At 41.1% G+C, this 72,089-nt stretch overlaps 3 protein-coding genes across 3 annotated transcripts in view; all 3 read left to right on the top strand.

Moving 5' to 3' along the window:
* Nucleotides 1-7,187, top strand: part of MMP12 (matrix metallopeptidase 12) — a 10,401-nt gene extending 3,214 nt beyond the window's left edge. Inside the window, 7 exon segments of the mRNA NM_001206640.2 lie at nt 2,438-2,599; nt 3,110-3,233; nt 4,048-4,181; nt 4,549-4,708; nt 5,393-5,469; nt 5,472-5,495; nt 6,376-7,187. Of these exon segments, the coding sequence (NP_001193569.1) occupies nt 2,438-2,599; nt 3,110-3,233; nt 4,048-4,181; nt 4,549-4,708; nt 5,393-5,469; nt 5,472-5,495; nt 6,376-6,479 (785 nt within the window). The 3' untranslated portion in view covers nt 6,480-7,187.
* A 10,272-nt stretch (nt 7,188-17,459) lies between these two features.
* On the top strand, nt 17,460-24,046 carry MMP3 (matrix metallopeptidase 3). The gene is given in 10 exon segments (NM_001206637.1): nt 17,460-17,619; nt 18,383-18,627; nt 18,724-18,872; nt 19,002-19,127; nt 19,537-19,701; nt 19,881-20,025; nt 20,914-21,047; nt 21,468-21,627; nt 22,614-22,717; nt 23,642-24,046. Coding segments are annotated over 10 exon segments (1,434 nt in total). The 5' UTR covers nt 17,460-17,514; the 3' UTR covers nt 23,743-24,046.
* Nucleotides 24,047-49,881: 25,835 nt separating this feature from the next.
* MMP1 (matrix metallopeptidase 1) lies at nt 49,882-59,235 on the top strand. The gene is made up of 10 exons (NM_174112.2): nt 49,882-50,025; nt 50,741-50,985; nt 51,079-51,227; nt 51,467-51,592; nt 52,596-52,751; nt 52,884-53,001; nt 55,564-55,697; nt 57,589-57,751; nt 58,243-58,346; nt 58,523-59,235. Exons 1-10 carry the CDS (start codon nt 49,921-49,923, stop codon nt 58,630-58,632), a joined length of 1,410 nt encoding a protein of 469 aa, NP_776537.2. The 5' UTR covers nt 49,882-49,920; the 3' UTR covers nt 58,633-59,235.
* The last annotated feature ends 12,854 nt before the right edge of the window (nt 59,236-72,089 follow it).

The raw sequence follows: 72,089 nt of genomic DNA on the forward strand, positions 1-72,089 counted from the left end.
TTTGTCCATGTTGCCTTATTTTAATTTGCTTAATTCTAAGCTTTCAAAAGACTGAATTATTTATGAAAATCCTAATTTAAAATCCTTATTCTTGACTAACTGTGATACAGTAAATTCTTTTTCTTTTTGACACAGTAAATTAAATGAACAATTCCCATAGTCTTTACTGAGTTTCTATTAGGGTGTTAGGTGATAGAGGTGCTTAGATTCAGAAATGAAAAGGGCACAGTCTTGCCACTGAGAAATACACAATCTAAAAGGAAACAGTACACAAACAAAATCCATTATTTTGAGGTGAGAACCAGTAGCGATCTTTTGTACCAAGTAGTACAGGAATTGAGAATAAGATAAATTCAGGTTTAGGCTAAATTGTAAAAGGTTTTGTTTACTCTTCTCAGTCTTACGCAGAGTGGAGAGAATGAGTCTTTGCGTCTTCTTTCTCGTTGTTTGGTAGAAGTGAAAGCATCTCTGAATCTGTTACTGGACCCGTGTGTTACAGGGAGTGCTTGGAGGATCCGTATTCTTAGAGATCCCTCAGAGAGGTGTGAACTCTTTGCTCATCTTGGGTTCTAGAGAGTATTTCAAGATCAGGCTCTGTAGCTAAATGGTGTGTGACCCTGGGAAGTCAGTTCTGAGCTTCCTTTTTCCATAGAGAAAGAAAGAAAAAAATGAAGGCATTAGACTATAATGAAGATTTTTTATTTTTTATTTTATTTTATTTTATTTTTTTTTCTAACCCTGGGATTCTTCATTTCTTCCTTTTCTAGTTGCTTTAGGTGTAGAGTTAGGTTATTTATTTGACTTTTTTCTTGTTTCTTGAGGTGTGCCTGTATTGCTATGAACTTTCCCCTTAGGACTGCTTTTACCGTGTCCCACAGGTTTTGGGTTGTTGTATTTTCATTTTCATTCGTTTCTATGCAAATTTTGATTTCTTTTTTGATTTCTTCTGTGATTTGTTGGTTATTCAGCAGCGTGTTGTTCAGCCTCCATATGTTGGAATTTTTAATAGTTTTTCTCCTGTAATTGAGATCTAATCTTACTGCATTGTGGTCAGAAAAGATGCTTGGAATGATTTCTATTTTTTGAATTTACCAAGGCTAGCTTTATGGCCCAGGATGTGATTTTTTAAAAAATCAGGAATTTTCAAATCTTCTGAGAATTAGGAAATCTGAGAGAAAGGGCACACCCTTGTCTCTTACCTACAAAGATACAGCCTCTGGGACATACAGGAAAAAAAAAAAAAATAACAGTTATAACTATAATGTGGTAGTGTAAATATGTCTAAAGTGTAAATATAGTCTCTTTGATTTCATTGGGAATCATGTTTAGGAAAAGGGTTATCCAAGAAATTTTTAGAGCCAAGAAATTTGGATGTGAATCTTGGCTCAGGCACTTAATTTGTCATTTAATCTTGCTGATACTATATCCTCATCTGAAAATAGAGAACAAAATGACTTCCTTTTGGTTGTGTAAGTATTAGACATAATGTGGTGTTTTTCTCAGTGACTCACAATACCGTACCTTAATATGGATTTAAGATTTGAGCTTTGTAAAGGAAGGTTACCAAAGACTTTTCTATATCCACTGAAGCCTGATTAAGAGAAAAGCAGAACAAGGTCATGTGAGTTGAGAATTATTTAGGAGCAATGAACACAGCTGTGAGTTATTCCAGAAGTTTTGACAATGGAACATATTTCATTTGAGAGTGCAGCGGTCCTTAACCAGAGGCATACACTACCACATGTAAAGCAGACAGCTAGTGGGAACCTGCTGTACAGAAGAGGCAGCTCAGCTTGGTGCTCTGTGGTGACCGAGACGGCTGGGATGAGGGGATGGGAAGGAGCTCCCAGAGGGAGGGGACATATGTATGCATATAGCTGATTCACTTCATTGTACTGCGGAAACTAACACAATATTTTAAAGCGACTATTTTCCTGGTGGCTCAGATGGAAAAGAGTCTGCCTGCAGTGCGGGAGACCTGGGTTCGATCCCTGGGTGGGGAAGATCCCCTGGAGGAGGAAATGGCAACCCTCTCCAGTACTCTGGCCTGGAGAATCCCATGGATGGAGGAGCCTGGCGGGCTACAGTCCATGGGGTCGCAAAGAGTCGGACATGACCGAGCAACTTCACTTTCACTTTATATCCCAATAAAAAGAAAAGAAAAAGAATATGTGGAAACATTTTTTTGGTTGTCAAAACTAGAGGGGAGTGTGCTACTTGAATTCAACGGTAAAACTAGAGACTTATAAAGATCCATAATGCACAGGACAACCCTGACAGCAAAGAGGAGTCTGTCCTATGTCGACAGTGCCAAGGCTGAAAAAGCTTGCTCATGAAGGAGGAAAGTGAGATATTTCTAAAAGTTTCCCTTTTCACGGTGTCAGATGTTGTGTCATTGTTCTGTAGGTGCCAATAGATTTCACTGGTTCTCTCTTAGGCCCAAACTTGTTCCTAGTTGCTGTTCATGAGATTGGCCATTCCTTGGGTCTTGACCATTCCAGCGATACACGTGCCATAATGTTTCCCAGCTACAGAGATGTTGACTACAGGAGATTTCGCCTCTCTACTGATGACATACGTGGCATTCAGTCTCTCTATGGTGAGTTGAATTTCTTCACCATTTTGCCAAATAAAGATACTCATGAATAATCTCATACTATCAGCATTTGGATAAACATTAAGATTTATCTTCTCTTTGAACCCCATGAAAATTCTGTAAGGTATAGGTAACACAGATATTATCTTCATTTATGGATGAGTACAAGGGGACCTAGCATGTTAATGCCTGAGCCAGAGGCAAAACCTGAGTCTTCTGGTCTGAAATCTGTTCTTCCCATCCAGCATACCATTGTCTTTTGAAGAAGGTATATGGACAAATAATCTAACCAGAACAGGAGAACAGAGTGATCAGATTTTTATTCTCTACAATGTTGCAACCACATGGAAGGGGAAAAATATTTGTTGTATTCCTATGAATGTTATAGAAAACATAAATTGCTTTTTAAGTATTTTTCATCAAGAACATTGAATGTTTTAAAGAGTGTTTCTTCATCTTAAAAACTAAAAGGCATTTTTTTTTCTTCTAATGCTTCTTGAAATGTACTTTCAGGACGTCCAGATAAACACCAAGTTCCATCAAATCCTGACAATACAAACCCAGCTGCTTGTGACCCCAATATGAGTTTTGATGCTGTTACTACTGTGGGAGATAAAATTTTTTTCTTTAAAGACTGGTAAGGTCATTTTCACATCTAACAAGTATTAAAGGCTGATCCCTAAGATTTTTTTGTGTGTGAGAGAGAATGGTGAAACGTGATTTACAAACGAAGTAGATAAAATCTGTGAGTTGGAACTTGGACTTGATTCTGAAGGCAATGGAGAGATCTTGAGGATCTTGAAGCAGGAGAGCAGTGTGATTATATTTGTTTTAACTAGAAAACTGAGCTGTAAAAATGGATCTGTGGCAAAAATCTGGGTTGGGGACAGATAAAACAGGTAGCAAGGATGTCAGACTATTTTAATCATACTGATAGATTTTAATTAAGATGGTCAAATCTGGACTTAAAGCTGTGACAGAGTACCAGACTCGATTCTTGATTATAAAAAAGAGAATTCCAGGATGATGTATGGTTTTTGTCTTAGAACATATATTGAACCAGATATTGGATGGGTGGGGCAGTGAAGAAAATTAGTATTTGATAGACAGAACAAATATTCCCCATTATTGAGTTTATGGAACTGAGATACTTGAGGTTGAGTTGACTTCCTTTAGGTTACAGAACTGGCGCCTGGGCTGTGAGCTCAGACTAGAACCTGGATACCTTGGTTCCAAGCTCCACGTATTTCCATATGCCAGTCTGCCTGTTAAGATCATTGCTAGTATTGGAGGTGATTAAAATCCTCTGCGTGTGGTTCTCCTACACAAATGCCCATAGAATAGAATGTGAAGCTGCTGGAAAGAAACATGAAGTTCTTTCACAGGTCCTTCCCTCTTCATGGTTCTTTGGTCTACAGAGATCTTTTAATGTGTTAAATGTTTCTTGTCAGGTTCTTCTGGTGGAAGCTTGCTGAGAGTCCAAAAACCAGCGTTAGTTTAATTTCTTCTTTAGGTCCAAACCTACCGTCTTACATTCAAGCTGCTTATGAAATTGCAGACAGAAGTCATGTTTTTCTTTTTAAAGGTAATTCCAATGTTTAGTTTTGCTATTGAGTCTACTTCTAAGGAAGAGAACAAATTAAGGAAATAGTAGTACATTTAAAGAACTTTTAAAAAGGCACTCCAGATTTTTATTAATGGAGGCTCTGAAATATAGCCCCAAATAGGGTAAATATACTTAGGTAATATGTAAAGCTTATTGCAAAATTTTATGAAATATAAGATAATACTTTGGAAAAAAAATACAGAGCTATAGAAGGTAAACCATGTTTAAGAACAGGAGTAATATATTTTGAATCTATGAAATAAGAATGATGTTTCTTGTGCTGAGTCAGTATTTCTATTACTCTTTCCGTATGATTACAATCTACCCGTTCTCTTTGTCTTTACAGATGACAAGTACTGGTTAATGAACAATTTGAAACCGCAGTTAAACTATCCCAAGAGCATACATTCTTTGGGCTTCCCCTCCTCAGTGAAAAAAATTGATGCAGCTGTTTTTAACCCACTTTTCTATAAGACCTACTTCTTTGTAGGTAACAAGTTTTGGAGGTGAGCTTTAACGGTTGATGATTTGACCCCTAAGATTTGTGAAACACTCAGGGAATGGGATTTTTCAGAAGACAGCCTTTAATCTAAATTTTAAACAGCCCTTGATTTTCCTACAAGAGGGATCAAGATAATATAGTACTGGAACAGTTGTTTTCAACCTAATTCTTTTCTCTGCACTGTTGGTTTATGATAGGAGATGACAATACATGTTTTAAAAGGAGCACTTTAAATAAAATGTCATGTTACTAATCACAGTGGAAATGAATTGAAAAAGAGAGGTGTCAATGTATGAGACCTAGTATTTGCAGTCAGTTTGCAGGGCGTATGCATTTTCAGATTCCTTTCTGGAAATGTTGGACCCCAAGGAGACAGAATGAGGGAACCGTGCTGTGAGTGACAGCAGGTTGTTCCAGGTCTTCACTAGCTGGAAGTCAGAGAGTCAGGCTCTAGCATGGGCAGAAGCATTCTGGCAGAGCGGGGAGAGTGCTTGACTGGAAGTCAAGAAGCCTAGGGTTTGAGTCCTAATCTGTGAATGGTTTAGGTCCTTGGTTTTCTACGGGTACAGTTTAAACTCTTTCAGAAGAGAATAAGGCAGGTCTTGTGATTCATAACCATGAAATATCAAGCTTAATGTCATGAAATCCATATTTTGATGTAGTTTCTGCTGGTTATTTCTTTGCTCAGGTATGACGAGAGGAGACAATTCCTGGACCCTGGTTATCCCAAGTTGATTACTACATACTTCCCAGGAATTGGCCCAAAATTGATGCAGTCTTCTATTACAACAGTAAGTGGATTGGGAAACCATGAAAAGAATGGAAAACCCTTATTAAAATACTGGATTATAGAGTCTTCAAGATCAGAGAAAAGGGCTCCAAATTGGAAGAGAAAGTTCTGCAGTTCTCCAAAGGCCACAGAGAGAAAATCTGCAATTTTTTTGGCTCAGAATAGGTGGGCCAGAAGAAAGAGTGAGGTGGCATCAATGATGGATTTATACTAGGGTGGTCTATCAGACAGGGAGCAGATAATTCTTGCCACTTTCATATGTCTGAGTCTCTGGGATTTCCATCACGTCAAGCTGCACAGTATACGTAAGCAAGCGGATAGCAGTCAAGGCAAGCAGGAATCTTTTACACATTTTTATGTCCTGAGTTCTTTAACTTCCTTTCAGTCCCTTCCACCCTTCATGGGTTCTCATGGACTGAGTCTCAGGGTGGGATGAAAGAAGTTTGAATTTATTTGAATTTGTGTTTATGAATGTCTTCCAGCAAGGTCAGGCTAAGCAAGATATCTTTGGGTCAAGATATTTTGGGTTGTATTCCTATCCCCTTGTTTTATTTACTTTCCCCATCAACACTTCTATGCACCCTACCTGAGTTCACTCTCCTCTCTTCCATTCTGAATTCTCCACCTGGAGTGTGAATTTTCAAAAACATTTACATTTTTAAGAGTCAGTCTTAAAGACCAAACAAACTTCTCATTAAAGATAATAAAGATATTTATGGTGAAAAGACTAGTAATAGGTAGATATCTGAGGGCAGGATATCTAATCAAGAAATCCAACTTCATAAACTTGAATTTGATCTTGTTTAATCTAGGTTATCTTTTTTTTTTTTTAAGAATGCAATCAGAGAGTTAAAATATTTCTTTTTTTTTTTCATTTTTAGGACACTACTATTTCTTCCAAGGCTCTATATTACTTAAATATAATGTCCTAGCCCAACGTGTCGTTGAAAGTCTAAAAAGCAGTACTGTGTTAGGTTGTAAGTAATGATATAATTACTGGTGTTTGTCAGTTCACTTCAGTTTAAACAATATTTATTATATACTTGCTATGTGCCCAGTACCATGTATGGAGATATGTTATCATAAGTAAAATCTATGAACCACAGATAAATGACTATATAGACAAGTGATTATATAATATATATATAAGATTATTTGATTTTGAAAATGCTCATTGTCAGTTTTTATTGAACTCTGAACAGATACCTTCAAAGGCCAAAAGAATATCTTGGTTCCTAATATCCTTCAACTGACCAATTTTAATTATTTCTTTGGCTTAATTAAGTCAAGAAATGATTAGTCTCTGTAACCACTGTATGTTTCAGCAAGGGTATTTTAATTATTTGGGGGTAAAGGCAGAAGGAGAAGAGGGCAACAGAGGATGAGATAGTTGGATGGCATCAGCGACTCAATAGACATGTATTGGGCAAACTCTGGGAGATGGTGAACGACAGGGAGGCCTGGTGTGCTGCAGTCCATGGTGTCGCAAAGAGTTGGATACAACTTGGTGACTGAACAACAACAACAAAAGTAGACTATACTTAGAACTTTTTAAATGACAATTAACGAAAGTAATATATAAATAAATCATATAATTATGGTGATAATATAATTTTATTCTATTGTTCGTGTTGACTTTTCTGTTATCTTTTATAATATATGTATTGCTCAAATAAAAACTTGAAAGAAAGTATTTGGTTTTTAAGAATTTTTTTCTTTAAAAACAGAATATGTGTTTTGAAAATAATTTTGGACCTACTATTAAATAATAGTTGGACTTCCCTAGTGGCTCAGACAGTAAAGCATCTGCCTACAATGTGGGAGACCTGGGTTTGATCCCTGGATTGGGAAGATCCCCTAGAGAAGGAAATGGCAACCCACTCCAGTACTCTTCCCTGGAGAATCCCATGGATGGAGGTGGGCTACAGTCCACAGGGTGGCAAAGAGTTGGACACGACTGAGCTATTTCACTTTCACTTTCTTTCTTTTCACTTTCACTATTGAATAAAATGTCTGTTACTGCATAAAGGGGTGAAAGAGAGATAAGGCAACCAGAAACAGGAAAACGTCATATTTGTTTTGGTCACTTGCCTAAAGCCACCTGAGTCTTTGGTCTCAAATCTAGACAGCATTCTCCAGACCACAAACAACCCCAAGGACCGTCTGCAGTGCATGACCGCGAGCGTGGAGAGAAAAAAGAGTGAAATGCGAACTTCCCACTTCAGTAAACTTTTCATCGCAGTTGTCAGGTTTCTCTTAACACACATTCTCTCTCTGGATTGCACATATACTAAAATATGTGCACTTAACATATGCACATAATCACTAACAGCTTATGGGTTTGTGGAACGCTCGTAGTTTTCTATGTATTTTCACATCATTGCTGATTGATATATTCAAGATCTAAGAAATGGTCAAGCCTATTTCAACTCAGGAGGAGGGCTTACAAATAGCTGAGAAAAGAAGAGAAGCTAAAGGCAAAGGAGAAAAGGAGAGATATACCTATTTGAAAGCAGAGTTCCAAAGAGTAGCAAGGAGAGATAAGAAAACCTTCTTCAGTGATCAATGCAAATAGAGGAAAACAGTAGAATGGGAAAGACTAGATATCTCTTCAAGAAAATTAGAGATACTAAGGGAACATTTCATGCAAAGATGGGCACAACAAAGGACAGAAATGGTATGGATCTAACAGAAGCAGAAGATATTCAGAAGAGGTGGCAAGAATACACAGAAGAACTATACAAAAAAGATCATCTTGATCCAGATAACCACATGAGATCACTCACCTAGAGCCAGATACCTTGGAGTGTGAAGTCAGGTGGGCCTTAGGAAGCATCACTATGAACAAAGCTAAAGGAGGTGATGGAATTCCAGCTGAGCTATTTCAAATCCTTAAAAATGATGCTGTTAAAGTGCTGCACTCAATATGCCAGCACATTTGGAAAACTCAGCAGTGGCCATAGGACTGGAAAGGATCTTTTTCCTTCCAATCCCAAAGAAGGGAAAGGCCAAAGAATGTTCAAACCACTGCAAAACAGTACTTATTTCATACTCTAGCCAAATAATGCCCCAAATTCTCCAAGCTAGGCTTCAACAGAATGTGAATCGTGAACTTCCAAATATTCAAGCTGGATTTTGAAAAGGCAGAGGAACCAGAGATCAAATTGCCAACATCCTTTGGATCATTGAAAAACAAGAGAGTTCCAGACAAACATCTACTTCTGCTTTATTGACTACGCCAAAGCCTTTGACTGTGTGAATCACAACAAACTGTGAAAAATTCTTAAGGAGATGGGAATACTAGACCACCTTACCTGCCTCCTGAGAAATCTGTATGTAGGTCAAGAAGCAATAGTTAGAACTGGACATGGAACAACAGACTGGTTCCAAATTGAGAAAGAAAGGAGTACGTCAAGGCTGTATATTGTCACCCTGTTTATTTAATTCCATGAAGAGTACATCATGCAAAATTCCGGGCTGGATGAAGCACAAGTTGGAATCAAGATTGCCGGGAGAAATATCAATAACCTCAGATATGCAGATGACACCACCCTTATGGAAGAAAGAGAAGAACTAAAGAGCCTCTTGATGAAAGTAAAAAAGGAGAGTGGAAAAGTTGGCTTAAAACTTAACATTCAGAAAACTAAGATCATGGCATCTGGTCCTATCATTTCATGGCAAATAGATGGGGAAACAGTGGAAACAGTGAAAGATTTTTATTTTGGGGCACTCCAAAATCACTGCAGATGGTGACTGCAGCCATGAAATTAAAAGACGCTTGCTCCTTGGAAGGAAAATTATGACCAACCTAGCCAGCGTGTTAAAAGGCAAAGACATTACTTTGCCAACAAAGGTCTATCTAGTTAAAGCTATGGGTTTTCCAGTAGTCATGTATGAATGTGAGAGTTGGACTATAAAGAAAGCTGATGCTTTTGAACTGTGGCGTTGGAGAAGACTCTTGAGAGTCCCTTGGACTGCAAGGAGATCCAACCAGTCAATTCTAAAGGAAATCAGTCCTGAATATTCATTGGAAGGACTGATGCTGAAGCTGAAACTCCAATACTTTGGCCACCTGATGGGAAGAACTGACTCACTGGAAAGTACCCTGATGCTGGGAAAAATTGAAGGCAGGAAGAGAAGGGGACGACAGAGGATGAGATGGTTGGATGGCATCACTGACTTGATGAACATGAGTTTGAGTGAACTCTAGGAGTTGGTGAAGAACAGGGAAGCCTGGTGTGCTACAGTCCATGGCGTTGGAAAGAGTTGGTCACAACTGAGCAACTGAACTGAATTGAATCTTTATACCCACATTACAAGCTATGTATCAGTATCCTGATCTCACAAGTTTAAAAATGAAGTTCAGGAAAGTTAAAACATTTGTTCAAATTCACATACACATTAGGTAGCAGAAATGATGCAACTGTTGTTTATTCAAACCTATAAAACAAATAGAGACAAGAGTTTGTAGTGCCTTCAAATTAAATTCAATCTCTGCATTTCATTTGTTTTTAACATCATCTTAGCCTGGACTTAACCCTTTCCAAAATTTTTCTTTCTCAAATGTTCATATTCTTGAAAACTGAAACCTGGATATGTCTCTTGTCCCAACATATGTCTGGTGGTCTTCAATTTGGAGGTGCCTTTCATGAATTTCTGACTTCCCTCTCCTCTTTCTAAGTCCAGTCTTTCCTGTCAATTATCTTCCACTTGTGCTGCCCACTTAAGACAAATGTCTGTGAGCAGTGAACATATTTTACTGAGATTCCAAAATCCTAAGTCTTCTTATTCACCAAGGCTGGTCAATATTCCAATTCCATTGAAATTACCATTGAAAATTACCATTGAAAATCTTGCTGGCCATGAATTCGTAAGTGCTCATCAAAAAAACCATCTCTAAAGTTCTGACCATAAACATACAATTCAGTACCTTTGTGGCTCAAAACACATTTCACAATCTTTCCTTTCTTTGAAAACAATATTTTATGCGTTTATAAAATGGGAACATTTTGTTCTAGGTCATGAATTTAGAGAAAAAGTGGAAAAACTTCTCAAACCTCAAACTTCATTTATGCTCACATCTCCCTCAAGATATTTTCTTGTCAACTTGACTGCTCCAAAAAAAGTACAGAACCTGGGAGTAAGATTCTTGTTGCTGTTAATAATTTATTAACTATTTTATCTTGCCCCTAATTATTGAGCCAAATAGTATCAGATCATGCTCCTTCTTAGCTGAAAGATTATCAGTCAACAGAATCAAAGTGGCAAAGCAGAAAGAGCTTAAGTTTGGGTGAAACAATTCTCAGAACTGTAATATACACTTACTGGCTCTGTGACACCAAACAAATTGTTTACTTTCTCTCTGCCCTTTTTCCTTCATTCTTAAAATAGAAATAAAAATGTCTATTCTACCCCTCCCTACCAGTGAGCTGACACCAGCCCAGAGGGCCCGCAGACCCAGCCTGTGCAGCTAGCCCCAAAGGAACATGACCCCACCTTCCCGCAGGCCCACAGTCACTGCACGAGGCAAGACCCCGCAGCCGTCTGTGCCAGCCCTGCCTTCCAGTGTGCCCACAGTAGCCGGCCCAACCACAAGAGAAAGGGGCACTCCTACAGCACATAGCTTTGGTAACCAGAGGGGAGCATGTTGCTGAGCCCCATGATGCCACTTTTCCAAGATCTAGAAATGCAACTGACATAGCTGATACAAATACAACACAAAAAATTAGGCAAAATGAGAGGGCAGAGGAAAATCTTCCAATCAAAGGAACAAGACCATATCTTTTTTAAAAGTGAAGACTGTATTACACACTCCAAGAAAAGTAATGGGCTTTAATTACCTAAAAGCATATAAAATAATGAAAGTTCAGAATCTTTATTTCTTTCTTCTAATGGTATAATTTTAATGGGGAGTAAGCTGGCACCCTACCCCAGCTCTGTAGGTTTATGTGAGTTAGCCATGCTTTGGTACATAGCCAACTCTACTTTAGCTATTACCGCAATACAGTTTCATTCTGTCCTCCTTACATAATGTGACCTGTCCAAAAATGTGTCAGCATTTACAAATCATGACTCATAAGAAGATGAGTTGTCTTAACCATGGCAAAGCATTGCCCAGGACCATTACATGGCTTTGTCAGGGCAATGAGTATTACTGGTTACAGATATCTGACTTAAGCCCCGGAATATAATACTTACGAATTCCAGAATTTAAGTAAATAATATATGGAGAACTAAAGAAGAAGTAATTCAGCTGAGTGCAAATACTCCAAACTTTCTTCTTTTATGGCACAGAGTAGAGACAACTTTTTCAGTGAGAGACTGAACAGAAGAACAGACAATGATTAAACTATACATGAAAACAGAACTTTGACCCATTATCTGTAGCAGTCTGCCCAGGAAACCAATCCCTTTATATGCAATAAACAACCCAGGAAAGCAGCGTGTAAGTGCAGGAAGCTAGATTGATATCTCCAGTGACAATCTAGGAGGCTAAAAGGTAGCTTTTGTGACAATCCCAAATGTCCAACATTTGCTGAGAAACTGACAGCCTCTCTTGTTTTTGTCTTGTTTCCAACTTGGATCAGTCAGAAAAATTCAAATATGTACCTCCTAACCAATAGCACAGGATGCCCACTTCTAGTTAGCCCAGCTACAGTGTCCCCATGTCAACACTTTCCAATCAGGATACACGTGGAAACTTCCCTTTCCCCGACCATAACGTTTTCCATGTGTCTGTCTGCTTTGAGTTTGTCTGCCAAAACATGAATTTCAGTGGCTGAATTTCCTCTATAGCAAGCGCTGAATAAATAACATTGCTTGATCTCATTTAATCTTTGCTTTTTTCCATACTAGGCACAGACCTGTCAAGTCACAAAGAAAGGAACTGTGAATCAATCTTAACTGTGAAAAGTGAAAGTGATAGTCATTCAATTCTGTCCGACTCTTTGCAACCCCATGGACTGTAGCCTGCCAGACTCCTCCATCCATGGAATTCTCCAAGCAAGAGTACTGGAGTGAGTTGCCATTTTCCTCTCCAGGGGAATCTTCTCAATCCAGGGATCAAACCCGAGTCTCCCGCATTGCAAGCAGATTCTTTACCATCTGAGCCACCAGGGAAGCCTTTAACTATAGACTAGTTAATCTCAGTTCTTCCCATTTTACAAGATTAATGGCATGCCATACCTTCTTCAAGAGATGGAAAATTCTTCAAGAGATGGGGATACCAGACCACCTTACCTGCCTCCTGAGAATTCTGTATGCAGGTCAAGAAACAACAGTTAGAACTGGACAAGGAACAATAGACTGGTTCCAAATTGGGAAAGAAAGGAGTACGTCAAGGCTGTATATTGTCACCCTGCTTATTTAGCTTATAGTCAGAGTACATCATGCAAAATGCCGGGCTGGATGAAGCACAAGCTGGAATCAAGATTTTTGAGAGAAATATCAATAATCTCAGATACGCAGATGACACCACCCTTATGGCAGAAAATGAAGAAGAACTAAAGAGCCTCTTAATGAAAGTGAAAAAGGAGAGTGAAAAAGTTGGCTTAAAACTCAACATTCAAAAAACTAAGATCATGGCATCTGGTCCCATCACTTCATGGCAAATAGATGGGGAAACAATAGAAACAGTGAGCGATTTTATTTTCTTGGGCTCCAAAATCACTGCAGATGGTGATTGCAGCCTTGAAATTAAAAGACGCTTGCTCCTTGGAAGAAAAGTTATGACCAATCTAGACAGCATATTAAAAAGCAGAGATATTACTTTGCCAAAAAAGGTCCATCTAGTCAAAGCTATGGTTCTTCCAGTAGTCATGTATGGATTTGAGAGTTGGACTATAAAGAAAGCTGAGAACCAAAGAATTGATGCTTTTGAACTGTAGTGTTGGAGAAGACTCTTGAGAGTCCCTTGGACTGCAAGGAGATTCAACCAGTCCATCCTAAAGGAAATCAGTCCTGAATGTTCATTGGAAAGACTGATTCTGAAACTGAAACTCCAATACTTTGGCCATCTGATTTGAAAAGACCCTGATGCTGGGAAAGATTGAAGGTGGGAGGAGAAGGGGACGACAGAGGATGAGATGGTTGGATGGCATCCATGACTTCCATGGACATTAGTTTGAGTAGACTCCAGGAGTTGGTGATGGACAGGGAGGCCTGGCGTGCTGCAGTCCATGGGGTCGCAAAGAGTTGAACACGACTGAGTGACTGAATGGAACTAATGCCTCCTCCTTCTTCTTCTTATTATTTTTTTATCCTTCCTGTCCCTTTTCTGTCTGTATCATCTCTTTCCTTATATAGGACTTACATCTGCAGTCCTCTGGTTCTCCTTACGGCTCACTTAGATTATAATAGCCCCTGTAAACCAGTCAGCTTTACCTTCTCCTCCTGCTAGTCCAGCTCATCACTACTACCAGATAAATCTCCTAGAAGCAGTGTTCTCGCTTATCTGGCAGAAACATTACGTGGTAAAACTTTCAGTCTAAAGACAACTGGCCTCAGTCAAAATACCAGCAAGGTGCTTTGTGGATCTCAACAAACTAAGGGCTTCCCTGATAGCTCAGTTGGTAAAGAATCCACCTGCAATGCAGGAGACCCATATTTGATCCCTGGGTGGGAAGATCCCCTGGAGAAAGGAAAGGCTACCTACTCCAGTATTCTGGCCTGGAGAATTCCACGGATGGAGGAGCCTGGCAGGGGGTTCTCAAAGAGTCAGACATGACTCAGCAACTATCACTTCACTTCACTTCATAATTGCTTTACAATGTTGTGTTACTTTCTGCTGTACAGTGAAGTGAATCAACTATATATTTACATATATTCCCTCCCTCTGAGACCTCCCAACTACCACCCTATCACGTCACAGAGTACTGGGCTGAGCTTCCTGTGTTGTACAGCAGGTTCCCACTAGCTATCTATTTCACACGTGGTAGTGTATATATGTCAATCCTAATCTCCAAATTTGCCCCACCCTCCCCACCCCCCACTCCCACATGTCCATTTTTTATGTTTATGTCTCTATTCCTGCCCTGGACATAGGTTCATCTGTGCCGTCTTTCTAGACTTCATACATATACATTAATACATAATATTTACTTTTCTCTTTCTGATTTACATCACTCCGTATGACAGACTAGGTCCATCCATATCTCTACGAATGACTCAATTTCATTCCTTTTTATGGCTAAGTAATATTCCATTGTACGTGTGTGCCACAGCTTTATCCGTTCATCTGTCATCGGACAATTAGGTTGTTTCCATGTCACGGCTACTGTAAATAGTGCTGCAATGAGCATGTACTATACATGGCACATAAAAGGAAAAGTTATAACATTGAAAACAAAATTGCTTTAGAATATACAAAATTGTTTTATAATATACTTTTTCACTATTTATAGGGTCAGAGAAGCTATATTAGAAAAAAAGATTTGGAGGCTTATCTATGTTTATCTTATAAAACTTCAGGAACTTGCAGTCATTTTAAAGAACTACAAAGATTTTTTTTTCCCCTCAAATGTCTGATCAGGGACTAGAACATTTATTTTTCAATGAGCTAGAAAACACTGAAACTACATCTCTATCAGAGGCATGTTGATTTTGGATGAGAGAAAAGAAATTGTGATCTTAGATTTTTCATACCCATCCAAGATAACCTTCCATAGGACAAGTTACCAAAAGAGATGCTCAGACTTGCTAGAGTTACTAAATTTCTCCTGAACCACCTTGGAAAATTACATAAAGACATACAACTGCTAACTGACCCCAAACGGGCAATTTCAGAATGCATAGGTCCAGCTTTAAAATGTTTAACAGAGTTCTTGTTTCTCAGTTTGTTTTCAGTTTTCTAGCTGAAAGGTGACTTGTCAGGTAGATTTGGCAGTATGGGGTTATGCTTGGACCGTGCACCTTTTCACACCTGTCTCCCTTCTGCTTCTACTCTAATCATCATACGAGAAAAAGTGCTTCACAAGCAATATTTTGTATCCTATAATCAGATTAAATACACGTCCTATTGGAGAACCCCCCAAATTTTGTGTGTGTGTGCTCAGTTAAATTGTTACACCAAACATATTACAAAATGCTCTCCTTCCTTTTCTAAAATCAAGTTGCCTGGAGCCACATAAAAGTCATTGTCATTACCAAGGAATTTGAATGTCGGATTTCAACACATTTACTACTGTTGTTGAGTGATCTGAGTCATTAGGCTTTTATAAATGAAAAAGATAGTCACCCCACTTGCAGATAATATCTGTTCCCAACTTCCTTTTTTGCTCTAGTTCACCTTTCAACCAATATGTTTGAATGTTTCTATGGAAATTAGACATGAAAAATAATATATATGATCTGATTTCAACTATGGAAAATGTATATTTTAAAAAATCTGTAAGCAACATGTTTTATTTTTACACGGTGAAGAAGAAATACTTCCCCTTATTAGTACTTCCTTTTGGCTGATGACATTCAAATTCATAGAAAAAATAGATAAAATTTTATAAATTGTCCACGAATGAGCATGATATAAAACAGAATACACAATTATTAAAAATCAGAAAAAAGTACTGTAAAGTGCTAATAGTATTTTTCTCCTAGTAGCTTGACCATAAATAATTTAATTTCCTCTACATTTTTATGTATTTAAAATTTTCTATAGTAAAAATACAAAATTTTATTGAAATATAAAAACTTTAATTGAAAATATTTCATAGAAACATGGATTTCCATCAACAACAAAATCAAGTAAACATCTGAAATAAACTAAATAAACAAACATCTTAGTCACTAATGCCATTCCACAAAGAGGCTCCAACCTATCTTTCCACAACTTCATTTTTCGTTTTTCACTACTCATGTTCACACACTTTTTACTTCAATAAAAAGTCAGCCCTTTGCCATTTTTTCAGAGACACTAAACTTTCTTGAGTTTGTTGGTTGTTTATCCTGTTCCTGGATTTTCCTCTGCATCCAAACTACTTCAGCCTTCACTCATTTGTGGCTTTACCCTAGGCTTTCTCTCAAGAAAATATCTTTCCTTCTTCATAATTCCTGTACAATTTATTTACTTCTTATAAAATTAGTTATGCAGCGATCATCTCCTCTAGTAGATTATACTCTTTTTTTCCTTCTTTCATCCTTCCCAGCTAATTTGGTCACTTTTTTCTATATTTCTCCTTTAAATGTTATCTTCAAATCTACAGTCTTAATTTGTTTATTCTGAAACATTTAAAACTGTGACACTTGAGAAACAAGTGAATAGCTAGAAGAATGATTGTATTGGTTGGAGGTAGCAAGGATCTTGTGCTATCCTGTCTGATTAGTCATGGAGAAGCATGCTAAATAGGAAGACAAAAGTGGAAAGTTATCAGATAGAGTCTTACCTGGACTAACTGCCTGCTTTTAAATCAAAGTTTGAATCAGATTTAGGTATTTCAGATCAAAGGCTCAAAAAGTGAATTTCCCTTTCAATTTTATTCTAGAGTGTATTTCTTCTGTTTTTACAGAATTTAACAGTATAGACTGTGGCTATATATATTCAGCTTTGCATTTACTTATCTCTTATCACATTTGATTTTAAATACATTTTTCTTAAAACTGCATTTAAAAGTTCTACCGAATTCTGACTTTTTACCAGGTTAACTTACTTCTTTTCTCAATCCCACAAATGTAAACTGTCTAGTAAATTCCAGTCATTTTTTCCAGAATTAAAAAAAAAAAAATGCCCCAGTTTTCTTCTTACCAAGACAGGAAGCATTTCCTGGAGATTAATCACTCTTTTGACTTGCAAAATTGGAAACGTTGGGAGAAATTAGTAAAGTAGGTTGTATCATCCTACTTTGGATTCAGATGTTTTGGAAATGGTCCTGTTGCCATTTGGAAGAAAGCAATCATGAGTCAAACTGCGGGTGATCTAAACAAACACTGTCACCTTATAAAAATCGGACTCTAGACCGTGGACCTAGTAGAAGATAGACAGAGAGCAAGCCATTAAGACCACATCAAGCTGAGAAAAGTCAGTGGAAATGAGAAACCTTCCGATTCTGCTGTTGCTATGTGTGGCGGTGTGCTCAGCCTATCCACTGGACAGGGCTGCAAGGGACAAGGAAGACACCATGGAGCTTGTTCAGGTAACTAAGGGGGCGGTCCTCACATCCCTGATGGCCCGGTGGGGAAACTAGCTCTGCTTTCTATTTATAAAGCTCACACAGAATTGTTGGAACTGACCGTGTATGAAGTGCAAAGGCAGAGTTATATGTGTTGCACATGGAAAGGGTCTCAGTATCACTCACCTGGGCTTCTCTTTTTATACTGGAAGGAACAAAAGCCAGAGATATTAGGTACTAAGATCAAAACCACCTTAGTAGCAGCATTGTTTAAGGTACGTGAATAACAAGCAGAGAGTATATGAAATGTGTCTTGTTTTGAAACTTCTGTAGGTATTTTAATCCAATATAATGTTAGCTGGATATTTTTATTGCTGCTGTCATGTTTAGACATAGAGATTTTTTTTAAGTTTTTTCCTTAAGCCAGCTCCTTATGAGAAGTATAAAGTGGAAAATTGAATAAATGTAGCTGAAATCGACAAATACACACAAGGAAGTTTGATTGTTTGTTTATCTCCTTTAAGTTCCCTAGATATTTACCTTGATTTTCCAGTTCATGGCAATTTTCATTGCTCTGGTAGTAAAATAAGCTGCACAGATTATTCTGCTACAAAGATAAAGCAAAAGTGAAGAAGAGTCTGTAACTGAAGAATTAAACATGACATTGACTTTTATTTCAGTAAGCTAGAAGACTATTTCAAATAGATAAAGTGAGCAACTGCACAAATTTTCTGTAAACCACTAAAAATCATAAGAATAACCTAAAACTATACTTATTTTCCATTAGCAATATCTAGAAAACTACTACAACCTTGCAAAGGATACGAAACAGTTTGTTAGAAGAAAGGACAGTAGTCCAGTAGTCCAAAAGATTCAAGAGATGCAGAAGTTTCTGGGGTTGGAGGTGACAGGAAAGCTGGACTCTGACACTCTGGAGGTGATACGCAAGCCCCGATGTGGGATTCCTGACGTTGGTTTCTTCAGCACCTTTCCTGGGTCGCCCAAGTGGAGGAAAACTCACCTCACGTACAGGTAATGGGTCCAAAGAGATTTTTACATACTATGAGATTTTATAAATTACTATTACAGGAGAAAATAGTATCTTTATTATTACTTTTTTTCATACAGAATTGTGAATTACACAAAGGATTTACCCAGAGATGCTGTTGATTCTGCCATTGAAAAAGCTCTGACGGTCTGGGAGGAGGTGACTCCACTTACCTTCTCCAGGATCTATGAAGGAGAAGCTGACATAATGATCATATTTGCAATTAGAGGTAAAAAAAAACAGAAACAAGGGGGAAAAAACCCACACAAAATTTTATCTGGTGTTGTTTCATTAGAAAAAGATTGCAAAGAGATCCTAATTATTGATCATCCAATAATTTTTTCTCTCTCTCTCTTAGAACATGGGGACTTTTTGCCTTTTGATGGACCTGGAAAAGTTTTGGCTCATGCCTACCCACCTGGATCAGGGTTTTATGGAGATGCTCACTTTGATGATGATGAACAATGGACAAAGGATACATCAGGTTAGCGACACATCTCTCAGAATGATTTTGGTGTTGATTTTTGTTTTAACTTGGAGAAGTCTCAATAACTAAGAATATTGGAGAAATGGAGTGTAACAGATTTCCCAGTGGGACAAGAATCAGCAGAGGCAGACTAGAGATGGGAGTAATTGGATATGGCTGGATACTTTGTCTCAAAGACTGGTTTCAAGAATGAGTCTTGAAAAACACTTGACTTTCCATTAAGTGTAATCAGTCAATTGATCAATTAACCAAAAAAAAGGTGGAGAGGGGGGCAAGAAAGGTACTGTGTTCTTCCAGGAAATAAGCGACTATAATAGCTGACCAAATGAACATAATGCACAGCTGACCTGTATACTGGATGTGTATTTAAGGAATAAGTAACTGTTATCTATGATTTCTTAAATAGGAATCAATTTATTCCTTGTTGCTGCCCATGAACTTGGCCATTCCCTGGGTCTCCAGCACTCAACCGAACGTGAAGCTTTGATGTACCCAGTCTACGACCCTCGCACAGACCTCACTCGGTTCCGCCTTTCTCAGGATGATGTCGACGGCATTCAGTTCCTGTACGGTGAGTGATGCCGGAAAAATTAGACGTGGTAGCTTTGCAATGATGGTCTTCAGGAAAGCTTCCAAATGCTTGAGGCACTTGAGGCACTTGAGGCACTTTGAAAACATGTGGGAAGCATATACAGTGACAGAAGCATCATTTCCTGCTGATGTTTGCATCCTCACCTCTGTCCCCTTTAGGGTCTCCCCCAGTTTCCCCTAATGACCCTGTGGTGCCCACGGAATCTGTGCCTCCCGAACCCGGGACCCCAGCCGCGTGTGACCCTGCCTTGTCCTTCGATGCAATCAGCACACTGAGGGGAGAAATCCTGTTCTTTAAAGGCAGGTCAGTCCAGAAAACGTTATATTCCTATCTATTCTTTTGATGTATCAATGCAATGCTTAGAGAGGAAAACAAATAGAAACTTGATAGAGATTTTTAAGTATTTAAAACAAAACAATTTGGCTCTGAGACTTGAAATTATTCTGACGCTCCACTTTCCACATTTTCCTAAAACTGTCAAGTTCATTTTCAAAGACTTAGGATGATTTGATTTTTATCCTGTAACTATCACTTCCAAATATTATTGAGTCATGGTTACTTTTGAAAAGTCACAAGTAAAACTTTAGAATCTGAATTTTACCTTTGCTTCCTTTAAAAATGATACCAGGACACTATTACATTTAATCAATTAATTTACTCACTGCTGGATAAATATGCACATGATTAAACCACACAAGTGGAAAGAAAGTTAAAAGAAGTCATCATCACATCACTGATTCAGCTTCTCAGTTCTCCCTATCTCCATCCATAGTGATGAATGCTTAAATATCCTTCCAGAATTATTCCGTGTATGTATAAAAATATACTTACATGTACGTATACACATCTGCCTTTATTTTTGAAAATATACATTATGGTGTAATATATATACTGTATTGTATGAATTGTAGGTGTTTAAAACTTATAGTCAGTTGATTAATTTGCATTATAGGATAACTTCCCTTTCACAGAGACATTATTCTGGAATCCTATGCCAACAGGTCCAGTGCAGTCTTCTGGGGGGAAAAAAAGAAAGATTTTTCCTTAATGGCAACATACCTGATTTCTGTCTGTCATTGATCCTAGAGGATGTGGAAATGGAGGGAAATGGGTGAGGAAGGAGAGTGAGGAAAATATGCTAAAAGGTGGAAGACTTTTTTCAATTTTCATTTCTTTTTGCATATATTTCAGACATTTTTGGCGGAAATCTTTCAGGACATTCGAACCTGAATTTCATTTGATCTCTTCATTCTGGCCATCTCTTCCTTCAGGCATAGATGCCGCATATGAAGTTACTAGCAAAGACACGGTTTTCATTTTTAAAGGTAATTATTATGTAATAATTTCTTTAATTTGCTGAAATAAAGCCTCTCACCTAAAAATTGATTAAGACTTTAATTTTTTTCTACAACAAATTTTGTCTGGTTTATTTCTTAAAGGTAACAAAGCTGTAATTGAGACTGGCATTATTTTATTTATATTTTATAGATGATGAAATGAACACAAGAATAGAAATAGCCCAGTTGTAAATTCCCTCATTTGGAATTTACAACTGTGTTCATTCCATCTGTGTTCATTCATTCAACCTACAAGTTTTTGTTTAATGTCTATTTGGGGCTGCTAAATCTAAAATTCTGGCTTCTTTTTCTACTATGAAAGTCAAAGGTGCTAAGAAGTATTTCCAAAACCAAAGACTCAATTGTTATAGATTCAGTGTGATTGTGTTTTTTTCCTCATAAAAACAGGAAATCAGTTCTGGGCCATCAGAGGAAATGAGATGCAAGCAGGTTACCCAAGAGGCATCCATACCCTGGGCTTTCCTTCAACAGTACGGAAAATAGACGCAGCCTTTTCTGACAAAGAAAAGAAGAAAACGTACTTCTTTGCAGAGGACAAATACTGGAGGTAATATTTGTTTGTAATAACTTTGTATGATCCTGCTGCTGCTAAGTCACTTCAGTGGCATCCGATTCTGTGCGACCCCATAGACGGCAGCCCACCAGGCTCCCCCGTCCCTGGGATTCTCCAGGCAAGAACACCAGAGTAGGTTGCCATTTCCTTCTCCAATGCGTGAAAGTGAAGTCGCTCAGTCGTGTCTGACCCTCAGCGACCCCATGGACTGCAGCCTTCCAGGCTCCTCCGTCCATGGGATTTTCCAGGCAAGAATACTGGAGTGGGGTGCCATTGCCTTCTCCATGTATGATCCTAGTTAGGGAAATTATCTTCTTTCTCTAAGGAAGTCGCCTGCCTTCCTCTTAGACCTTCGTCCCCCACAGGAGGAACGGTGGGGCTCTAGACAGCTGTGGGGGAGTCCCTGTGTGTGTGCTCAGACCCCAGTCATGCTCAACCCTTTGCGACCCCATGGACTGTAACCCTCCAGGCCCCCTGTCCACGATTTCCCAGGCAAGAATATGGAGTGGGTTGCCATTTCCTCCTCCAAGGGATCTTCCTGACCCAGGGATCGAACCCGTGTCTCCTACATTGGCAGGAGGATTCTTCACTGCTGAGCCATCTGGGAAGCCCCAGTGACAACATATATGAACCAAATATGATAGAAAACTTGAAATTTGTATCTGAAATGAATGATTGGATTCACTTTGTGTTCACATCTTTGTGATAGAAGGATGATTAAGATTCTTTCTCTCCAGACCTAAGAAATATGGTAGCAAACAGCATCTGCTAGATCAAGATGCTGCCTCTCTTTCTGGTAGAGATACAATTTTAAGAGCCAAGTTTGCGGTACCATTAAAGTCACACATTTCTGTAGCACTAAACATGCCTGACATTTATTTGCAAATCTCGGAAAGTTGATTAGAATTCCACATTTTTTGCCAATTTTGATAACACGGCCTCTGTGCAATGCTGAGCTTTGTTTCTTTTACTTGGTGCAGATTTGACGAGAAGAGACAATCCATGGAGCCAGGTTTTCCCAAGCAAATAGTGGAAGATTTTCCAGGGGTTGAATCAGAGGTGGATGCTGTTTTTGAAGTATTTGGTAAGAGGACACTCCTTTTGTTGGCAGTGGGGCACTTGAAACATTCTGTAGTACCGGAAGAAAGAGGAAAGCTGAAGTATTTAATGAAGTTTTCTTTAACCAGGTTCCTCCTCCCAACCCTAAATTTCAGCTTACAAATTTCATATCAATTGTATGACTACTTCGTATAATAAGCTGTATAAAAACCCCCTCAAGTGGTGTGGCCAAGTTCAACAGTGGCCAGCTGGCTTCTCCATCCCACCACTAATTCCCACGGAGAGTTTCTCTGTCTTTCCTGAGTAGTCAGTCAGCTGCCAATATTTAACTTTCCATGAGCCCAAAGTTAAAAAAAAAAAAAAGGATTTTCTCCCTGCCTCAGGGATAGATGGGTGGAGGGATAGATGATCTTTATTGAAAGGTAACCTGAGCACCAGGATGGCAGAGTCAGAAAGGATCGTCTGGTTCTGAAAGAGTTCCTGAGATTCTCTGAGGCCAGAGAATCAGGCTTCTTTGTCAGCAAAGGGGAGGACGAGTATTCGGGAGGAAAAGTGTAAAGATACACAGTTTCTGAAGATGCAGAGAATTTTATCTGATTTTAAGCGGAATAACCTAATAATCCAGAGCCTGGTTCTGCTGTCAGACAGAGCTGGAGTGGGGTGCTGTTTCCATCCTTTCCTTGTTGAGTGACCTTGGGCAGGCATTTAAATTTGTCTGAATCTCAACTTCCTATCTGTAAAATGGAGTTAGATATATGTGCCTCATAGGACTTTTACAGAAAGAAATGAAAATAAAAGTCATACAAAATGCTTACCATAGGTCCTGGCACATAGTAAATCTCTACAAACACTTTCTACTTTTAGGTATCTGTTATTCTGAGTTCTGTGTGTTGCCAAATTTATTTACTTGAAGAAAAATATCTCATATTTCCCCTGTCTGCATTTGCAGGGTTTTATTATTTCTTCAGTGGATCTTCGCAGTTTGAATTTGACCCAAATGCAAAGAAAGTGACACATGTGTTGAAGAGTAACAGCTGGTTGAATTGTTAGGAGAGATGTTTAGAAGGCATAACTGGGCATTTTAAGTTAAGCCGATAACTCTTCACCTAAGTCTCTGTGAACTGAAATGGTTCGTGTTCTCCTGTGTGTGCAGTGATGGAGACCAAGAGTGTGAGCTGTGTGTCTTGCCCACTAGCCTCACATATCACAGGGCATTCAAATGGGCTGTGTGTTTGTACTCTGGTCACATGCATCAGCCTCCCACGGGAACAGGGTTAGCATTCTGCAACAGGCAAGCGACTGTATATAGACTATTTGCTTATTATTTAATAAAGAGAATCTGTCAGTTAACTTTATCATGTTGTTTGTTTCAATGAATGCACTTTCCTCACCATCTTGGGTGTGTTGTGGACTGATCAGTCAACAGTGGAGGTACAGGATCAGGGTCTCCACGTTTGGGACCTCAAAATGAGCTCAACCAGAACTGGAAACAATCTGCCATTTCCCCTCCCCAGGTGCCCTACCAAAGGGATGCTATTTCCGCCAACAAGGCTTCATATGTGTTCCCGACACACCTAAGGAGAAAGATCAAGGGAGCTGTCACCACACAGGGCAGGCTCTGAAAAAAGTTGTGAGGCAGAATCCTATAATCAAAGCAAATCACCTAGTTCACACACCTCATTTTTTCTGGTGGGGAAATAAACCCGTTCTTTATCTTCTCCTTTTACTTATATATTCCATCAATGGAGTTCCTTTCCCTGCACAGGTAAATAACTGTGCTCAGATCGCCTCTATCCACACATGAAAATGCCCTCCTATACTCATTTTGTATCTGCCCATGTCCCCATAAGCCCCCATGGAAAAATGGTTATTTTAAACCAGGTTGCCACTCCTAAGTAATATGTAGCACAGTACTGGCTACACAGTAAGAACTCATTCATGCTATCACTTATTAATTCATTTGAGAATAATTTATTACTAGTACTCCATGTCTCAGGTATTGTGCTGGGTTGTGGGCATGGGAGCCTGAGGAAATGGACACTGTCCCTGCCTCACTGAGATTATAATCCAGCAAGAAAGACTGTATGCAAAGAGTGACAAACATGGATACGCAACTGTGGTTTTAGGAAGAGTCATAAAGGAAAAATTCGGCTTCTTTGAGAGAATAACAGGAGGAACTCCTTTGAGCTGGGTGGTTTTAGAAGTTTTGGAAGAATGGCATTGGAGAAGGTTTTGAAGGAACACATGAAAACTAGCTGAGAAGATGGTTTGGACTAAAGCAGTCACAGGGGAGAATCAGATGGGCATATGAATGTGCATATGATTGGCAGCAGAACTCTATGATGGCTTAGACATGGAGTTTATTTAACAGACAGAAGTGGCCAGAATAACTCCCAGATAGCTTCGTTGAGCTTACGGATTGATGGGGGAAGAACTGGAAAGAAGCAGTTTTGTGAGGAAAGGGCAATAGTTAGGAAGAATTGCTCAGTTTGCTAATTTTTGAAATGTCTGAGAGATGCCCAAGTAATACCATGAAATAAATGAGGTTAGAACTCAAAAAAGAAGATATAGTGATGATGTTTGGTGATAAATGTTAACTAAACTTACTGTGGTAAACATTTCGCATTGTATTCACATACCAAATCATCATGATGTACACCTAAAACTAATACAATGCTGTATGTCAATTATACCTAAATTTTCTCTTTAAAAAAGAGAGAAGATATGAATATGTGGAATTTTCCAACATTTTATTAGTCTTATAGTGCAAGACATACCAAATGAAAGGTTTTTATGATGTAATCTTAATAAACAACCGTATTTTGCCAAGGATTGAACATGTCTTTATTTTAAAAATTAACTAAATTCATTTGGTTTATTTTTTGATAGACACTATGCAGCTACAGCATGAATTTGAAAGGTAAAAACCTGCAATGAGAAATTAATTTTCCTTGCACGTGTATCATCACTATCTAGTTCCTTTATTCAGAGGAAACAAACTAGAATTTTAGGAATCCTTTCAGAACTATTTTATACATATACAAGCAATAATATTATCTTTATAGGTTAAAGTGTGTGTATGTGTTAGCCACCCAGTTGTATTCGACTCTTTACTAACCCATGGACCATAGTCTGCCAGGCTCCTCTGCCCATGGGCTTCTCCAGGCAAGAATACTGTATTGGGTAGCAATTCCCTTCTCCAGGGGATCGTCCCAACCCAGGTCTCCTGTGTTGCAGGCAGATTCTTTACTGTCTGAGCCACCAGAGAAGCCCTAAGTTAAAATGGTAGCATATAAACTCACACTGCTCTGCCGTTTGCCACTTACTATAGCCTGGCAACCATTCTACATCAGTACATGCAGAATTTGCTTCACTTTTCATGACTACATTCTGTGAGATAAATATGTGATTTATTTATTCAGTTTCCTATTGGTCACTAAATTAGTGATTAAATAAATGCATACATCAAAGAAATAAAATTTAAAATATAAAATAATAAAAAATAAAAATACATTTAAAGTAAATAAAACTATTACATTAAATGATTATTCAGTAATGTGTAATTTGTGGTTGTCATGAGTATCCAAATGGCCCACATGGTGGAGAATTTAAACAATAGTTTCCCTACCCCTCCATCTCTGCTCAGACTTTGAAGGTTAAGGTTTTCATCAGACATGCAAGTGTATTCAAGGATATTCATTGTAGCATTGGGAAAAATAGTAAATTAATCAAATAAAATTGTAGGCATCAGTATACTATTTTCAGTATTCAGTGTATCAGTAGGTGATTTTAAATATTTCACTATTATTTCTATTATTTGATTGGCATGCAAAAAAAAAAGCTGCTCTCAGACATGAACTAGTCCAGCTGAAGGTCTGACATATATTATTTGTCCTGTTTTAATGCAGAAACAAGTAGTTTACATACATCACCTCACTTAACTCTTCTTTGGGAGGTAGAGATTATTACCTCAGTTTTACAAATCTAAGGATTGCTGCTCAGAGACGATAGGCCATATCCTCAAGGTCATGCTGATAATAAATGGCTGAACCAGAGATGTAATCCATCTTGGCTGACACCAAACTTATGTATGATCCACTCTGCTGCTCCCTACTCTTTTTATCGACATGAACTGACTATACGTGTGACGAAAAACAAAAGAGATGAAGCAAAGGAAAGACTGACAGAGGTAATAAGTCAAGAGCTGGAAAAGAGATAAAGGAACTGGCTCTTTATAGCTAGCTGAATCAAAAGGGGAGGTTGGAGTGGCCTAGGCATGGTGTGTAATACAGACTTTCAAAAGTCAAAGGTTTGTAACTCGAGTAATTTCTACAAGTGCTGCTTTATGTATTTTTCCACTTAAATAAGGAATATTAACTCAGGTGATAGAATATTTTACACGCATCTAAGTGTACAGGAATATGGCTTTTTAAAATAAATAGTTCATTCATAATTCAAGAGTATTTAATGACTTGTCAATTAGGATTCTGCTGGATAGTAGAAAGGGACAGTGGGAATCTCACTCATCCATTCATGCACATCACTAATTAGATGAGGAGGCATTTGGCTACCTTAAGAGAGTCATAGATTAATCTTAGTTATAGATTAGTGGTTTTAAAAAACCACTGCAAAATCCAATACTAAAGGAAAGGGCATGGGTGATTCATAAGAGAGCATTGTAGAGGACTCCCACACTCCTGGGACAACAGGTGTGACACATGAGACCACAGATACATTTTCAAAGGCGTGAAAATCTTTTATATAGATCTGTTACAGAACATCAAATTGCTTTCCCTGACACATTCTGAAAACGACAATTTAATTTTAAATGTCTCTGCACATTAACCTGCTTTGAATTTCATTTTCCGTGAAGTCCTAACATGTTACCATCTGACTCTGTAGCAAATGAAAAAGTCTTTTTCTCAGTGCTTTCAGTCCATGTCAGTTTTGTGATTAATCAGATTCAAATTACATCCTCATGAGCAAGTAAAAACTTGGGAGGAGAGTCACAACCGCAAGACTACAGTTGGCAGAAATCTAGGTCAAAATTCTGCTAAGAAAGGACAGAAGTGCTTCTAACACTTTTGGAGGTCACAATTTGGGGATGATACCACTGATATGGAAATAAACATAAAGGGCAGACAGGATAGGAGACATCCATTTCTTCCTCTCCTTATTCATTCACTCTTTGGGCAATAGTTACTAAGTACTCACTGTATGCTAAGCACAGTGCTAAAAGCTTGGATACATTTGGATAAATCAGTGAACAAAACAGGTGAAGATTTTGTCATCTTAAAACTTCCATGCATGAGAGAGGCAGACAAGAAACTACAACTAAGAACTATAAATACACTACATCATATGCTGGAAGGAGATACAGGCCGGAGTCCGCCGTGCCCAGTGTTCAAGGAACAGCAAGGGGGCTGCTGACAGCAATGAAGTCAGAGGGAGCGGGTGGGAGCCCTAGAAGAGAAAGGCAGAGAGATGCGGGCTGAGGCGGGAGCAAGTCCGCGAGGTGATACGGGTCGGCTTAAAACTTTGGTTTTTGGGTGAAATGGAAGAACCATAGGAGAGAATAGGTCAGAAGAGGCTCTGGATACCCTGTTAGATCATTAATAGAGCAAACGGGAACATAGGTAGAAGCACAGAGACCTGTTAGGAGGCAACTGTACTATTTTAATCCAGCAAGGATGGTGACTCCAGCTAGGTGGGAACCGTAGTCGTGGGGAGAAGTTATTTGAGATGTATTTGCAAATAGAATCAACAGGATTTAGGGTGTGAAAGTGTGAGGCTGTAAAGTGTAGGAAAAAGAGAAGAGTTTGGAGGACCTTGAGTCTTTTAGGACAAAGCTGTTGAGCGGCCCTCACTTGAGGGGTGAGCAGGCTGTGGTGGGAAGACCGTAAGTTTAGTTTGGGGCTTGTTGTGTATTTGCTATGTCTATCTTACATCCATACAGTGATGCTGGATTTATGAGTCTGGAGTTTAAGGAAAAGCTCTGGATTGGAAATGTAAATTTGGGAGTCATCAGCACATAGATGGCTTCATTTTTTTTATTAAAATTTCTTTGTTTTATTTACTTATTTTTAAATTAAAAATTTTAATTAAAAAAATCAGTTAATATTTTTGTGGTGCTGGGTCTTTGGTGCTGCACACGGGCTTTCTCTAGTTGAGGCGGGTGAGGGCTACTCCCCAGTCGTGGTGTGTGGGCTTCTCCTTGTGGAGGCGCCTCTTGTGATGGTGCGTGGACTCTCAAGTGTGTGGGCTTCAGTTGTTGTAGCACAGGGGCTTAGATGCCCTGCAGCTCATGGAATCTTCCCAGGCCAGTGACGGAGCTTCCACCCCTGCACTGGCAGGCAGATTCCTAACCACTGGACCACCAGGGAAGTCTTGTAATTCAATGAGCTTAACGGTGGAGTAAGAATATGGAAGTGGCCTCAAAAAAAGAAAAAAGAAAGAAAAAACATCCCTGGGGCACCCCAATATTAAGTTAAAGAACACATGAACAATGAATTTATATTCCACCACTCTTCGATGGTACTGACTTGAAGCATCAGAGTCATTTATGAAACAAAGCAGGGTAGAAAGTTTATCATAATCTACCGTTACAGATTGCCTCTTTTTTGCTACTTGTGAGAGTCCAGGTGTGAATAGTTATTTTTGTATAAGTGTGTCTGACAGAGAGAGGAGGGTAGGATATGCTCTTGGCATGGACAGTTTGGGGCAAGAATGTGTGAATCCTCCTGGGTGATCCAAGGATGAGCAGATGATGAGTGAGGAGGGGTGTTTCAGCAGGTCAAGGGAGGAAATCAAGGAGGAGCGAGTGGAGAGGGCAAAGGATTAAGGTGATGAAATACGGAATCACACAAGGAAAGGAATATAGATTGGTCACATAGGAGGTGGAGAGTGAACAAGTAGGCGTCTGGAGAGAATTTTCATCCAGAGTCCCAGGGCTGAGCCCAGAGAACCTGTAGGAGAGCCTTCATTCTTCCTAGTCTAGGGACCAAGGAAGGGCCAGTTAGTCTACCTGAGAAGCAAAACCAAGCTTACCCTTTAAGCAGGAAATGGGTGCTGCTGTGATCTGACTTATCTCTATCCCATTCGTGCCCTGGTGAATTCATTCCTTAAACAGACTGCGTGTCTGAGATTGCCAGGCCCTGTGCTAGGAATGAAGATACACTGAGATAAGATTCCTGTTCATATTCTCGTGGAAGAGACAGAAAGGGCAATCAGGAAACAGATTGGAATATAAGCACTGCTCAGGCCAAGCCCAAAAAGGCTGGGGACACACATAGAAACTAACCCAGTCTGGGGACATCAGGGAAGAATTTCAGAGGAGATACACTTAAGCTGAAACCCACAGGGCAAGCACTTAGTGAATGAAGGGAAGGAAGAATGATATCCCCACCAGACAGAAGGCATAAGATGTGTCAAGATCTGAAGGGGAGGGACCTTGGCTTTTTACTCCTTCAACCCCTTAGCGTGGCATCAAAGTGCCTCATGTGTTTGTGTCTTTATGACAGCTCCCATTATGGCCCACCCTAATGCTACACTCCAGCCGCTGAACCACTTGAGGTTTCCTCTCCATGCCAAGCTCTCTGTCCCCTCCCATCCTTATGTTCAGGTCTCATGTCTGCTTTACCCACTGTCTGGCATATTGTGGATATCTTCCCAGTTCATTTCCCTTCTCTGGACATAGCCTCCTAAGGTCCCCGTAGGTGAGGTTGGGCTAAGCAGTCATGCTTGTACCTGCAGTCCCAAAGTCATGCAAAAATCTGATTGGATTACAGAAAGGCACAGAAATAAGATAGAGCCTATGAGGTGCTCTCTCCCAGAATTAGAAGCAACCCATAATACACAGTCAGACCATACTGTGGACAGAATCTATAAGATCTCCTAGGGTTGGAACCCGAATCAGGACCATGGTGTGTCAAAGTCCTGCACAGAATATTCTCATGGGGAAGCATCCTCCCTGAAGCAAAACTGATCTACAGAAAGAGAAAAGAACAGCGAACCTGCAGGCTAAAGCTGAGAACACGAGGGAGAGAGAGACTGAGAGGGGGAGATGAAGACAGAGCCTGTAATTTTCCCATTTCTCAGGAAGGCCGTCCTGAGATTGGATTCCATGAGATTCTTCCATTTCCTTATTATAAGTTGACTGTAATCATCCTCCAATGAAATGATTCCTGGCTTAGACATAAGTTGGGAGTGGATTGGTGACCCACAAGCTTTCAAAGTGTATGTGAGATTCGCTGTGGGGTCCCAGCAGGGCAGAGGAAAATGCCATGTCGAGGCACAGCCAGCAGTTTATGAAAAGTGGAGAAAGGGCAGCCGGTTCATCTGCTATCTGTATTGAACTGTCTCCTGAAAACTCAAGCCAGGGCCTCCCTGACAGCAAAGTTTTAGGGGCTTGGGATGAAAAGTAAGGTGTCTGAAGCCGTCAGTTACTCCTTGTCATCTAAATTCTACAAGGAGATGGATATATTACAGTCCAGATTTCCTTACTGAAAATTAAAAAAAAAAGTAAATAGCTGTTGTCGGAAGCCCTTTTAGTCTGAATTCATATTCAGATTATGAAAATGTGTCTGAAAATTAATCATCCACTTGGCTGAACTGTATCCGTTCCTTGCTCTGCCCCACTTAGTGCTAACAGTAATGGCAGGGCTCTGAGTGATGGGAAATGGGCTGGAGACTGTTGAGAAATCCGGTGGAGGAGCTGGAGGGATCCAACTCCCTGCCCAACACATCCCTTCACACCACTTCTTGCTCTTGGGTTCTATATGATTCCTCTGAGTCTTTAAAATGAACTTCATTTGAATTCAGTTTCAATCAGATGGTTCCCCAGGAAAACACACATAATGTTCTCTCAGCTGACTTGCTCTTGAAAAGCAGTGCTTACTTCTGGATGTGAAGAGCCAGCAGGAGCCTGTCAGGTCAAGTGTGACGAGAAAGGGTCGGGATCAGAACCACGTGGAAGGGTGATGATATGAGGGGACATGTCATAGCTGGGGACTAAAGAGAAGACGATTTTTTTTTTCTGAACTAAATTATAGAGAGATGAATATTAAGTATTCAACAGCTGAGCCACCAGGGAAGCCCAGTTATATAATTAAGAACATTAAATTTAAAAAAAAATCCATTACTGTTATTTAATAAATGTGACAACTGAGAAAGTGCTCCCCAAAGCATATGAATTAACTCAGTCAGTGAATAATTCAGCAATAAATCTATTTCGGAAATAGTCAGGCTATAAACAATAAATTAAACTACTAACTTACTCAGCTAATGAGCCTTACCTCTGCACACACAGAGAATTTCTTAAACTTATCTGAAGTTGATTAAAAGTGCTTCAGAGAAAAGCAAAGAAGGTTGTTGCTGTTGAGTTGCTAAATCATGTCTGACTCTTTGCAACCCCATGGACTGTAGCATGCCTGGCTCCTCTCTTCTCCACTGTTTCCTGGAGTTTGCTTAAATTCGTGTCCATTGAGTCAGTGATGCTATTTAACCATGCCATCCTCTGCTTCCCTCTTTTCCTTTTACCCTCAATCCTTTCCAGCATGAAGGTCTCTTCCAGTGAGTTGTCTCTTCTCATCAGGTGGCCAAAGTGTTCCAACTGTGGTGCTGGAGAAGACTCTTGAGAGTCCCCTGGACTGCAAGGAGATCCAACCAGTCAATCCTAAAGGAGATCAGGCCTGAATATTCATGGAAGGACTGAAGCTGAAGCTCCAATATTTTGGCCACCTGATGCAAAGAAGCAAAGAATATAGAGAGATTAAAAAAAAAAAACAAAAAACCTGGCCTTCCCAGCTTTTACTGAAAGAGAGGTACTTGAAGATCCACTTAAGTCATTTAATCCTTGAAAGTAAAAGTGATAGTTGCCTAGTTGTGTCCGACTCTTTGCGACCCCATGGACTGTAGCCTGCTAGGCTCCTCAGCCCATGGACCTCTCCAGACAAGAATACTGGGCTGGGTTGCCATGTCCTTCTCCAGGGGATCTTCCCAACCCAGGGATCAAACCTGGCTCTCCTGTATGGCAGGCAGCTTCTTTACTGTCTGAGCCACCAGGGAGGCCCTTAATCTGATGGCCGTTAGAACAAAAAGATGCTTTGGGGGGAAATTCCACTCTGGGGTTTGGTCCTGGTAAGGGTCAGGCTGCAGAGTAACAGCTGATTCTTAGTATAACCACCTCTATCAGCAAGAGCTCCTCAGCACGATTAACAGGAAGCTGTTTCAGTTTCCTAAGGCAAAACTAAAGGTGAGTATTTATGATACCTGACTTCCTGGTCATGATTTAAACCACTAAGAGATTTTCCACCTTGACATTTACTCTTCGAATCACAATTAGCTTATGGCACTGAAGGTGATGATGATGATGCGACCCGTTATAACACGCTGCTTCCTGAGCAAGTTTCCAAAAGTAATAAAAGGAGGTAAGTCACTGTGCTGGCTTACATGGTGCATTTAACCAAAAGTTAAATTCCCTCATTGCATAATAAGACTTTCTTCAATACTTGTATTTAATTTATGTTACAGGTAATTATTTACTATCAATATTTAGCTATAGATACATTCTTGTCAGGACTCATAGTTCTAACAGTTCTGATATCTTTGCTTCCAGTGAATTAAAGCAAATAAAATTTGGGGGCATGATTTCCTCATCTCAATGTAAGAGGGTTAAGGTAAGTGATTTGGAGTGTCTTTCTAGTCTAAGAGGAATTAATACTCGTTGAGCAGCTATTATGACAGCAAGATACATCCTGTGTTTGAGGAACTCACTATCCTACACATTGCCGTGGCATATCTTAATATCACTATTTTCATTTTATATGTGAGAAAATGAAATACCATAGAGGTTAACATGCCTAAGCTTAGTGGTCTAAATTGTTGCAAAACTCTAATTGAGTTTTGAATCCAAATCTTCCTTACACAAAAATCTGAATGCTGTTTTGGTTCTATATTGTTTCTGGGTACATGTAGTAACTCTATATTTGCAATCAAGCTTTCTAGAGTATCAAGCAGTAAAAGTACATCAAATTTTTATATACGTATATAATTTTGGTTAATATTCTAGGGATAAGTTTGCCTTTTTATTTCAAGAAAATACTTATCCAGAAAATGAATCTGGATTTGTTTCTGAATCCAGAAAATGACTTTCATGTCCATGGGCCCCTAGTATTTATCTTGTATTGTTATGTAATACCTGATCACAGGGACAGTCTTCAAAGGCAGGAAGTGAAAATTTTAATATGTAATCCTTCCATTTAAAAGGTACATATCAGTTCCATTATACTGTAAACAAATGGGCTAGGCATTGTTATTTCCTTTTTGCAGTTGACAACATCGAAGATTGCTCAGCTGTGATTCAAACCTATGTCATTTGATTCAAAATTCTGAGCTTTTCCTGCCACACCCTTTGCAAGGTACTTGAAAGAAAATGCCCTCCCCACATGTAAGGTAACTCTCCTCACTCACTACAGTTAGAAAACCACTGCTTTGTGCATAAATCTCAGATATTTCTAACAGAACGTGCATTGGCTTCTAGACAGCTCTGGGCTTAAATCTCCACTCTGCCACCTCCTGGTGCCTTGGAGAAGATAATGTCTGAGTTTCAATTTTTGCTCCCCTACACCATGGAAGTCCCCAGCTCTAAAGGATCCAGACTCCAGAGGTCCACGTCCTGGCCACCCCAGCAGCTTCCAAGGAGTGGGAAATGGAGTGTGGATCTTTATTCCTGATGGGAACTGCCCAAATGTCCCATTTTCCAGTTTAAAGAAATTGCTCCTTTCTCTTATGCTTCCCTCAAGCCTTTTCCCTCTCCCTCTTAGTTGAAGACAACGGACATAGCCTTCTCAAATGATCTTAGGTTTTCCCAAGTTTAGAAAGAGGTACTGCCTTCAATCAACTAGTGTTTGATTGTAGTCGTGAAGGCACATCTAAGATCAGGGAACGCAGAATCCTTGGCAACATCAGGGGAAACTATAGAATGCAATTTTACATCTCAATATACCATCTCATGACATATACTGTCTATAGAAATATATGTCCATATTGTTTTGTAAGGACTCTGTTAAGTATATTTGTTTATGAATGTATTGTACTATAGAAGCTTCCCAGGTGGTGCTAGTGGTAAAGATCCTGCCTGCCAATGCAGGTGACGTAACAGATGAGGGTTCAATCCCTGGGTCAGGAAGATCCTCTGGAGGAGGAAATGGCAACCCACTGCAGTAGGCTGTGCCAGGCCGAGGCCTCCCACAGAGCCTGATTGGAATTGGCAGGCTATGGCTGTGCCTATCTCTGTACTTTACCCATGTAGCCCAGTGTTCATTGCAGCACTATTTACAATAGCTAGGACATGGAAGCAACCTAGATGTCCATTGACAGATGAATGGATAAGGAGGTTACGGAACATATACACAATGGAATACTACTCAGCTAGAAAAAGGGATGCATTTGAATCAGTTCCAAAAAGGTGGATGAAACTGGAGCCTATTATACAAGTAATTCAGAAAGAGAAACACAAATGCTTTATGTTGAATTTAATTGGTAGAAGAGAAATAATAATACAAACAATAAAGCTAACTCTTCCTTAGCACTTTCTGGCCAGAAAATATTCTAGTTGTGTGTGATATATTTAGTAGATGAAGGAAGAGAGAAAGAAAAAAGGGAAGGAAGAAAGAAAGGGAGAAAGAAAGAAAAAGAATAATAACTAATACATATGTGAATTTTGGTGTATAAATGGCTTGAGAGCCCTTCACTTCCATCAGCTCCCAGGGCCCAGCAGAAGACCCTCCAAGTAGGGCTTATTGAAAGATACTCCTGCCAACTGTCCAACCACACAGCTACCTTATTTCCCTCTCCACTTACCTCTCCAACAAGGCCAACAGAAGTTCCTAGTGCCAACATGACAATATCTGTTGCCAGTACTAAAAAGTACTGAAGCTAAAAGAAGCACACTTATATGAGAAGCAAAAGGAGACTTTGATTTAATTTGTTTCAGCCATTAATAGATTTCTGGTTAAACTGACTGGAAAGTACACACTTGTATTTTGAATCTTATTTTTTCTGTTGTCTTCCATAAAAAATTTCAAGACATGTGCCTACATAAATGTTCATTCAGTTCAGTTCAGTAGCTCAGTCATGTTTGACTCTTTGCGACCCCATGAATTGCAGCACACCAGGCCTCCCTGTCCATCACCAACACCCGGAGTTCACTCAAACTCATGTCCATCGAGTCGGTGGTGCCATCCAGCCATCTCATCCTCTGTCGTCCCCTTCTCCTCCTGTCCCTAATCCCTCCCAGCATCACAGTCTTTTCCAATGAGTCAACTCATTGGTATACTATAAATTACACCTAAGATTTTAACAGCTACTTGAAAAAAATAGTAATGTATACAATATCACATTGCATTTCATTCATGAGAGAATTAACCCCCAGAGCAAAATTGATGTCTAATTGCTTTTTGCAATTCTGAGCATGTAACCCAATGCCTTGTATCAGGTCAGTTCAGTTGCCCCAGTCGTATCCGACTTTTTGTGACCCCATGAACTGCAGCACACCAGTCTTCCCTGTCCATCACCAACTCCGGAGCTTGAAAAACTCATGTACATCTAGCAGATGATACCATCAAACTGTCTCATCCTCTCTTGTCCACTTCTCTTCCTCCCTTCAATTTTTCCCAGCTTCAGGGTCTTTTCAAATGAATCACTTCTTCACATCAGGTGGCCAAAGTATTGGAGTTTCAGCTTCAGCATCAGTCCTTCCAAGGACTATTCAGGACTGATTACCTTTAAGATGGACTGGTTGGATCTCCTTGCAATCCAAGGGATTCTCAAGAGTCTTCTCCAACACCACAATTCAAAAGCATCAATTCTTTGGCACTCAGCTTTCTTTATGGTTCAACTCTCACATCCATACATACCTACTAGAAAAACCACAGCTTTGACTAGATGGACCTTTATTGGCAAAGTAATGTCTATGCTTTTTAATATGCTGTTTAGGTTGGTCATAGCTTTTCTTCCAAGGAGTAAGAGTTTTCTAATTTCATGGCTGCAGTCACCATCTGCAGTGATTTTGGAGCCCAAAAAATAGACTCTGTCACTGTTTCCATTGTTTCTCCATCTATCTGCCATGAAGTGATGGGACTGTATGCCATGATTTTAATTTTTTTTTTTTCTATGATAACCTCCAAGACCTTCTAGAACTAACACCCCCAAAAAGATGAGCTTTTCATCACGGGGGACTAGAATGCAAAAGTAAGAAGTCAAGAGATACCTGGGGTAACAGGAAAATTTGGCCTTGGAGTACAAAATGAAGCAGGGCAAAGGCTAACAGAGTTTTGCCAAGAGAATGCACTGGCCATAGCAAACACTCTCTTCCAACAACACAAGAAATGACTCTACATATGGACATCACCAGAGGGTCAATACCAAAATCAGATTGATTATATTCTTTGCAATGAAAGATGGAGAAGCTCTATACAGTCAGCAAAAACAAACCAGGAGCTGACTGTGGCTCAAATCATGAACTCCTTTTTGCTACATTCAGGCTTAAATTGAAGAAAGCAGGGAAAACCACTAGACCGTTCAGGTATGACCTAAATCAAATCCCTTATGATTATACAGTGGAAGTGAGAAATAGATTTAAGGGACTAGATTTGATAAATAGAGTGCCTGATGAACTATGGACGGAGCTTCATGACATTGTACAGGAGACAGGGATCAAGACCATTCCCAGGAAAAAGAAATGCAACAAGGCAAAATGGTTGCCTGAGGGGGTGTTACAAATAGCTGAGAAAAGAAGAGAAGCTGAAGGCAAAGGAGAAAAAGAAAGACATACCCATTTGAATGCAGAGTTCTAAAGAACAGCAGGGAGAGATAAGAAAGTCTTCCTCAGAGATTAATACAAAGAAATAGCGGAAAAACAATAGAATGGGAGAGACTAGAGATCTCTTCAGGAAAATTAGAGGTACCAAGGGAACATTTCATGCAAAGATGGGCTCAATAAAGGACAGAAATGGTATGGACCTAACAGAAGCAGAAGATATTAAGAAAAGGTGGCAAGAATACACAGAAGAGCTATACAAAAAAGATCTTAATGACCCAGATAATCACGAAGGTGAGATTAGTCACCTAGAGCCAGATATCCTGAAGTGCAAAGTCAAGTGGGCCTTAGTCAAGTGGGCATCACTATGAACAAAGCTAATGGAAGTGATGGAATTCCAGTTGAGCTATTTCAAATCATGGAAGATGATGCTGTGAATGTGCTGCATTCAATATGCCAGCAAATTTGGAAAACTCAGCAGTGGCCACAGGACTGGAAAAGGTCAGTTTTCATTCCAATCCCAAAGAAAGGCAATGCCAAAGAATGCTCAAACTACCACAAAATTGCACATATCTCACATGCTAGCAAAGTAATGCTCAAAATTCTCCAAGTGAGGCATCAACAGTACATGAACCAAAGACTTCCAGATGCTCAAGCTGGATTTAGGAAAAGCAGAGGAACCAGAGATCAAATTGCCAACATCCGTTGGATCATCGAGAAAGCAAGAGAGTTCCAAAAAAACATCTACTTTTGCTTTACTGACTATGCCAAAGCCTTTGTCTGTGTAGATCACAACAAACTGTGGGAAATTCTTAAAGAGCTGGGAATACCAGACCATCTTACCTACCTCCTGAGAAATCTATATGCCAGTCTAGAAGTAACAGAATTGGACATGGAACAACAGACTGGTTCCAACTGGGAAAGGAGTACGTCAAGGCTGTATATTATCACCCTGCTTATCTAACTTATACGCGGAGTATACCATGCAAAATTCCTGGCTGGATGAAGCACAAGCTGGAATCAAGATTGCCAGGAGAAATAGCAATAACTTCAGATATGCAGATGACACCACCCTTAAAGCAGAAAGCAAAGAGGAACTGTGGAGCCTCTTAAAGAAAGTGAAAGAGGAGAATGAAAACTCTGGGTTAAAGCTCATAATTCAAAAAACTAAAATCATGCCTTGTATATCATACCTATTAAGTAAATGGAGTATGTTTTCCATATGCATTCAATTTATTATACAAAGTTCAGGGATATAGTTAACTAACGTGTATTTGTCCACATATACAACAGCAACATGATAATTATATTGATAATGTTGGGGAGTTCACTATGATTCCTTGGATTTAAGTAATTCAATTCTCTTAGTGACTCTGCTTCCTTTTAGGCTTGCCAATTGTAAGAATTCCTTCTGAAAGAAGAAACAGTTTAAAAACTGTTAACATGCAACATTTTCTGATCTTAAGAATTTAACCTAAGATTTTCTATATCAAGCAAATTTGTACAAATCCAATATTCCTAGAAAACGATCAGGGACATAAACACAGGTAAAACAACCAGCCCTTCACCAAGTGAAGTCAAGGTGAAGAAAACGTGAAAAGTGATTTAAGCAAGTGTAATGTTCTATGGAACTTCAGAGTGGACCTATCTCACAGAGGAAGGAAAGAGAAAACTTTGTGAATAAAATAACATTTAGACTGGACTTTGAAGAATAGAGAGAATGATATTAAGTAGAAATAGAGGGGAATAAAAAGTATGACGAGGTAGGGGAACAAAGTGCAAGGTACATTTGGGAAATAATGTAATTTGTTTGGAAGAGTGGGAAGTGAAGCTTGGAAGTCATTTTTAAACATGGGAGGTCTTCAGTACTACAGTTGGTTTGTATTTGCTTTGGTAGATTATGTCAGTCACTGAAGGCTTTATTCATAAGATTAATTATATACTGTTTGCATGCTCACTATGTTCCAGTTATTTTACCATAACAATCTAGTTTTTGTACATGGATTACCTTATTTCAGTCTCAGAAATACTATCTAAGGAAGTGCTGTTATTATTTCTATTCTTAAGATGAAAAAATCAACATATAAAAAGATTGAGTAATAGATCATTTAGTTGGTGGAGCAGGTATTTGAACCTGAGTCTGTGGTTTAGGAAGTTCTATGCTATATAAGATGTAAGAAAGTGAGGATTAGGAGTCCTGGTTAATAGAAAATAACACCAGATATGTTCAAATGGAGAGGCCTTGGTGGTGGTTGAAACTTGAGACAGAAGTTCAAGAAAAACAGTAAGGCCAGAGTTTAGGGTGGGTGAAGATGTTGGGTGAAGTTATAGAAGTAGATGAGACGGTGTTGGGCAAAAAGTGGCCAGAGATTAAAGATAAGAACTCAGAGTAGGATCTTGATGAATGACTAGACTCAAGAGGAGCGAAAAGGAAGAGAAGCCAATGAAGGAGAGGAAGTAATTGGAAAAGTATTAATACAAGGAGAAAAAGCAAAATGCAGAAGCTCCCAAGCCAGAGAAAGAAGGACTTCCAAAACTGAGCATCAAATATCAAAAAGGATCAGTGGGAATGTGAACTGAGAAAAAGTCATCTGACTTGGTGGTGGGAGTTAGCAACCATTGAGAGTGCAGTGCCAGACGTTAAAGTCAAGGTTAATCTTAGTGATGAGACTGATGGTAAAGAGAGGCGTACTGCGCTGAGATAATAGTATCACCATGCTCATCGATCCATTTCAGGACAGACTTGTTCACAGGATGAGCAAAATGATCTGTGCCAAAGGAGACACACACGTGGAAGAGAGAAGGACTGAACTCACAAGGGGAGATGCCAGCTTAAGCAAAAATGGACTGTGGTGTCCCACGGTGTTTCAAAAAGAATTGTAGAACTGAAAAATGCATCCCAAAGTCAAGTATAGAAAGACGTCTATGTGGCTAAAGAAATACATCACCTTGTTTTGTAACCAAAGCTAATATCAAGACTCTATCTCCAGAACTGCCAAGGAAATCCTGAGGAAAAAGAGCAAAGCTGGAGACATACCCTCCCAGACTTCGGACAATTATTACAAAGCTATAGTAAAAAAAAAAGCGTGGTACTGACACAAAAACAGACATATGGATCAATGGAACAGAATACAGAGCCTAGAAATAAACCCACATACCTACGGTCAATTCATCTTGAACAAAGGAACCAAAAACGGAGAAAAGACAGTCTCTTCGAGTGGTGTTAGGAAAGTTGGACAGCCACATGTAAATCAATGAAGTTAAAACACTTCTTCACATTATACTCAAAAATGAACTCAAAATAATGTTAATCTTTAAGACAAGACACCTTAAAATTCCTAGAAGAAAACATAGGTGAAACATTCGCTGATAAAAATCATAGCAATGTTTTCTTATGTGAGTCTCCCAAGACAGTAGAAAAATTGATAAAAGCAAAAGTAAACAAGTGAGACCTAATCAAACGTTGAAGCCTTTGCACAGCAAAAGAGAGCATAAAACAAGATGAAAAGACAACGTACGGACTGGGAGAAGCATTTGAAAATGACACAGTTGACAAGGACTGCATTTCCAAGTTATACAAACAGCCCATACAACGCAATAACAAAAAACCAAACAACCCAATAAAAAAACGTGCAGCTCTAAATAGACATTTCCCAAAGAAGACAAGCAAATGGCCAATAGACACATGAAAAGATGTTCAATGTGCTGATTATTAGAGAAATGCAAATTAAAACTACAATGAGGCATCACCTCACGCTGGTCAGAATAGCCATCATTAAAACATCACTGGACAGGGTGTGGAGAAAAGGGAACTTTCTTACACTGTTGGTGGGAATGTAAAGTAGCGCAGCCTCTGTGGAAAACACTATGGAGGTTCCTTAAAAAACTAGAAATAGAATTGCCATATGATCTAGCAACCCTGCTCCTGGGCATAAACTCAGAGAAGACACTAAATTCAAAAGATGCATGCACCTAGATGTTCATAGCAACATTATTTACAAAGGCCAAGACATGGAAGCGGCTTAAATGTTCATCAGCAGATGAATGCATAGACATGACACACACACAGTGGAGTGTCACTCAGCTACAAAAAGAACAAAACGCTCTTTGCGACACGGATGGACCAGGGATTATCATACTGAGTGAAGTGCGTCTGAAACAGAAAGACACATACCATATGATATCATTTATATGTGGAATTTAAAATATGGTACAAATAAACTTTTTTAAAAAACAGAAACAAACCCACAGGCATAGAGAACAAACTTATGGTTATGAGAGGGGAAAGAGTCAGGGAGGATAAATCAGGAGCTTGGAATTAGCAGGTAGAAACTGTTATATATAAAACAGATGAACGACAAGGACCAACAGTACAGCACAGGGAACTGTATTCAGTGCATTATAATAACTTAGGAAAGACTGTGAAAAAGAATCCACACATATATATGTGTGACTGAACCACTGTGTTGTACGCCAGAAACTAACTCATTGTAAATTAGCTATACTTCAATTGAAAAAAAAAAATCACAAATATTCTGTCTCTACCACTTGCTAATGGGACAACCTGAGCTAGAGACTTAGTCACGAAAGTTGCCATAGTTTCTTAATCTATGAGGTAGAAATAATCATATCTGTCCTAATTATTCCACAGGATTATTGTGAAGATAAAATAGTCTTGTATGTTATAGCTACTGAGAGCTCACTGAACATTAAATGCTGTTTCTTTTGCTCAGTGCTTATAACTGTTGACTGACTCTGAAAACCAGCTGCCATTGGAATGAATTATAGTGGGGGCCTGAGTAGTTTAGAGAAATGAAAAAGAACTGGATAAAAGCTAGTGGGTTTAGTGAACACTGTGCTTTAAAAAAAAAAAAAAGGAAAAAAGTTCTGAAGGCAGCAGAATACAGTCCTCAGAGACTCCCAAACTAGCAAGCAAGTCACAGTCTGGGCATTGCCTCTTCATCACAATCTCCTGGGGGTGTCCTGATCTCCCTCACATGTTCCAGATAGCACAGACCAGAGGGCTGGGAGAGAATGGTGCCAACGCGTCTGGGCTGAGCCATGGTACAAGCAGCACTTATTCCCTGCAGGGCCCTTGGTTTGAACTTCCTTAGAAGAGAACTACAGCTGCAAAAATCTGTAGGCTACTCTTCCAGAGTTCCTAACAAAATATTTAGATAGAGAAGTATTACTGGCAAACAAATTAAAATGCTCAAAATAATCAGTGAATCAATGATTATAGCCTGACATGCAAGTCACCAAAACTAAATGTGCAGTGGTTTATTCAAAATCTCCATTCAATGGATATGTCCAGATTTTGCCTATGATGTCTTAAATAATTTTAATCTTAGGAGAGTGAAATAAATAAAAATCTAGCCATGGGTATGAGACTTTTAGCAGACAATTGAGCCAAAAAAACCTAACACAAAACAAGCCCTTTTATTTGTGACATTTAGTATTTATTTGGGCTTCCCCGGTGGCATAGTGGTAAAGAATTCGCCTAACAATGCTGGAGATGCAAGAGACCCGGGTCCGATCTTGGATCACAAAGATACCCTGGAGAAGAAATAGGCAACCCACTCCAGTATTCTTGCCTGGGAAATCCCAGGGACAGAGGAGCCTGATGGGGCTACAGTCCATGAGGTGAGAGAGTCAGACACAACTGAGCAACTGAACACACACATAGTATTTATTCACTCTTTTATTCACTTACTAGTTCATTCAATAATCATTTTTAAACACCTACTGAGTTGAGGTACAAACTACAAACAAACTACGAACTACGTAGTATCAATACAAACAAAGCTAGCGTAGGTGATGGAATTCCAGTTAAGCTATTTCAAATCCTGAAAAAAAGATGCTGCTAAATTGCTGCATTCAATATGCCAGCAAATTTGGAAAACTCAGCAGTGGCCACAGGAAAAGGTCAGTTTTCATTCCAATCCCAAAGAAAGGCAATGCCAAAGAATGCTCAAACTACTGCACAATTGCACTCCTCACACACTAGCAAAGTAATGCTCCAAATTCTCCAAGCCAGGCTTCAACAGTATGTGACCATGAACTTCCAGATATTCAAGCTGGATTTAGAAAAGGCAGAGGAAGGAGAGATCAAATTGCCAACATCCGTTGGCTCATCGAAAAAGAAGAGAATTCTACTTCTGCTTTACTCACTATGCCAAAGCCTTTGACTGTGTGGATCACAACAAACTGTGGAAAATTCTTAAAGAGACGGTAATGCCAGACCTCCTGACCTGCCTCTTGAGAAACCTATACCCAGGTCAGGAAGCAACAGTTAGAACTGGACATGGAACAACAGACTGGTTTCAAATAGGAAAAGGAGTATGTCAAGGCTGTATATTGTCACCCTGCTTATTTAACTTATATGAAGAGTACACGATGAGAAACACTGGGCTGGATGAAGCACAGCTGGAGTCAATTGCTGGGAGAAATACCAGTAACCTCAGATATGCAGATGACACCACACTTATGGCAGAAAACGAAGAGCCAAAAAGCCTCTTGATGAAAGTGAAAGAAGAGAGTGAAAATGTTGGCTTAAAACTCAACATTTAGAAAACTAAGATCATGGCATCTCGTCCCATCACTTCATGGCAAATAGATGGGGAAACAATGGAGACAGTGACAGACTTTGTTTTTTGGGGCTCCAAAATCACTGCAGATGGTGACTGCAGCCATGAAATTAAAAGATGCTTGCTCCTTTGGTAGAAAAGTTATGACCAACGTAGACAGCATATTGGAGAAGGCAATTGCTCCCCACTCCAGTACTCTTGCCTGGAAAATCCCATGGATGGAGGAGCCTGGTAGGCTGTAGACCATGGGGTCGCGAAGAGTCGGACACGACTGAAGCGACTTAGCAGCAGTAGCAGCAGTAGCAGACAGCATATTAAAAAGCAGAGACATTATTTTGTCAACAAAAGTCCGTCTAGTCAAGGCTATGGTTTTTCCAGAGGTATGGATGTGAGAGTTGGACTATAAAGAAAGCTGAGCACCGAAGAATTGATGCTTTTGAACTGTGGTGTTGGAGAAGACTCTTGAGAGCCCCTTGGACTGCAAGAAGATCCAACCGGTCCATCCTAAAGGAAATCAGTCCTGAATATTCATTGGAAGGACTGATGTTAAAGCTGAAACTCCAATATTTTGGCCACCTGATGCAAAGAACTGACTCATTTGAAGAGACCCTGATACTGGGAAAGATTGAAGGCAGGAGGAGAAGGGGACAACAGAGGATGAGATGGTTGGATGGCATCACTGACTCAATGGACATGAGTTTGGGTGAACTCCGGGAGTTGGTGATGGACAGGGAGGCCTGGCGTGCTGCAGTGCATGGGGTCGCAAAGAGTTGGACACGACTGAGTGACTGAACTGAACTGAACTGAGTTGAGGTAGTAAATATAAGCTGCAATTTTATTAATTTTCTTAAAGGGAATAAGGGTTATTGAGTGGCAGCTTTAAGGGGAATATTGTTTCAGCCCTGAGGGACAATGGTGGCATGGAGGCATTATTGCAGACGTGACATTACATTAGACAGCCCAGCATGTCAGAAGATTATCTCTCTTTAGGGAGGCAAAGTTTCTCCATCCAGAGGGTGTGTATCATGTAGGTTGACAAGAGCACCATGTAGACTGCTAGGAAGTGGGCTGGAGTTCCACAGACACATGTCAGTAAGTGACTTAGGGCTGTTGTGTCAATTGTTTCTACCTGGAGGGTAACCATGAGGCCTGAAGGACCAGAGAGGCAAAGTGTCTGAGTGTCTGGCACACAGCGGTCATCCATAAAGCCACTATAAGCGCTTGAAGGGAGAATATATAGGGTGGGAGAAATCTTTCCCTCATGTTATTCCCAAAACATAACAGCATTACATATTTAAGGTTTCAGGCTAAAGGCCATTTCAAGACTTGCAGGACCAAAAAGAGAAAAGAAAAAAACAACTGACACTCAATTTGAATTATGAAATTAAAAAGGCTGAATTTCCAAGCATAAGTAATGTGAAGCACAATTGAAATTCCAAGACTGACTTTACTATGGAAAAATAGAAACACATTTGAGTCTTTCCACAGAGCAGCCAGAGTGGACATAATTGGCCTGTTTTGAAACTGGAGTTTCAAAACTCCAGTTTGACACAGCCACACCTCTACAAGCCTTCTTGTGGCTGTCATTCTCCCAGGGTAAAAAGGATAGCAGGATAATTTTCACAAATTTTTACACCCAAAAAGGGATTATGGGGGAAGAAGAAGCTCCCAGAAAAAAAAAAAAAAAAACACTTGGATGTGACGAGCAATACAATTTTAACACGTTTTGAGTTTCTTAGAAACTATTGCTAGTGTTTTGGTAGGATTTAATCACCAGATCTTTGTTCTAGATTTTTGTGTTCCTATTTTTCATTCACAAATAGATAACTCACTAGCATGAGCCCGGAAGTTACATGTTCTGGTACAAATATCTAACTGGAAATTTCAAGATTCAAGACCACGTGAATCTTGGAGGTTTGTTGCTTAAGCAAAACTTACATAAAATTCTTTGCTAATCTAACAAGAAATGTAACAAAAAGCTGTCTTAGGTATCCAGTTTCCAATCCACTTCAACATGCCTGAAGTTATAACAAAACACTTAGAGCTTTTAAGTCATGACCTCTGGACTCAGACCAGGAGAAAAAGGTGTAAATGCAGGATCTGTCTTTTCTTTCCCCGTGTGTCCTCCTGCAGAGGTGTGACCTCAGGCCTGTAGGCAACTCTCAGCCCTTTAGTTTGCAATTGAAAAACCAGGGTCCTGGACTAGATCGATGGTTTTTGAGCTTCACTGCACTGCACTGGATACTCATTGTTTCCTAGAAACTGGGGGCTTTGCTAAAGAAAGGGGGCATGGGGGCAAAGTGGAAGTGAGGTAGGCGGGACTTCCGGCCCCTTTTGTCTTTCATTAGAGCACTTCTGTTAACATCCAGTTCACAAATTAGTCTTCCCAAAAATATTTCCTTTGGGACTTCTCTGGAGGTCCAGTGGTTAAGAATGTGCCTTGCAACTCAAGGAACGCTGATTCGATTCCTTTCAGGGATCTAAGATCTCAGATGCCACGGGCAAGTAAACCCACACACCACACTAGAGAGAAACCCACGTGCCTCAATGAAGACCCGACACAGCCAAACGAATCCATTTTAAAAAGAAAGAGATTTTGCTTAAGTGAGGTGAAAGTCACTCAGTCGTGTCCGACTCTGTGACCCCATAGACTGCACAGTCCATGGAATTCTCCAGGCCAGAATACTGGAGTGGGCAGCCTTTCCCTTCTCCAGGGGATCTTCCCAACCCAGGGATTGAACCCTCCCGCATTGCAGGCGGAGTCTGTATCAGCTGAGCGGTCAGGGAAGCCTGATTTTGTTTAAAGTGGTTTACCAAGTTGGACAGCTTCTAGATCATAGGATGGAGACTGTTGCCGGATTGAACAGCTTATGAGGCTCTTCCAGCGTGCTGCTTCTATAATTCCTTGCCCCGTCCCAGATGGTTACAACGCTGCTCTTTTGAGTCAGTCTAGTGACCCCTGTTCCCCAGGCCCTGGCAGAGTTGGGGACAATGTCACACTGACCAGACTCGCTAACGCCAAGGTGAGTGCCTGCCGCCTGCTGCCCGGACACGCAGCCTGTGCCCAGCCTCTCACAGGAAGGGCCCCTTCCGGCACGTTCCTTGCCTGCGCTGCAGCGCCTCCGCTGAAGCTGTCCTCACCCTGCGTATCGTGCGGTGAGGAGGAGAGGAGTTCATCTCCGTGAGGGCGCCTTCCAATCCCTCTCACCGCCGCTAAAACTCACACGTTCCTTCAAGGCTGAGGGACTTGTGGTTAAATGATTACAGAGGAAACAAGCTCTTTCAAAACAATTCAACAAATACTGAAGCAAGATTTACATGTGAGATGTGTTTCTTAGCATGACAAGGAAAGCAAACTGGTTCAGTGAGAAAAGTCCTGAGAAAGCAAAGCTGACATGGTGGGGAAGGCGGACGACCCCATCAGGCACTCACACGGAACACACGCCAGTGTTTCTCAACTTTACACTGTACTTAACCTGTTTCAAGGAAGAGGGGTGGGGCGCTGAGGAAAGGAAGCTGCAGATTCAGGCCAGCTTGCCTCACCAAGCGTGTAACGGATAGCACTATGGCCTCAAGACACTTCTGTGGAACATGAGTAATGAGCAGATGTTTTTCATTATATAGCCAGTTATTTATTTTAATTTGCACACAGAAATAACACCCCATTAAGCTATGATTTTATGGATATAACAGACTATACTGAGACAAAACTTTTAGAGGAAATTTAAAGAAAAGTACAAAAATAGTATAAGAGGTGTCACTAATATTTGGCAAAACTCATGACGGAAGTAGAAGGATTAATGGAGATCAGAAAACTTGGGGCTAGACCGGGTACAGATACTCTCCTATCCTATTTCTGGTAAAGCTAGTCTGTGAAACTGTGTACAGACTTCTCCTAAAGTCATGTTAAGGTGTCCCATGTTTGCTTGTTTGTTTTTATTTTTTGAAACGTGTTTCTTTTAAAAATGTTTATTCACTTTTTTATTTTGTTGCATCAGATCTTAGTTGTGGCATGCAGGTGAGATCTTTTGTTGCCGTTTGGGAAGGTTCCCTGGACATGGCAACCCACTCCAGTATTCTTGCCTGGAGAATCCCAAGGACAGAGGAGGCTGGTGGGCTAAAGCACATGGTCCCACAGCGTCAGACGTGACTGAATGACGAATCCTTTCACTTAGGGACTCTAGCGTGGCACGTGGGCTTAGTTGTTCCAAGGCCTGTGGGATCTTGCCCCACCCCCCCCGCCAAGCAAGGACTGAGCCTGTGTCCCTCATTGTAAGGCAGATTCCTAACCACTGGGCCACTAGGGAAGGCCCTGTTTCTTTATTAATTACCCCCATCCCACCATAATTGGTGCACAGAAGATGCTAAATAAGGTCTTTGAAGTGGATAAATACATAAATACTTGAATGAGTGCATGCAGAAAGAAGAAATAATTGCTTCCTATCCCCAAGGAGCAGACATGTGCTCACACTGAGGAGAAAGAGGATAATTAAAATAAGATCTCAGACTCACACTTGATCGTCTGCTAGCCTCTGGCTCACCTAATGGGCTGACAGTTTTCAGAGAAGGATTCCACTTGTCCCGTGATTCTGCTGGGCAGTGTCTACACCCTGTAGGGAGTTACCACATACCCCACCCGTGGATGGGGGTCTTCTCAGCCCAGATTCTCAAATTCTGGGCCTGAATGAAGATTAAGGGAAACTATGGTGCTATGAAGTAGTGTACAAGGCAGTTTAGCAAAGGTGGAAAGAAACCCCGCTGAACCCAGAAGAAAAAGTGAGTGTTAATTCATGTCTGATTCTTTGTGACCCCATGGACTGTAGCCTGCCAGGCTCCTTTGTACATGAGATTCTCCAAACAAGAATACTGGAGTAGGTAGCCATTCTCTTCTCCAAGGAATCTTCCTGACCCAGAGATGGAATCTGGGTCTCCTGCATCACAGGCAGATTCTTTACCATCTGGGCCACTAGGGAACCCAGGAGAGCCACCCACAAATGAGTGCCTGTCTGTGCGGGTGCTGAGCAGCCGTGGGGCATACATGTCAGCAGTTTTGCCCTTTGCTTGGAAAGCAAGGTGTGTGTGTACCCAGAGCACTTTATGACCAGCAGAATCAAGTAGCAAAGCCTGCTATTTTTTTTTTAAAGTCCGTGGCGTACTCTGTGATTTGTGTATATAAGAAGGTGAGGTATAGAATAGCCTTATGGACTCTGTAGGAGAGGGAGAGGGTGGGAAGATTTGGGAGAATGGCATTGAAACATGTATAATATCATGTATGAAACAATTCGCCAGTCCAGGTTCGATGCATGATACTGGATGCTTGGGGCTGGTGCACTGGGACGACCCAGAGGGATGGTATGGGGAGGGAGGAGGGTTCAGGATGGGGAACACATGTATACCTGTGGCGGATTCATTTCGATATTTGGCAAAACTAATACAATATTGTAAAGTTTAAAAATAAAATAAAATTATTTAAAAAATAGTAATAATAATAAGAAAAAGAAGGTCTCTCTCAAACAGGATAGAAATGAATTGGAGAAAACAATTGTTTACGTGGTGGATATGTCTCCTTTGCCCACGTCCTGTTCGATAGTAACGAAGATTGCAACACCAAACAACCCCAGATATTCTGCTTGGAGTCACCATTCGTGATGATTGCTCATAGCTAATCAAAGGATGTTATGAAATGTGAGTCAGACAGCCGCCGGCTTCCTGGAAGTTCCAGAACCTGTATATAAAGAGGGAGCTTCCTAGTTGAGACACTGGAGCAGCAGAGAGGTAGGAGCTATCAGATTCCTTAAGCTGAGAGGGAAGACAGAGACCAACATGCCCAGACTGCCTCTGCTGCTGCTGCTACTCTGGGGCACGGGGTCCCACGGCTTCCCAGCAGCAACTTCAGAAACACAAGAACAAGATGTGGAGACGGTGAAGGTAAATGCTCAACTTCACATGCCTAAGATGCAAAAGCCTTATTTGTGTTTTCCCACAATATAACAGAATAGTATCAGTATGCACTTCTGGTGGTGATTTAGTAACTAAGTCATGTCCAACTCTTTGTGACCCCATGGACTGGAGCCCACCGGGCTCCTCTGTCCATGGGCTTCCCCCAGTGAGCATACTGACATGGGTTGCCATTCTCTTCCCCAGGGGATATTCCTGACCCAGGAATCGAACCCAGGTCTCCTGCATTGCAGGTGGACTCCTGCATGGTGGGCAGATTCCTGCATTGAGGTGGATTCTTTACTGTCTGAGCTATGAGGGAAGCCCCCAGTAATAGTATAATAGAGTTTATTTAAGGATGCATTTGCTACAAAGAGAGATTTTTTCCAGAAAGGGTATTCTCCCCCAAAATGTATCTAGCTGTGCATAGACTCTCATTTTCCAGTTAAAAGTGATAGGGAACTAAAGGAATAATATACAAATATGTCTCTATAAAACTGTAATTCTGACTTCATAGTAAATAGTGGTAGGAAGAGTTCTAAAACTCCAAAATGAGTTTCCACCAACAATAAGGATAATAAGGACCATGCAACCTAAGTGGAACCTTTAAAAGTAGTTTTTTGTTTCAGGTATGACAGTATAAACAGTATTTAGTAAAATTGGAGGATTTCCCATTCAGTGTTTTGATAATTTTATCTTTCATCAGAAATACCTGGAAAACTACTACAACCTGAACAGTAATGGGAAGAAAGTTGAAAGGCAGAGAAACGGTGGCCTCATAACTGAAAAGCTAAAGCAAATGCAAAAATTCTTTGGGCTGAGAGTGACTGGGAAACCAGATGCTGAAACCCTGAATGTGATGAAGCAGCCCAGATGTGGGGTGCCCGACGTGGCTCCGTTTGTTCTTACTCCAGGAAATCCTCGTTGGGAGAACACAAACCTGACCTACAGGTAATCAGATTGAGCACCAGAGTGGGAACGCTCTTTCCCATCAGAGCCATGAGAAATGAAATCTGATGTGTCTGTGTTTTATTCCACTTGAAGGATTGAAAATTACACCCCAGACCTGTCAAGAGCAGATGTGGACCAAGCCATTGAGAAAGCCTTTCAACTCTGGAGCAATGTCACACCCTTGACCTTCACCAAGGTCTCTGAGGGTCAAGCGGACATAATGATATCCTTTGTCAGGGGAGGTAAGCTCTTTTTGTAGCATGAGTATTCTTACCTTAACTTCTCCTTGCCCTTGAATCTCTTCAGCTTTGCAGATAGATTTCCTTGTTTAAAAAAGAGTGTTGATTTTACAGACTTAAGAAGGAAACAAGATGTCATTTGCTGAAAATCTGCTGGCCTCTTAGCAAAGTTAATGCTTACTCTCCTGGGTTAAACTAAATAAGACTCTAGAGAAACATCTGATGAATTCCGTGTCTTGCAGATCATCGTGACAATTCTCCCTTTGATGGACCTGGTGGAAACCTTGCTCATGCTTTTCAACCAGGTGCAGGTATCGGAGGAGACGCTCATTTTGATGATGATGAATGGTGGACCAGCAATTTCCAAGGTTAGGCAGCTTGTCCTGCCTCTCTCACCCTCCCCCTCCTCCCACCTTCTCAGTTCATTGTGATATTGGTTGATTTAACTGAGAGAATGCGTTAATAGAAATAGGTACTTTGCTGCTACCACTTAGAAATTTAACAACACATTTAACTGAAAGAATGCGTTAATAGAAATAGGTACTTTGCTGCTACCACTTAGAAAATTGATAACACGTTTAGAAAATATAAGAGAATTATTTCTGTTAGTAAGACCATCTTACTGGTTACAATTGGGCTACTCTGAAATTTCTATTGAGAAAGTGTTGAAAATATTAATGTTTTCCTTGTGGGCATCTACACAGAATCTTTTTTTCCTGGAAATACACCAAAGTGTAACAATGTTATTAAGATATCTACAAATTAAGGGAGAAGATACTATATATTTTTTCTAAAATTTCCAGCATTAAGCATCTATCAGTCTATAAATAGGAAAAAAATTGTGTTTATAGAAGAATATTGCTTCTCCGTGAAATAATATATGCCATATAACCACTGACAAGATTGACTAATCTGTGCTAGAGCCTTGGTTGGCTGAATTTGCTCTTTAATTGTAATCATAGAATTCAAGTTTTCACCAATCTCTTCACTGGCTCCCAGATAGCTCAGTGGTAAAGAACCCGCCTGCCAAATACAGGAGACTTGGGTTTGATCCTTGGGTCACGGAGATCCCTGGAGAAGGAAATGGGAACCCACTCCAGTATTCTTGCCTGGGAAATCACATGGACAGGGGAGCCTAGCAAGCTGCAGTCCATGGGGACGCAAAGAGTCAGACATGCCTGGGCATGTAATCTCTTCACTATTAATGAATGCATCCTTCTCACCTTTCAGAAAAAAAAATTATATACTTCAAAAAGCTACTGATAAAATAAGAACATTAATCCTTGTACAGTTGTAGATTACTTCTTACTTAAATGTCTCCAAACTGAAAATATTTCAAATAATTGCAAATGGGTTTCTTGTCCCTTTTAGATTATAACTTGTACCGGGTGGCAGCGCATGAATTTGGCCATTCCCTTGGACTTGCTCATTCTACTGACATTGGGGCTCTGATGTACCCCAGTTACACCTTCAGTGGTGATGTTCAGCTTTCTCAGGACGACATTGATGGGATCCAGGCCATCTACGGTGGGTATAAAGAAACACAGCATAGACAGGTGGTCCTTAAAACATCCGTTGTCTATCTTTTAAGAAGCCTTCATTGGTTATGTAGTTTTCCAAAGCCAGGCAGAACTAACTTCAGATCTCTTGTTCCTTTAGGACCTTCCCAAAATCCCACTCAGCCAGTCGGCCCCCAAACCCCAGAAGTGTGTGATAGCAAGCTAACTTTTGATGCCATAACTACAATTCGGGGAGAAGTGATGTTCTTCAAAGACCGGTAGGACAACAGTTCTTTTTTGCATTTTGTATTTGTAATAATAATAGGACTCACTACTATGGGGCTATATGGGCTACTACTATGCTTCACATATTATTTATTACATTTGTTTATATACATAATTATAGTTATAATTAAGCGTAAAAAATAGCTTGCTCTTGCACAACATAATGAATTTTTAACAACTTTTTTCCCAGCATGTATTCTGTGTCTTGATTCTCAGAAAACTTACCACTGACGTAGCAAATCAGTAAATATAATTCCATTTTAAGGATCGGTAAAGCAGAGAAGGCAATGGCACCCCACTCCAGTATTCTTGCCTGGAAAATCCCATGGATGGAGGAGCCTGGAAGGCTGCAGTCCATGGGGTCGCTGAGGGTCAGACACGACTGAGCGACTTCCCTTTCACTTTTGACTTTCATGCATTGGAGAAGGAAATGGCAACCCACTCCAGTGTTCTTGCCTGGAGAATCCCAGGGACAGGGGAGCCTGGTGGGCTGCCGTCTATGGGGTCGCACAGAGTCGGACACGACTGAAGGGACTTAGCAAAGCAGAGAAAAGGAAAGAGATCCTCAGGGTACCGAGTTCACTGGCAGCAGAGCAGTAATCGGTCTTCTGAACTCTGCTTCAGGCCTCTTCCCGTTTTTGTCACTCTTTGGGATGGTTAAGTACATCAGAATTTTGTTAGGAGAAATTGGTCCTTTTCACAGCACTATCATGATGATGAGGGTTGTGTAGACCCCTTTGAAGTGTCATCTTGGAAAAGACAGCCTTTCCAAAGCCTGTGGTCATAACAAGTCTCTGTGCCCCCAACCCTGGGAGGAGGCAAAGACATGTAGGCGCAGGGAGAACCCCCAGAAGCTCATGAGATCCCGGCAGGGGGTGGGGAATGGATGGTCACAGTGAGTTTCCATCCTCAGAGGAGGGTCCCAGAGCTCCCTAGGCAGCATGAGACCTCGAGAAGTCTAGGGTCCCCTTGTGTGCAAGGAGTAGGGCTGCTCTGCATACAGTTCTGACTCCTAAAGGACCAGGAAAATAGTAACAGCTTCTTCTGAACGGCACAGCCCAGCATGCATAGAAAGTAGGGGTGCTTTAGAAGGCTGGCTTCTCCCCGCTTTCCTCTTGGAGTGCTGTTCTCCTGGGTCACAGTCATAGCTGCCCCAGAAGGCAGGAGAGTCAGCTCCTCCTGCTTCTCAGCCTGTGCTTTAATCTCGAGTTTAAGAGATAAGGACAGATACATGCAGGGGGTGGCTCAGTGCTGGGGAGTGCTGGGAAAGATACGGCTTTCAAGGAAAGCTCTCAGTACATCAGGACAGCTCATCAAAGCAAGTACTTGAGGACTGACCCCGAAGAACAGGGCCGAGTCTAAGGTCCACAAGACCAGAGAGGACACTGAGGTCATCTAGATGTCACCAAGTCGTGGAGACACGGACGGCAGGAAACTGACGGCGACTGGCCTGCCCCAGGTCTCACAGGCAGGCAGAGGCCACTGGATCGGAAGTCCAGAGTCTGCCCTGCGGATCCACACGACAGTTCATGCTTTGTCTTCACCCCAGTCCCTGTGGACCGTGGAGTCAACTTTGTCATTAACAAATAATAGGCAGAGCCGGACATGACTGAAGTGACTTGGCACACGTGGGACTGCAGAACCAACTTTGGAACTGCCTGTCTCAGGAGCACACAGGGAGTGGCTAGGGTTTAAACTACCCTTTGCGTCTTATCAGTCGCATGGCCTTGGACACCTCCCTCTGCCCCCCTGACCTCAGTTTCTAATCCGTGAGATGGAAGTAATCTCTTACAGGATTTCTGTGAGGTAGGACATGAAGTAGGTAGAGTTTGTACGAAATGCAGAATGCTAGTGTTGTGTTCTAGCCAGTGCCATTGGAGAATTTTGCAAGCTGGTTGTTAAACAGCATTATTAAAAGTTTAATTATATCAATTTAAAATTATATTTAAACCAAAGGTACTAAAAATAATTATAACTCATCCTTTTATGTGTGTGTGTGTGTATGTGTGTGCGTGTGTGTTAGATACTCAGTCGTGTCCAGCTCTGTGACCCCATGGACTGTAGCCTTAGCCTACCAGGCTCCTCTGTCCATGGAATTCTCCAGGCAAGAATACAGGAGTGGGTAGCCATTCCTTTCTCCAGGGAATCTTTACAGCCTAGGGATCAAACTCAGGTCTCCGCCGTTACAGATAGATTCTTTACCGTCTGAGCCAACCGTCTGAGCCACCAGGGAAGGCCCCATCCCTTTGTATCCCTTTGCAATTATTTTGCTATATTTTTCTATTTATTTATATTCCTGAGATGGCTTATGCCTGTATGGGGGAAATACTATACAGTGAGGTACCACTTCAAATCTCTTGAAATCTGCAGTGGTTGGAGTATTTCCACCAAGAAAGTAAGCAAAGGCTACAGACCAGAACTCCTCTCCACCTCCACTTTGGAGAGCCACGTGTTAAACACTAACCCACAAGCCACCAATGCCAGCCGTAGAAGGGCCTGGATGACACCAGAACTTGCTATGTATTTGATCAAAACCTTTTTTTTTTTCAAATTAGGTTCTACATGCGCACAAATCCCTTGTACCCAGAAGTGGAGCTCAATTTCATCTCTGTTTTCTGGCCACAACTCCCAAATGGACTTCAAGCTGCTTATGAGGTTGCCGACAGGGATGAGGTCCGGTTTTTCAAAGGTAATACTTTCAATTTTTGTTGTTCTTTAGTCACTAAGTCACGTCTGACTCTTGCAACCCTATGGATTGTAGTCTGCCGGGCTCCTCTGTCCAATTAGCTCTCGGTTTTTACCAGTTGGGGCTTCCCTGGTGGCTCAGAGGGTAAAGCATTTGCCTGCAATGCGGAAGACCCAGGTTCCATCCCTGGGTGGGAAGATCCCCTGGAGAAGCGAATGGCAGCCCACTCCAGTATTCTTGCCTGGAAAATCCCATGGACAGAGGAGCCTGGTGGGCTACAGTCCACTTGGTCACAGAGTCAGATATGACTGAGCGACTTCACTTTCACTTTTTACCAATTAAGTTTTCTTCTGCTTTGGGGTTCATGTATGAGATTACTACTGACTTTCTTTCCATGGACTTGACAAACTGAGCAGTCATACCATGTCAGTGGGAGTCCATCCCCTTAGCTAAGAATTGCAGAGTGCATTTCTAAGGGAAAAAATTTGAGACACAGATTTCCTGGCTTGTTTGTGAATCTGGACTTAGGAAAGGATTTTCTGTGCAAACTATGTATTTTAAATCCTCTCCACCTCCCTGGGGTGTCCAGGAATAAAACTGAGAGGAACATTGGAGTCGCTTGGTTTCCTAGAGCCTGTTTTCCGCCAGTTGCTTTCCTGAAAGGAGAAGCTGCCTCACGACAGCCAGATGGGGGCTCTGCAACCTTGCCATCAGAGTATGCCTTGCAGACCAGCTGCGTTGACGCTGTCCCCGGTCTGTGAGAATCACAGAATCTCACTTAGCATAAGGCCCACAGAGTCTACCTGTGTCGTCAGATCCTACTCCAGACCGTCTTGAATGTTACCAAGATTCCCAGGCAATTCATATGAACTTAAAGTGTGAAAAGTCCTAATTACCACGAATTGAATGAGGCAAACTTTTTGATTCTATCAGAATAAAACCCCAATCCAACGATCAGCTCCTTACTTTGACAACACTATGCCAAGGAACAGTTTTTCTGCAAATATATGATTGGCATAGTTATAGACAAACATGAAGACACCCGACCCAGTAATACTCTCAAGGCAAAGAACTGAAAACAGTTCAGATGGGCAATAAACTTTGAAATGAGCTTTCTAGCTCTTTTATAATGAAAATAAATAGGATTTTAGATACACAAAATTTCAAAGTGCCCCCCCCGAGGGATCAATAAAAATATTTGTGCAATAAGAACAATGCTGGCTTCAAGATGTAAGACCAGTTTTATTTGACTTGGGGTTTACTAAGTACTGGAGAAGGAAAAGGCTACCCACTCCAGTATTCTGACATGGAGAATTCCATGGACTATAGTCCATGGGGTCACAAAAAGTCAGACACGACTGAGCAGTTTTCACTTCGCTTACTGAGTGAAACGTGCAGAATCTGGACACAGCCTACATTTAAGGATTTGGAACCGTCTTCTAGTTAGATGTAATGATTTCTACCCAGGGTCACAAGTCATTACAGACTGTGAGTCATTACAACCCTCTGGCCTTTAGGATACCTTGGGGTGAACTTCTGCAGCCTGTGGGCAACCTGGAGAAGCAAAGATTTCTATCCCTGTGGTGGCATGATGAACTCTTTAGTCGTTTGAACTTTGGAAAGAGGTCCCCAGCTCCATAAACCAGTTATTCCCAAGGCTCGCTACAGATTAGAATCATCCAGGAAAAAAAACCTTAAATATACTAATTTAATTGGTCTAGGGTAGGATACCAGCATCAGTATTCAGAAAAAAACACAAAAAATCTCCCTAAATGATTCTGATGTGCAGTGGGGACACTGCCCTCGCACGTGAGAGTAAGCATTTAGCTGGAATCTGCTTCCTGTCTACTGGTGCCCTTGGCAAGGGTTTTCATCCCAGATTCTTGATTGGCAGGTAACAAGTACTGGGCCGTTAAGGGGCAGGATGTGCTCCGCGGATACCCCAGGGACATCTACAGATCCTTTGGCTTTCCGAGAACGGTGAAGAGCATCGATGCCGCTGTTTCTGAGGAAGATACTGGGAAAACCTATTTCTTTGTTGCCAACAAATGCTGGAGGTAAAGGCTGGGTGCAGAACGGGGGAGGACACCTGTCCTTTCTATGTGGAAGTTGCTAGATTGACTCATTTAAGACACGGGTCTCATCTTGCCTCGGCTGGCTGCCTTTGCTGTGAACGGCAGTAGCTTGTCTAGTTGCAAAGTCTATTGACCAGTAATGATCATGTCTGTCCTAGAAATCCAGGAAGAACGTGAGCCTGAATTGAGAAAGATAATGTGAAGAGAAGGGCATTCATCTTCATAGAACTGCTGCAGCCACCAGGAACTTATCTTTCACTGCATTCGACATTAATGCACCCACTGGAGAAATTAGAACTAGATGTTATAATTCAGAGGGACCTTTTAAATTTTCTAGTCCACCCAGAATCCTACTCACCTCATCTCACCTCCTATTTTATACATAATCTGTGAAAAAGTTTTATTACGTTCTTGCTGATGAATTCCTATATCTTTAACAAATAGTTCTGACATTCCAATTATTTTTTGACCAGGTATGATGAATATAAACAGTCCATGGATGCAGGTTATCCCAAAATGATAGCAGAAGACTTTCCCGGAATTGGCAACAAAGTTGATGCTGTTTTCCAGAAAGGTGGTAAGTGAGTTTATATACTCCTCTCTTTTGTTGCCACAGAATATCATCAGTATTGTTATTTAGAACAGAAAATACCAAAAATATTTATTCTTACAAATGACTTGGATTTTTTATTAATTCAGGTTAAGCCTAGAAATCATTTGTATAATATAATGTCTCCTTTGTTTTACTTCTAGGATTTTTCTATTTCTTCCATGGAAGAAGGCAATACAAATTTGATCCCCAAACTAAGAGAATTTTGACTCTTCTAAAAGCTAATAGCTGGTTCAACTGCAGAAAAAATTGACCAGTGTTTACAAGGTTAAACAGAAAAGTATGTTGTACAAGTCTGTGGAAGGTGTTTCCTGAAGAGCCATGTGTCGTGTTAGTCGCTCAGTCGTGTCCGACTCTTTGCGACCCCACGGACTGTCGCCCACCAGGCTCCTTTGTCCATGGGATTCTCCAGGCAAGAATACTGGAGTGGGTTGCCATCTCCTTCTCCATGAAGAGCCATATATTTAAATAAAATAAAGTTATTAAGTATAATCTTATTTTAAAGTATAATCTTATTTATACCTCATTCAGCATTTTTTTATGATTTAGAATGTAATTTTTATATAGTATATACTACTGTAATTTAGTTCCACAAATGAGGCCTAACTGAGGTCAGGTTTATAGCTTATGGATTCATATGGGCCAGTTTTACAACGAGAGAAACTCTTCTGCAAAATATGAGACTCTGACATTGACAGTGGAAAACACTCTCCGTGATGTCTTCTCTCAAGAGAGAAAGAGACGAGATGTGAGCCTTCACCATAGAAAACAATTCAGGAATGTATGAGCAACCACCACTACCATCCTGATACCCAAGGGACAACTTTGTTATAAAGTGTTTTACGTTTGAAATAAAGCCATCCCTGTCTCTACTGTTTCTAAAACTTTCTATTATGTTTGTTATGTTATTATTTCTGATTTTAAAGTCACTCAGAGATTTTCAAATTTGAAATAAGAATTAGACAACTATGCAATATATTCATGTGTGAAATGAGAGTAGATGAAAAGTTCAGATATTCTCCCTTCTCATGGAATTTACATCATACAGAAGGGGGAGATCTATTTTCCATGCCCTCATAAGGGTTCCAAACTTGGTTTTAGGTAAGCTCAGTGACAGCATGGCAGTGCTTTCCAAGGCCTGTCCTCTTCTCTCCTTCTGAGTACACGGAAGGGTTATATTTTCCACAGTTCAGTTCCCCTCAGTTGTGGAAGGGAGGAGTGGGAAGTGGCACCTGGATAGTCCTGGCCAGCAGAGTGTGCTCAGAAGTGACCACTGTCACTTCCGGATGGAAACCCCGGATGCCGGTGGAAACTTCTCCAGCGCTGTGGGATGCGTGCTCAGTCGTCAGTGTCCGACTCTTTGTGACCCCATGGACTGCAGCCCTCCAGGCTCCTCTGTCCATGGGATTCTCCAGGCAAGAGTACTGGAGCGGGTTGCCATTCCCTCCTCCAGGGATCTTCCCAACCCAGACATCAAGCCAGTGTCTCCTGCATCTCCTGCATTGCAGGAGGATTCTTTATTGCCAAGCCACTGGGGAAGCCATTGTAGAAGCACAGTTTGAGAGAATTTCCACAAGGTTGAAGAAGCCTGAATTCTTGGGCCAGCACTCTGAACAGTCACCCAAAACCTCAGTAGATTTTGCTTAAGAAATAAACGTTCATTGTGCTAAGCTACCAAGATTTTAGATTTTGTTAAAGCTATACAACTCGGAGAAGGCAATGGCCCCCCACTTCAGAACTCTTGCCTGGAAAATCCCATGGATGGAGGAGCCTGGAAGGCTGCAGTCCATGGGGTCTCTAAGAGTTGGACACGACTGAGCGACTTCACTTTCAGTTTTCACTTTCATGCATTGGAGAAGGAAATGGCAACCCACTCCAGTGTTCTTGCCTGGAGAATCCCAGGGACGGGGGAGCCTGGCGGGCTGCTGTCTATGGGGTCGCACAGAGTTGGATATGACTGAAGTGACTTAGGACTTAGCACCACCATACAACTAGCTCTCCCAGAGGAACACTGTCCAGTTTCTCATGCCTGAGTTGGGAGGGTGTTAATGGAGACAGGAGTCCTGTAGGTAGCCTCTGAGCCCTGTGAGCTGCAGGCACACCTCGGAGGGTGCTCAGTGTTTGCATACTCACTTCCTCAGTCGTGTCCCACCCTTTGCAACCCTGGGGACTGTAATCCACCAGACTTCTCTGTCCAGGGGATTTTCCAGACAAAAATTCTGGAGTGGGTTGTCATTTTCTCCTTCAGGGGATCTTCCCAACCCAAGGATTGAACCCATGCCTCCTGCATCTCTGCACTGCAGGTGGATTCTTTAGTACTGAGACATAGGAGAATTCCAGAATATTTACAGACTTCCAAGTACGCAGAGAGTCTTGGGAATATTTTGAGGTGTTCACGATTCTGAGGCAGGCAGCTAAGTCAACAATTTGGAGAGCAGTATAACCTTACCTTTGGCTAGGTCCCTCTCATATTGAAATACAGCGTAATTGCAGAAAAGTGCACATGTAAATATTCCCATCGATGTGTTATCACAAAGTTAATAACTCCATGGAACCCTCACCCAGCTCAAGAAACAAAACATGACCAGTGTCAAGGAAGGGGAAATGTCTCCCTTACCTTTCTTTAGCCCTTGTGGCAGCACTAATAATTAAGTTGACATGAGACAGATTAACAGAAGAAAAAGACATTTAACTTAATGCATGCACAAGGAGGTGTCATAGAAATGAGACCTCAAACAGGCAGCTTTTTAAGATAAAAACAATAAATTTGTGAGGAATTGAGAAGACAAAGAAATTTAGTGAAGAATCTAAGGAGAGTTTGGTTCGGAGCAGTGAACCGAAGTTGCGAGTTTGAGTATACAGGCTTCTAAGCCCTGAGAGTACTGTGTCTGGTGATAAGGATGTCTCTCCATCTGCAGCTGCAGGGGTGCCACCTGCTTTCAATTTGATCCTCCCTAAGTGCTGGTACGACAGCTGTTTATATGAGGACTCTCAAAATAATCTCCCTTTCAAATAGTGCCAGTTTAAAGGATTCATCATTTGGCCATTGATGAGTAGGATCCTATATTAATTTCAAATGGTGAGTCAAACCAACAAGTGTTTTATGTCTTAACCAAAGATGCAGGAGGCATCTCACAAGACAGTGTGTATCCCGCACACAATCCTGTCACGGCTCAGCTCGCTCTTAGCTCGTTCCCCGGAATAAGAGCCTGAAACAGGGATTCTGGTGCCTTCAGTGGGGGAGGAGTGCTCTCAGGAGGAGGGGAAAAAACACTTTAGAGCAGGAAAAAGCGAAAGAATGGTGAAGAACGCGATCTCAGACAGAGCTTGCTTTGGTCTCATGGGCAAGGAACTCTGGAGCAAAAACTGAATTACCGTTAGTCCTACCTTGAGGCAAAGGAACTAGCCTTTTGCATCCCGTTGACACACAACGGTTGTGTCAACCGTTATCAGTTGAGGCCTGGTTTGGGGAGACAGGTGTAGCTCCCAGGAAGGACGCTCTCACTCGGCAAAGTAACCGGGACAACTGGGAGCTGTAGCAGCTGACCCTTGCGGTATCCACCAGGGCGCCGACGGGGAGCGCGGGCAGTGCCAAGAGCACTCTCTATACACTCTCTGTCCCCCAAAGAAACCACCATGCCCCCACCTGCTAAGACCCTAGATTAAACTCACTCATTTTTAACTAAATTGATTCAAGCGTATATATTTTCCATCTGCCTTATTGTGTTGAACATTATCACTCTGCACTTTACCCACTGACTTTGGGTTGTTACCATTTGTTGTTGTTGTTGTTCAGTCACTAAGTCGTGTCTGACTCTTTGGGACCCTGTGGACTGTAGCTCACCAGGCTCCTCTGTCCGTGAGATTTCCCAGGCGAAAATACCGGAGTGTGTTGTCATTCCTTCTCCAGGGGATCTGCCCAACCCATGTCTCCTGCATTGGCAGGTGGATTCGTTACCGCTAAACCACCAGGAAAGCCCTGTTACCATTTGCGGGCTTTTATAACTAATGTGGCACACATGTAGGCTTTTCTGCTGACTGGACACCAAACAGTACAATTGCTGAGTCACAGAGATTGTCAGAAACTCTTCAGATTCTTCCCTGGCTTCATCTCTGTTATTCCACCACAACCGTGGTGGCTGGCTCTGTTCAGGTGCTAAACCAGCTTCTAACAGCGGTTCTTGCTGGGCCTGTGCAGGGTGTTTCTAGCTTCCTTCTCTAGGGTTTTTGCCCCTTTTCTGTTGCTGTTCCATCCATCTCTGCTATGGAACTCACTTGGAATTCATGTACATACAACCTAGAATTGACAAGATTAATCGTTTGTGGGGCAAATATTTTACCAGTGTGAGAGGAATGGATGAATAAACACACCTCCTTTCTTTCTTCAGAAGGATGCTTCTAAGAAATATTTCCCATAGCCCCTCAGACAGTCTCATATTAAGCAACACTTATCTTTGTCCAGTTGAGATCATCTGTGTATTGTCTCTCCTGGTTTCCCTGATTGGGTCTCCTTGCCTCTCAATCCAGCCCCACTGGGTTACCCTTAAACTTTTGTCCCGGGCTCTGCTTTCTAGGAATACTAAATTAAGATACTTGTGTATGGTATGTAGTGGCATTAGAGTTACTAAGACTTTCATCTGGGGCTGATTATGGAAAGATGAAGATGAATGGTGCAGTGCTGGATTATCAGGCGCCTATGACATTTCAACAGTATGAGAAGGAAGGTAAGAAATGTAGAGTGGGTTGATTAACTACCCTAGGAATTTATTAAAGAAAGCAATAGGCTCAGAAAAGCCAAATATCTCAAGACACTTTGTGAAAGCTCACAGATATTAATGGCAACATTTTAAAAACTCCTCATCTATTGTAGACCATGCTGAAAATAAGTCCCAGACCTAATCGCAAAATTGGACATTTTCTAGCTGGAAATAATGGGCAGACAAACCGGAAAACCTTGAACACCTAAATTTCTCTGTAAGTCCACATGTGTAGAAGTAGTATGTCCCTCCTTACAGAGGAGGACAATCTACCCTTGCATAGAGAATACACGAAGACTGTATCTGACTCAGTATCTCACAGGATAATTCCTGTCCTCCTCCCAAATTGTCTCCTTCACCTCTCATTGTTTTCAGGCAAAGGACTAAAGTCAGGTCTCAGTGTAGCTCAAATTCTAGCTAAAGCAGGAATTTACTTACACATCAGACTTGTGTGCGAGTGATTGAGAGTTTGGAGATGTCCCTCGCTTTCTATAGATTCCCTGGTGGCTCAGACAGTAAAGCATCTGCCCGTGATACGGGAGATCTGGGTTCAATCCCTGGGTTGGGAAGATCCCCTGAAAAAGGAAATGGCAACCCACTCCAGTACTCTTATCTAGAAAATTCCATGGATGGAGGAGTGTGGTGGGCTACAGTCCATGGGGTCACAAAGAGTCGGACACGGCTGAGTGAGTTCACTCACTCACTCAGATACACTGAAAAATGTTTTTGTTTTTTTTTACTAAGTATAGTTGATGTACAATATTATGTTAGTTTCAAATGTGCTATACAGTGATTTCACATTTACATTCATTTTGAAATGGTCATCATAAGTCTAGCCGTCTGTCTCCTTGTAAAGTTATTACAATATTACTGACCCTATTCCTTCTGCTGCATAGTACATCCCTGTACCTTATTTATTTTACACCTGAAAATTTGTACCGCTTAATCTCCTTAACATATTTCACCCCTTCCCACCCCCTCCCCTCTGACAACCACCTGTTTGGACCCTGTATCTATCAGTCTGTTTTTATTCTTCGATTGTTAATATGGTGAAAGTGAAAGTCCCTCAGTCATGTCTGACTCTTTGCAACCCCATGGACTATACAGTCCATGGAATTCACCAGGCCAGAATACTGGAGTGGGTAGCCTTTCCCTTCTCCAGGGGATCTTCCCAACCCAGGGATCAAACCCAGGTCTCCTGCATTGCACGCAGATTCCCAACCAGCTGAACCACAAGGGAAGCCCAAGAATACTGGAGTGGGTAGGGTAATCCTTCTCCAGCGGATCTTCCTGACCCAGGAATCAAACCAGGGTCTCCTGCATTGCAGGCAGATTCTTTACCAACTGAGCTATCAGGGAAGCCCCAGTATGGTATTGAGAGTTATTCTTAGGTAGGTTGATAGGGAGTCCTGGGCTTTCAAGGAGGAGAAAGAGGCAAACGTTTTTTTACATTCCTTCACCTTAGTCATGTAGGACTTTTTTCCCTAAGCTCTGAGTTTCTATGTCAACAATCTTTAGCCTAACACTCACTTTCTTTAAGCCCAGAGCTAATGATTACATGACAAAACAATATATCTTATGTGGGAACCTGTTTTTCTTCAAAAGTCTACGCTCTTAATTATATGGATATAATATATCCTGCCTAGAGACATCTTGTTCAGAGACCATTCTCCTTGGTTAATCTTATTTTGATGTTGTCTCAAGATGTACATTGTGGGAGAAGAGACTGGTATAACTTTCACAGCCTTGCGGTGTTTCTTTTATCTATGATTAGCAGTCCACTAAAAAGTACATGAGTTAGACAAGGCTGTGGTCCTAGTGTGATTGCATTGACTAATTTTCTGTGAGTATGGTTTCAGTGTGTCTGCCCTCTGATGCCCACTTGCAACACCTACTGTCTTACTTGGGTTTCTCTTACCTTGGACGTGGGGTATCTCTTCAGAGCTGCTCCAGCAAAAGCACAGCCACTGCTCCTTACCTTGGACAAGGATATCTTCTCACTGCCACCCCTTCTGACCTTAAACGTGGAATAGCTCCTCTAGGCTCTCCTGTGCCCGCATACCCACTGCCTCTTGGAGGTGGGGTTGCTCCTCCAGGCTGCTGTCCCTGACCTCGGGCATGGGGTAGCTCCTCCCAGCCGCCGGCCCGGACCTCGGACGTGGGATAGCTCCTCTCAGCTGTTTCTGCACCATCACAGCCTGGCTGTCTCGGCTGCTGCCCCTGACCTCAGATGTGGGGAAACTCCTCTTGGCCGTCTCCTCTCCGGCATGGGGTCCTCCTGGATTCTGCTCCTGACCTTGGATGTAGGGTAGCTGCCCACACTAAATGCTCCAGTCACAGCCACCCATGCTGAATGCACCGGTCGCAGTCACCCATACTCACAGAAACTAGTCAATCTCATCACACTAGGACCACAGCCTTGTCTAACTCAATGAAACTAAGCCATGCCTGTGGGGCCACCCAAGAAGGGCGGGTCATGGTGGACAGGTCTGACAGAAAGTGGTCCACTGGAGAAGGGAATGGCAAACCACTTCAGTATTCTTGCCTTGAGAACCCCATGAACAGTATGAAAAGGCAAAATGATAGGATACTGAAAGATGAACTCCCCAGGTCAGTAGGTGTCAAAATGCTACTGATGATCAGTGGAGAAATAACTCCAGAAAGAATGAAGGGATGGAGCCAAAGCAAAAACAATACCCAGCTGTGGATATGACTGGTGATAGAAGCAAGGTCCGATGCTGTAAAGAGTAATATTGCATAGGAACCTGGAATGTCAGGTCCATGAATCAAGGCAAATTGGAAATGGTCAAACTAGAGATGGCAAGAGTGAATGTCAACATTCTAGGAATCAGCAAACTAAAATGGACTGGAATGGGTGAATTTAACTCAGATGACCATTATATCTACTACTGTGGGCAGGAATCCCTTAGAAGAAATGGAGTAGCCATCATGGTCAACAAAAGAGTTCAAAATGCAGTACTTGGATGCAATCTCAAAAATGACAGAATGATCTCTGTTCATTTCCAAGGCAAACCATTCAATATCACAGTAATCCAAGTCTATGCCAAAACCAGTAATGCTGAAGAAGCTGAAGTTGAATGGGTCTATGAAGACCTACAAGACCTTTTAGAACTAACTCTCAAAAAAGATGTCCTTTTCATTATAGGGGACTGGAATGCAAAAGTAGGAAGTCAAGAAACACCTGGAGGAACAGGCAAATTTGGCCTTGGAATACAGAATGAAGGAGGGCAAAGACTAATAGAGTTTTGCCAAGAAAATGCACTGGTCATAGCAAACACCCTCTTCCAACAACACAAGAGAAGACTCTACACATGGACAACACCAGAGGGTCAACACCGAAATCAGATTGATTATATTCTTTGCAATGAAAGATGGAGAAGCTCTATACAGTCAACAAAAACAAGACAAGGAGCTGACTGTGGCTCAGACCATGAACTCCTTATTGCCAAATTCAGACTTAAATTGAAGAAAGTAGGGAAAACCACTAGACCATTCAGGTATGACCTAAATCAAATCCCTTATGATTATACGGTGAGAAATAGATTTAAGGTATTAGATCTGATAGATAGAGTGCCTGATGAACTATGGACTGAGGTTCATGACATTGTACAGAAGACAGGGATCAAGACCATCCCCATGGAAAAGAAATGCAAAAAGGAAAAAGGCTGTCTGGGGAGGCCTTACAACAGCTGTGAAAAGAAGAGAAGCGAAAAGCAAAGGAGAAAAGGAAAGATATAAGCAATGAATGCAGAGTTCCAAAGAATAGCAAGAAGAGATAAGAAAGCCTTCCTCAGCGATCAATGCAAAGAAATAGAGGAAAACAACAGAATGGGAAAGACTAGAGATCTCTTCAAGAACATTAGAGATACCAAGGGAATATTTCATGCAAAGATGGGCTCGATAAAGGACAGAAATGGTATGGACCTAACAGAAGCAGAAGATATTAAGAAGAGATGGCAAGAATACACAGAAGAACTGTACAAAAAAAATCTTCACAACCCAGGTAATCATGATGGTATGATCACTGACCTAGAGCCAGACATCCTGGAATGTGAAGTCAAGTGGGCCTTAGAAGCCATCACTACGAACAAAGCTAGTGGAGATGATGGAATTCCAGTTGAGCTATTTCAAATCCTGAAAGATGATGCTGTGAAAGTGCTGCGCTCAATATGCCAGCAAATTTGGAAAACTCAGCAGTGGCCACAGGACTGGAAATGGTCAGTTTTTATTCCAATCACAAAGAAAAGCAATGCCAAAGAATGCTCAAACTATTGCACAATTGCACTCATCTCACACGCTAGTAAAGCAAAGCTCAAAATTCTCCAAGCCAGGCTTCAGCAATACATGAACCGTGAACTTCCAGTTATTCAAGCTGGTTTTAGAAAGGGCAGAGGAACCAGAGATCAAATTGCCAACATCCACTGGATCATCGAAAAAGCAAGAGAGTTCCAGAAAAACATCTATTTCTGCTTTATTGACTATGTCAAAGCCTTTGACTGTGTGTGGAAAATTCTGAAAGAGATGGGAATACCAGACCACCTGACCTGCCTCTTGAGAAATTTGTATGCAGGTCAGGAAGCAGCAGTTAGATCTGGACATGGAACAACAGACTGGTTCCAAATAGGAAAAGGCGTCAAGGCTGTATATTGTCACCCTGCTTATTTAACTTCTATGCAGTGTACATCATGAGAAAAGCTGGAATGGAAGAAGCACAAGCTGGAATCAAGATTGCCGGGAGAAATATCAATAACCTCAGATATGCAGATGACACCACCCTTATGGCAGAATGTGAAGAAGAACTAAAAAGCTTCTTAATGAAAGTGAAAGAGGAGAGTGAAAAAGTTGGCTTAAAGCTCAACATTCAGAAAACGAAGATCATGGCATCCGGTCCCATCACTTCATGGGGATGGGGAAACAGTGGAAACAGTGTCAGACTTTATTTTTCTGGGCTCCAAAATCACTACAGACGGTGACAGCAGCCATGAAATTAAAAGACGCTTACTCCTTGGAAGGAAAGTTATGACCAACCTAGATAGCATATTCAAAAGCAGAGACATTACTTTGCCAACAAATGTTTGTCTAGTCAAGGCTATGATTTTTCCTGTGGTCATGTATGGATGTGAGAATTGGACTGTGAAGAAAGCTGAGCACCGAAGAATTGATGCTTTTGAACTGTGGTGTTGGAGAAGACTCTTGAGAGTCCCTTGGACTGCAAGGAGATCCAACCAGTCCATTCTGAAGATCAGTCTTGGATGTTCTTTTTTTTTTTTTTTTTTTCTTTTTTGTGCATGACTACATGGCTAAAATTAAATTGCATCTTCTATGCATTGTATGTCTCCATTTTTCCAGGCTATTGGATGTTCTTTAGAAAGAATGATGCTAAAGCTGAAACTCCAGTACTTGGGCCACCTCATGCCAAGAGATGACTAATTAGAAAAGACTCTGATGCTGGAAGGGATTGGGGGCAGGAGGAGAAGGGGAAGACAGAGGATGAGATGGCTGGATAGCATCACTGACTTGATGGACGTGAGTCTGAGTGAACTCTGGGAGTTTACGATGGCCAGGGAGGCCTGGTGTGCTGCGATTCATGGGGTCACAAAGAGTCGGACAGGACTGAGTGACTGAACTGAACTGAACTGAAAAAGTACACAATGCCCCTCCTAAATTAGTGAGAGAGGGCACTCTTCTACCCCCCTCCAAGTGTCTTTTGCTGGAAGCTTTTCTCTATCCTTTCATTTGAATAAAATCTCTTCTATGCACAGCTCTGAATGACTGAGGCTGCATCTTTGGTCCCAGAGAGAATTCTTCTCCTTTGGAGACCATGATCTGACACCATTCACTGTAAGCTACCAGCACAACACATTGATGGATTTGTGGATAACAAGCCATCCTAGCATCCCTGGAATAAATCCTACTTGATCACTGTATATGAGCCTTTTAATGTACTTTTGAATTTGGTTTGCTAATTTTTTTTTTTTTGAGAATTTTTGCTTCTATGTTCATTAGTGATATGGCCCTAATGTCTTTGTGTGGGTTTTTTGCGTGGTTTTAGTATCAGGATGGTCAATGACACCCCACTCCAGTACTCTTGCCTGGAAAAATCTCATGGGCGGAGGAGCCTGGTAGGCTGCAGTCCATGGGGTCGCTAAGAGTCGGACATGACTGAGCAACTTCACTTTCACTTTTCACTTTCATGCATTGGAGAAGGAAATGGCAACCCACTTCAGTGTTCTTGCTTGGAGAATCCCAGGGACGAGGGAGCCTGGTGGGCTGCCGTCTATGGAGTTGCACAGAGTCGGACATGACTGAAGCGACTTAGCAGCAGCAGTATCAGGATGATGCTGGCCCTGTAGAATGAGTTTGAAAGTGTTCCATCCTTTTTGATTTTTTGGAATAGTTTTATTTTTTTATTTTTTTATTTTTTAACTTTACAATATTGTATTGGTTTTGCCATATACCAACATGAATCCGCCACAGGTATACACTTTTTCCCCATCCTGAACCCTCCTCCTTCCTCCCTCCTGGTACCATCCCTCTGGGTCATCCCAGTGCACCAGCCCCAAGCATCCAGTATCGTGCATCAAACCTGGACTGGCGACTCATTTCATATATGATATTATACATGTTTCAATGCCATTCTCCCAAATCATCCCACCCTCTCCCTCTCCCACAGAGTTTTAAAAGGATGGGTATTACTTTAAATGTTCACCTGTGAAGCCATCTGGTCCAGGACTTTTGCTTTTTGTGAATTTTCTTTGTACTACTGACTCGATTTCATTACTGGTAATTGGTCTCTTCATATTTTCTTTTTCTTCCTGATTCAGTGTTAGAAGATTGTATGTTTTTTTAATTTGTTCACTTTTTTAGGTCATTCATTTCATCAGTGTATTATTATTCATTTTAATCTCTTATGAATCTTTGTATTTCTGTAGTGTCATTTTATATTCTCCTCTTTCATGTCTGATTTTACTTATTGAGCTCTCTCTATTTTTCTTGATGGAGAGTCCCTTGGAGAGCAAGATCAAATCAATCAATCTTAAAAGAAATCAACCCTGAGTACTCTTTGGAAGGACTGATTCTGAAGCTCCAACACTTTGGCCACCTGATGTGAACAGCTGACTCATTGGAAAAGATCCTGATGCTGAGATAGATTGAAGGCAGAAGGAGAAGAAGCCGACAGAGGATGAGATGGTTGGATGGCATCACCAATTCAATGGACACCGACTTGGGCAAACTCTGGGAGATGGTGAGGGACAGGGAAGCCTGGAGTCCCAAGAGGTCACAAAGAGTCGGACACAACTTGGTGACTGAACAAAAATTTTTTTTGATGAGTCTGGCTAAAGTTTCTTTTTTATCACTTTTATCTTTTCAAAGACCCAGCTCTTGGTTTCATTGATCTTTCTTCTTCTTCTTCTTCTTTTTTTAATCTCTCATTTATTTATTGCTCTTTTTATCTCCTACTAACTTGGGATTTTGTTTTTTCTTTTTGGAGTTACTGTCAGTGTAAGAGTAAATTGTTTATGTGAGATTTTTCTTGCTTCTTGATGTAGGCTTGCATCATTCTTTTTTTTAACTTTTTAACTTAAAAAAGCATTTATTTATTTGGCTGCTTCACGTCTTACTTGCAGCACACAGGATCTTTGGGGTCTTTTCATTGTGGTGCACAGACTCTCTAGTTGTGGCATGCAGGCTCAGAAGTGGCAGTGCACAGGCTCCAGAGTGCATGGGCATTAGTAGTGGCAGCACATGGGCTCTCTGGCTGTGGCACACAAGCTCCAGGGCAGGCGGCTCAGTGGTTGTGGTGTGCAGGCTTAGTTGCACTGCCGTACGTAGGATCTTAGCTTCCCAACCGGGGATCAAATCCTCTGCATTTCAAGGCAGACTCTTAACCACTGGACCACCGGGAAATTTTCTAGGCAGGTATCATTCTAAACTTCCCTGTTAGATCTGCTTTATCTGCAGCTCATATGCTTTGAATCATTCCATCTCCATTTTCATTTGTCTCTAAGTATTTCTTGATTCTTTCAGTAACTCATTGCTTATTTAGTAGCAGGTTGTTTATGCATATGTTTTTTATTTTTAATTACAGTTTTTTCTCTTTGGGTTGATTTCCAGTTTCATACCATTGTGGGTGGAAAAGAAGCTTTATCAAAACTATAGTCTTTGTAAACTTATTGAGACTTGTTGTGTGCCCTAGCATGTGATCCATTCTGGAAAATACTCCATGTGCACTTGAAAAGAATATGTATTTTGCTTTTGAAGGAAAGTGAAGTGAAAGTTCTCAGTTCAGTTCAGTTTAGTCACTCAGTGGTGTCTGACTCTTAGCGACCCCATGAGCTGCAGCACCCCAGGCCTCTGAGTCCAACACCAACCCCCGGAGGCCACCCAAGCCCATGTGCATTGACTCGATGATGTCCAACCAACTCATCCTCTCTCATCCCCTTATCCTCCTGCCCACAATCTTTCCCAGCATCAGGGTCTTTTCAAATGAGTCAGCTCTTTGCATGAGGTGGCCAAAGTACTGGAGTTTCAGCTTCACATCAGTCCTTCCAATGAACACCCAGGACTGATTTCCTTTAGGATGGCCTGGTTGGATCTCCTTGCAGTCCAAGGGACTTTCAAGAGTCTTCTGCAACACCACGGTTCAAAAGCATCAATTCTTCGGTGCTCAGCTTTCTTTATAGTCCAACTCTCACACCCATACATGACCACTGGAAAAACCATAGCCTTGGCTAGACAGACTTTTGTTGACAAAGTAATGCCTCTGCTTTTTAATATGCTGTCTAGGTTGGTCATAACTTTCTTCCAAGGAGTAAGCATCTTTCAATTTCATGGCTGCAATCACCATCTGCAGTGATTTTGGAACCCAGAAAAATAAAGTCAGCCATTGTTTCCCCATCTATTTGCCATGAAGTGATGGGACCGGATGCCA

The sequence above is a fragment of the Bos taurus genome, chromosome 15 (genome assembly GCF_002263795.3).
Source record: "Bos taurus isolate L1 Dominette 01449 registration number 42190680 breed Hereford chromosome 15, ARS-UCD2.0, whole genome shotgun sequence".
In the NCBI taxonomy this organism is placed as follows: Eukaryota; Metazoa; Chordata; class Mammalia; order Artiodactyla; family Bovidae; genus Bos; species Bos taurus.

What these genes read in the sequence shown, in the direction of transcription:
- MMP1 (NM_174112.2), top strand. Translation starts at nt 49,921, where the DNA reads ATGCCCAGACTGCCTCTGCTGCTGCTGCTACTCTGGGGCACGGGGTCC. An exon ending in GTGATGTTCTTCAAAGACCG is followed by an intron (nt 53,002 to 55,563) that starts GTAGGACAACAG and finishes TTTTCAAATTAG; the next exon opens with GTTCTACATGCGCACAAATC. An exon ending in TGCTGTTTTCCAGAAAGGTG is followed by an intron (nt 58,347 to 58,522) that starts GTAAGTGAGTTT and finishes TTTTACTTCTAG; the next exon opens with GATTTTTCTATTTCTTCCAT.